The sequence below is a fragment of the Camellia sinensis genome, chromosome 8 (assembly GCF_055761805.1).
Source record: "Camellia sinensis isolate YWXY chromosome 8, ASM5576180v1, whole genome shotgun sequence".
Lineage (NCBI taxonomy): Eukaryota > Viridiplantae > Streptophyta > Magnoliopsida > Ericales > Theaceae > Camellia > Camellia sinensis.
Genome location: NC_138968.1, coordinates 44,478,368 through 44,547,835, shown reverse-complemented (window position 1 = coordinate 44,547,835; position 69,468 = coordinate 44,478,368). Strand labels below are relative to the sequence as shown.

The following is a 69,468-nucleotide window of genomic DNA, read 5'->3' as shown; positions in this document are numbered from 1 at the left end:
ACAAGAGCAACACTAGAACAACAACAGCCTTAATAAAAAAATAAAAATAAATAAAAAAATAAAAAAATAAAAAGAAGAAGAAGAAGCACATACACCACCTCGAAACCCTTACGCTATTCCAAAGCACAAACCAACTCAACAGCTACAACAAACCCATAAATAACCGAAGCTAATTAGCCACACATCAGTCATTGTTTATGATTATATAAGATTTACACGGGTTATATTTCTTGCTCTTAAAAAAGATGCAATTCATGCTTTTACAAAGTTTTGTAAAAGTTCAAAATGAAAAGGATTTCTCATCTCATCTATTAGAAGTGACTATGGTAGAAAATTTGGCAATAATAAGTTTGAAAAGTTTTGTGATAAACATGGAATAGATCGTAATTTGTTAGCACCAAGAACACTTCAACAAAATGGCATGGTAGAAAGAAAAATAGAACATTGGAAGAGGTGGCTAAACCATGTTGTGTGAGAAAAATCTACCTAGATATTTTTTGGTTGAAGCTATTAATACTGCATGACATGTTATGAATCATGCTATGATTAGACCTATACTTAAGAAAACACCTTATGAACTTTAGAAAGGGAGAAATCCCAAGATTAATTATTTTCATGTAATTGATCGCATATGTTATGTGTTAAATAACAATAAAGATAACCTTGGTAAATTTGATGTGAAATTTGATGAAACAATCTTTCTTGGTTATTCTAATTCTAGTAAGGCATATAAAGTATTTAATAAAAGAACTTTTGTGGTAGAAAAATCTATACATGTTGCATTTGATGTGTCTGACCAATTTCTTCCAAGAATATGGTTAGTGATGATAATGCATAAGATGAGCAAGCTCAGTAAGGGGGTGGGGTCTAAGCGGATAGAATAGCTCAAAGTTGTGGGTTTCAAAACGCGAAGGTAAGCGTCGGTTTCAAAATATACTCTATCCCTATATAGTAAATAAGGAAAATCGAGAAAATTGCAGTGGAGATAGTTTAATAACGAAATGGAGTTAACTCAAATGAGTATGATAAGCAGAACTCTACAAAGTTGTCAAAGGAAGTTAAGTATGCACATAATCATCCAAAAGAACTTATCATCGGTGATCCACACTAAGGTCTAATGACTCGTTCTTCTCTTCATAATATATGTAATAATCTTGCATTTTTTTTATCACAAATCGAGCCAAAATCTTTGGAAGAAGCTAAAAATAATGAGGTGGTTTCTAGCCATGCAAGAGGAACTCAATCAATTTGAAGGAAATAAGGTTTGGACCTTAGTACCTAAACTTGATCGTCATCTTGTAATTAGAACAAAACGGGTTTTCAAAAACAAAATTGATGAATATGGTATTGTTGTTAGAAATAAGGCTCGTTTAGTAACCGAAGTTTATAAGCAAGAGGAATGTATTGATTTTGATAGAACTTTTTCTCATGTGGCCAGATTAGAATTCTATTTGCATTTGCATGTTTTAAAAATTTTAAACTTTATCAAATGGATGTGAAAAAAGCATTTCTGAATGGTTACATTTCGGGGGAAAAAATGTATATGTTAAAGAACCACCTAATTTTCAAAATCATGAGTTTCCAAATCATGTTTTCAAACTTACTAAAGCTTGATATTGTTTAAAACAAGTACCAAGAGCTTGGCATGAAAGGCTAAACAAATTGTTGATGTAAAAAGATTCTCAAGAGGCAAAAGTGAAACTACTTTTTTTATAAAAACAAATGGTCATGATATGCTTGTCAAGCAAATATATGTTGATGATATAATATTTGGTGCTACTAGTGAGAATTTGTGTTAGGATTTTGCAAATTACATGCAAGGAGAATTTGAGAATAGCATGATGGGTAAACTCAATTATTTCCTTGGATTTCAAATAAAACAATCAAAGCAAGAGATATTCATCAATCAGTCGAAGTACATCCATGGTCTGGTAAAAAGGTTTGGCATAGATAAAGCAAAGCCAATGGGAACTCCAATGATTCCTCCCATCAAACTTGACAATGATGAACAATGTAAGACTTTTGATGAAAAGAAATAAAGATGTATGATTGGCTCTCTACTTTATTTAACTACTAGAAGACCTAATATAATGTTTAGTATATGCTTATGCGCTAGATTTCAGTCCGCACCAAAAGAATCTCACTATATTGCTATCAAAAGGATTTTTAAATATTTGTTAGGTACACAATCATTAGGGTTATGGTATCCCAGAGAAACTTCTTTTGATTTAATTAGTTACTCTGATGTTGATTTTGTTGGTAATAAAGTTGATAGAAAAAGCACTAGTGGTAAATGTTAATTTCTTGGACACTCACTTGTCTCTAGGTTTAGTAAGAAACAAAATTTTGTTACTCTATCTAATGTTCAAGTTGAATATCTTGTTGTTGGAAGTTGTTGTGTGCAAATTATTTGGATGAAACAACAGTTAGAAGACTTTGGTATGTATTTCGATCATGTTCCTATTAAATGTGATAATACAAGTACTATCAATTTGACTAAGAATCATATTCAACATTCAAGAACCAAACATATTGAAATTAGATATCACTTTATAGGAGATTATGTTCATAAAGGTGATATTGTTCTTGATTTTGTGAGCACTAATAATCAATTGGTAGATATATTTACAAAACCACTTATTGAGGATAAATTTTATGATATAAGAGGAGAACTTGGCATGTCAAATCCTCCTTAGTACTGATTTATTTTATGTTGAGCACTAACAAATTTTTATATAAGGATTGAAAGCTTCATTCTTCATTGAAGAGAAAAAGTGGAGAAATATTGAGGCTGAAGTACAAATTCAAGGGAAGTATTTTTGATTTTGCACTATTCTTCTATTCTTAATTGCCTATCTTTATACTTTAGAATTTAATCATCAATGTTGTCATAATAAAAAAGGGGAGATTGTTAACTCCAAATTTTTTGAAAGATTATATAATTGATTTTGATGATAACAAATCATAGCTAATTATTATTCAATACTGTATTAGGAATGGTGGTTGAGCTGCATTTTGTTTTGGTATTGTTATTCACCAGGTTTGATTGCATGGTAGCGTGCATTTTGGTGTCAATATAGTTTCGATAATTTTGCTCACCGCTCTCGCTATCCTTTATTGATGGTGTGGTATTTGTATCTTTTTTTTTATGTTATTCTTCAATGAAGTCTTTTTTTTTTTGCCGATCAAAAAAAAAAAAAAAAAAATGAGGTTGGAGGCTAATTGGGTTGGTAGAAGTTACAAGGTAGGTGGGTGAGGTGTGAGAAGATTTTGAAGTTGTGTTTGACATATGAGAGACTGATTTGAGGAGTAACATAGGTATAGAGATCACTGCTCGCTTTTTTGTCCCGACAATGCTACGTAGCTCAAATTTTGTGGCTCAAAAGTGGCTCAAATGGCCAAAACGACGTCGTTTTGAGTCCATAACAACATAAAAATGGCCAAAACGGCGTCGTTTTGGCCATTTGAGCCACTTTTGAGCCACAAAATTTGAGCTACGAGACATTTTCCTTTTTGTCCTCTCCATTTTATTCTCTAATTTAATATTGATTTAAACCAATTTTGATTGATTGAGTTCTAAAAAAATCAAAATTGATAAATTAACACAAATGATTTACAATGTCATTGGATGACCTTTGATATGGCGCAAACTAAAATTATGAAACATTTTGGACATGTATAAAGTTTAGTTTTATAATTTATCATATTTTTCTTTAATTTATGTGACTGTTATTTTATGTATTTGTTAATTAAAACTCAAAACAAACAAAAAAAAATGCGATTTTAATTTACATTTGTGTATTTTAATAGTTTTGTTACCATTGTATTCGAAATTTTTTTTATCGCAAAAGTAATTGTTCAAATCAAAAAAATATTAATTTGCATAACAATAAAAATATTCCGTCAAACTATTCATACATACCTATTGATTATTTTTCACTGGCACCTTTCCTTCAATTTATTATCATTGTCTCTCTGTCATCTCCGCTTTATCAACATCACTCACAGCCAACTTTTTGATCAAGATATTTAACATGAAATGTTTCATTTTTTTCTACATGTATATATCTACATCAACATCAAGCAAAAATGACAATTTTTTGTTTTCAGATTTTGTCAAAAATAGCAGTTTTTTGAACTTTTATGTAATAAATTAGATATGTATTGTCTAAAAACAGAGATGACAAATGTTACAAAATTATCATTTCTTTATCATTTATTTTGTATTGCAAAACTAAAATTTTCTCATTAATCCACATTGTTATTTTTAGTAATGCTTATATATATATATATATATTATTTTTTAACAACAAATAGTTATATATCATACCCTTCCAAAAATGTTTACATACAAAAAAAAATGTTAATTTTAAATAAAAATAATAATAAGTACTTCAAATATTTAAAACTCTTGTCCAATATTATTTTATGTTGTTGCTTAGCAAGTTTAGATACTGCATTATTGTGAATATTCTAAATTTTGCGCACTTATAATTTATTTATTTTTTGAATAGCTTTAGATCATAATATTTCCAAGATATTTATATGAAATCTAAATTAAAATTTTACAATATAAGCATAAAATTTTACAAAAGAAATCAAATTTGTTCCAAATATTTTCATCTCAAAATCATTCCAGAAAAAATAAATAAATAAATAAATAAATTGGGCACAATTATAACATAATTTCTTTTGTTTTTGAAAAATAATGCTTGATAATTTCATGTTATATAGAGGGTTTGGTATGGTGAATGATTTGATCATTTTTTTTCATAAAGATTGATTTTCATTATATAAATGCATAAACCTGGGCTTGATCAAACTTTTAAGTTGAATCAATGAGAATTGAAATAAATTGATCTTAGAAAATATAACAAAGATCTAAGAAACTTAATTTAGTAATAAATTTTTAATTAAATCAAACAAAATGCCTAACTGTTGTTTAATTTTAATTTGCATTATTTTTCTTAGAAATAATTTTTTTAGTTTTAAATTGGTTGAGTGCTAGTCTAACAAAGCCAAACTTCTTATAAAAGGCCACACACACACACACACACACACACACACACACACACACATATATCTATACAAACCAAATTTCTTATAATGCCATTCATCAGAAAGAAGTTTATAAAGACGAGAAATCTAAAAACCTGAGAAGAAGAAGAAGAAGAAGAAGAAGAAGAAGAAGAAGAAGAAGAAGAAGAAGAAGAAGAAGAAGAAGCGTCACAGACTTCTGTAGTGACTTTCAGAGACTTATCTTCCATTTTCTTTCATTTTTAGTCCAAGATGCTGAGAAGAAGACTGATGAGAGAGACCTCTGAGCAAAACTTGGGATGTATACAGTGGCGGAGCTAAAAAATTAAATCAGATGGGGCACTTATTAATTACATGTTAAAAATTTTTATAAAAATTTTTCACATAAATTTTTATCATTGACTTCAAGAAAGATAAAAAATAATAATGTTATTTGTAATTAGTATATCATAGATAATATTAAAAAAAGTCATAGATATAAAATTTTAAAATAAATTATATAATGATAAAGTAATTTTTTATACAAAATATGCGTAAAAATTTAATATAAAAGTAATACCACATCATCATTAACATGTGATATCACTAACCAATAATAAAAAAATATATGGAGGATAAGCGCTACATGTCAAATGTAACTAACAATTCAATAAACTCTATATTTTCATTTGAGATTAATTATATTTACATGTCAATAATGATAGACATTACCATTATATTGAAATTTTCATAGATAATAAGATCGTAGTCACTTTAATTTCAATCTAAACAACTATTATTGTTCTCATAATTTTAAAAATGTCATTTAAATTTAAAATAATATTTTTATAAATTTTTTTATTTAAAATATTTGTTTCTATGTTTTAAAAAAAATAATAAAATAAATCCAAATCCAGGGGCACATGACCCCCAGACGCTTGGTAGGTCCGGCCCCGGATGTATATGTGCTCTTGCTGCTTGCAAGGTGAAACAATAATGAAGATTTTTTTCTTTTGTCTTTTTAATTAATTTATTTTTTTTCTATATGAAGTACGAAGTTTTCTCACAAGTTTGGCCCAAGGATACATTGGCTCTGTTTGGTACAATCATGAAAAAGTGATTATAATTTATGATCTAATAGTTTATAATTTATAATTATGAACATAAATTGATTTTTGACTTATAAATTAAGTTTTTCCTCTCCTACTTAAAGAATAAGTTAATTTTTGACTTACAAAAAGTTATAAACTGTATTATTAAGCTGAACCAAATACATTAAAATAACTTAAATTAAATTAAAATTTAAAATAAGATAAAAATAAACCTTACCAAACATGGCTATTACTCATTGACTCCTTAAAAATTTTATTTTTTATTTTTCATTTTTCATTTTTTTTATGTTTTTGCTTGGAACCTTAAAAAATTTATTAAGATATCAATTTGTGTGAGAAGTTTGGGTAATGAAAGGGAACTTATACTATTCAGTCCGTGGCCGGGGCCCACAGCTCACCTACGGGGCTCCCCCAGTTGAATTCAAATGACAAGACTTATACGAGGAAGGTTCCCACATAAAGGATTTTGCTAACATATCACTAATTTAAAAAAAAAAAATGATCCGGACCTCCTTCTCTCACTCCTTTTGATCCCCTTTCTTTTTAATTGGTTAATTTTTTATTTCTTTTTTTTTTCTTCTCCTCCGATCGTCACCCGCCACGTACGTGTGGGGTGGTGGGGTAGTGATTGGAGGGGATCCCAATCACATTAAAAATGAGTCTATAATAAAAATAAATTTATATATTATTATTTCTTTATATAAACATATTAATATAAGGATTTAATTTTGAGTTTGAGAGAACTATTAGAGTTTGTACAACTTATCACAGGTTTTGTTTTAATTATTTAAATCGTTTATTTTATAGAAATCCTCTATATATTATTCACAAAAAGAAAAATTATGTCGATATAATAATTCTAATATTTTTTATTTTATTTCATAGCGTTTGACTCTAAAATTATAAATAGTCTAATTACAAAATAAATAGTTTAAAGGATAAATTACAATAAAACTCCTTAAATTATAACCCATTGGCATTTTACTCCCTAAACTTCAAAATTACAGTTAATCACTTCAAAGTGTTATCTTATTGTAGTTAACTTTCTCTGTTAGGATTCTGTTAAGAATTTACACAAAATTAAATCATGTATAAAGTGCATGACACATTTATTAAATTTTTAAGTCAATAATACTCCTATCTAGTGATCTTGTTTACAGTTTGATATTAAAATAAGGAAGATAAAGTACAAACGAATCACTAGATAAGAATATTATTATCTTACAATAATCAGTAACAAGTATTATTATTTTCAAAAATTAATATGTGTGTGATTCTATTTAAATTCTTAACAGAATCCTAGTGAAAAATATTAAATATAACAAGTTAATAATATAAGATAATTAACTGTTTAATTTTAAAATTCAAAAGGACAATATGTAAATAAGGCCAAGTTTAAGAAGTTTATTTAGTTAAATTACTGAAACCAAACCAAACACGTTATACGCCCCGAAGGACCCGGACAGTGGTCTCAAATCCATAAACAACCAAAAAAAAGAAAAATGCTTGTAAATTACGTTCACACCGGTCTCCTTTGTATATTCAGTCCGTGGCCGGGGCCCAATCCAAAACAATTCTTTTGGTCTGACTTTACCATTAAGACCAATGGTTTCATAATTTTAAAATTAATATATATTTTAAAAAATCTCATAGTAAAAAGAATAAATTAAATTATTTACCAATATCAACTTATCTCCCCAAACAACTTTTCTTTGTCTAGACCTAACAAAACAATTCTCATTATTGAATTATATGCCACTATTAAAATTAAATCTATTAAACAAATAAATAAAATATATTTGTGTATAAAATAATTTTGAGTTAGCTCCCAAACTTATGTTTTGGCTCATTTTCTAATTGAACAATTTTAATATTTAAAGCCTAACCTATTAGTGTAAATGACATGACTTGTTTTTCAATGCCAACTTAGGCCTTGTTTGGAAAGACTAAATAAGTCCACACTTTTTATCTTTTTATCTTTTTTGAGTCACATCAATCAACATCTCCTCTTTACTTTTTTACATATCCTTTTATAAAAAGTAAAAAACTATACTTATTTAGAACATTCCAAACATACTCTTAGTTAAAATTGTTTAGTTTTGCTTTGAAACTTTGTGCACTCATCCTTTGATATTTGTCTCGGAACTATTTGTATATAGATTTTCATCGATAAAATTTTTTTTTTTTTGGGCTAATAAAAAAGACCTAACTCATTTGGCAACTCAACTTTTAAACCTAAAAAGCTAAAAAGTCATTAAAAAAACTAAAACGTTAACAACTTATACTAAAAAGCCAAAGATTTCTTTTTTCTCTCTATTTTTTGCATATCTTTTCGTAAAAAGTCAAAAAAAAATCCTAAACATACTAATTTTTTTTTACCTCATATTTTACTCAAAAGTCAAAAAGTTACTAAAATAGTATGTTCTCAAACAAGTTATTGATAAGAACTTGAGTCTAGGCTTGATTTTTTTTTAGAACCAAACTGTTTAGACTGCATAGACCATTTGACTACAGTTACCATTACACGATGAAATCTATTATGATTTATCTAAAGAATAGTTTGGTAATCTACCTAAATTTCTTATATTTGTATTTTAATAAATTATGTATAACTCAAACTTCAAGTAATATTTTTTATATAGATTTTTAAAATGAGTAATATTATGTCAACATATTTTGATATCAAATTTTAGTACTATGCATTGTAACACATTACATTACACTAATCGCGTTTTTTAATAGACGTTACATGACACATTTAATTATTATTTTTAAAGCATTACATCAGACATGATCAAATATGGTCACCATAACATTACTAAATTTCATATATATATATATATAGTTATATTCTAAATTTTCAAATTTCAAACTTCAAATGAGTTGGTGTTTAATAATGAATAAGATTCTATTTTGGATATTTCGTTCAGAAGATTTTCAAATTGGATATATGGCTAGATGTGCCAATAGTTTTATGCTAAATATATTTCTTAACTTTAAAAAAAAAAAATTATAGAAGAATTTAAAAAAAAGAATTAAATATAAACTTTGAACTAAACAAATAAAATTTGAAAATTAACGCCGATAGGTCATGATCAATGTGTATTGCATGGATTCATCTTTTATTATTATCGTAAAAAAAATAAATAAATAAATAAATAAAAAGGAAGAAGAAGAAGAAGTAGTATTTCATTTTATTAATTTAAAATTATGAAGTAGAGTTCAATTGTTATTTTTATTAAAAAAATTTATTTATTTTCCATAATAATATTATAAAAGAATGATACATTTAGGAATGGGCCAGGCTTGTTTCTAGTTTGAGATCGGACTAGAGTGTGCTGTTGGGCTCATGGGGCCCATCACGAGTCTTATTTCGATAATCCGAACCGTTAATGTGTAGGGCTCGTCGAGTTCCTTATCTCTTTGAAAAATCACGTTGATTGGATATTGATAGCTACTTGATTGTATCAGATTTCTTTCAAAGATAAATAAAATTTTCAAAATAGTTTATTGACAAAAATTTGATCTTATCAAGTAACTATCGATATTCGATTAACGTATTTTTTTAAAAGAATAAAGCACTTGACGAAGTTTATACATTGAGCGATTCGTATTATTGAAATAAAACTCGTAGTGGACACCATAGACCCAACAATGCCGGCTAATCCACTTTATAGACATAAGACAAGCCTCTCTTTAGGAATTTGAAAGGTGATAATTACACTATCTAAAAAAAAAAGTAATAATTACACAATTTAAAATATATTATCATCATAATTAAAATGTCAATAATTATAATTAAAGTGAAATAATCAATGATTTTATGACACATGTATTTTAATATTTTATTAATTTAAAATTATAAAAATTTAGATTATAAGTTTTAAATTCATTGACCCAATAATATTTTTACCTATATAAATAGTACACATAGAAATATAAATATAGATATAGATTTCACTGAAACTAAAATAGTAATAATCTCATTGGATATTTTGAAATTACAAAATTTAAGGAAATAATATTGGTAATGATTGAAAGATATAAAAATTAACTTAATTTATATAAATTAAATTTTGAGCTAATCGCAAAATAATATATGTATTTTAAGTGATATAAAATTATAAAACTATGAGAAAATTAGAATGAAACTTCCAACCTCAAAGAGAGTGTAACGTTTTTGCTTATGTTATATAATAATTTTTTTTTTGAAACAACCAAAAGGAAATTTTATTGATAATGATCAAGCAGAAATGCATTGACAATTATCAATAAAAAGGGAGGTGCAAAGAGCATCATAACAAGACAACTCGCTCCCAACTAGGTTGGCACCGAGAAGCATGTCCATTCATTTGCTAGCACCACTCGAAGTTGGTAAGACACCAACCTAAATAGCACAAAATACATCAACAGATGAACTCCTACAAAAAAATCTGTAGCACAACACACACCTAATAAATAGCACACCAACCTAAACAGCACAAAATACACCAACAGATGAACTCCTACAAAAAAAATCTATAGCACAAAAAGATCTATATTAGTCGCCTAGTACAGATTTACTCCCCAAACAGCATCTGATTTGCCTCAAATTTGTCAGGAACTCCTGGATAGTGAAGTGAAAGCCCTTAAATCTTTGGTTCAACCACAATGCAACTCTAATCTTAATCAAATCACACAAGTCCTCCATTTAAGGTGCAGCAGCCTAAAAAATACACTCATTTCAAAGCTTCTACGGAGACCAAAAGACAGCTGAGGAAATGACTTTCCAAAGCAATTTTTCTTTCCTGCTAAGTTTATCACCTTCCCACCAATGAAGTACAGCTTCCATAGATCCTGGTAAAGCCCCTTGCACCTCCCACCAATTCAACATTACAACCCAAACCCTCCATGCAAAGTGATAGTGCAACAGCACATGGAAGATAGATTCACTCACAGCTTTACAGAAAACACAAAGGGCTGGTGAATTAGCTTTAAGCACTCCAATTTTTTGAAGAAAGTCTACTGTCTTTACTTTGTTTTCTATGCTAACCAGCAGAAAAATTAAACCTTTTGAGATGCAAATTTGTTCCAATCTAACTTGCTAGTAATAAGAGAGGGACCAAGGGAGACAACTTCACTTCTATAGATAGAAGAGACAAAAAACATACCAGAACCTGCAGCCAACCAGACTGGTTTGTCCTCCAGATTATCACATAAATCTGAGACATACATCAAAAGCATCTTGAGTCTACTAACTTCCTTCTCTTCCCACTCGTTCAACCTTCTTCCAAAAAGAAAACTCCAGTCCCTTGAAGCAACCCTCCTATCATACATTAATCGCAAAGTTTCCTCCTTCTCCATCACTAATCTATAAAGAATAGGGAATTCATCTTTCAAGCAATAATTGGAGCACCATTTGTCCTTCCAAAAGTTAATTCTTTTCCCATCTCCTACCTTAATAAGAAAATTGTTGTGATAGAACAACATCAGATTATATCTCCTCTCCGCTATGGAGATGATTCCTTTCCACACACCAGAATACCTGCTACTTGAAATAGAAAAGGGACACCAACTTTTAACATCCAGTTTATACTTGCTACAAATGATCTTTCTCCACAAAGCATCTTTCTCTTTGGCAAATCTTTACCACCATTTAATAACATACAATTATTTATCAGCCTTACTCTTTTGATGCCTAAGCCCTCTTGTTTCACACTCTTCGCTAGCTCATTCCATTTAGCTAGGTAGATTGGTTTTCTAGACACAGACCCATCCCAAAGAAAGGCAGCTTGCAGCTTCTCAAATTCTCTTGCTACTCCTTCTGCCATTTTAAATAGAGATGGATAATGCATAGGCAAGGCAGAAGTTACAAACCTTAATAGAGTGAGCCTTCTTAAAAATGATAGCAGCTTCATTTTCCAACTTGCTAGTCTGTTTTTGACTTTATCAAGGACTAAATTCCAAGTTGCCTTCTCATTTGGATTAGCCTCCAAAGGCAAACCCAAATACTTCAAAGGAAATGCCTTAGATTTACAATGCAGCTTTGAGGCAAAACTGGATAAGGATTCTTCAGGAACATTAATTCCGCACACCTGGCTCTTATGATAATTTATTTTCAGCCCTGAAATTAATTCAAAGCACTTTAAAACCCTCTTAATATTGTGTACCTCCATCTCCTCAGCTTCACAGAATAATACGGAGTCATCTGCAAATTGTAAATGTGATAACAACACCCCACTAGAACCAACCTTCATTCCTTTAATCAGGCCCATCTACTGTGCTCTTGACATAAGAATATTAAGACCCTCAACTGCTACATTAAACAGAAAATGGGACAGGGGGTCACCTTGTCTTAGACCCTTTTGTGGGCAAAATTCCTCAGTTGGTGAACCATTAACCAACACAAAGAGTTTTGCAGTGGTAACACATTCTTTTCTCCAACTTATCCATTTTGCTCCAAACCCAAAATTCAAGAGCATAGATGATAAAAAGCATCGATTAACAGAATCAAAAGCCTTTTCAAAATCAAGCTTGATAATCACTTCTATCTTTTTGGTTTTTTTCCAACCATCAACTACCTCATTTGCAATTAGCACACCATCCAGTATGTTTCTTCCATCTATGAAGGTTGATTGAATATAATTGATGATATAAGGAAGCACTCCTTTTAGTCTACTTGAAAAAACTTTTGCAAGAACTTTATATACAGATCCAACTAGGCTAACAGGTCTATAGTCTCCAAGCCCCACTAGATTTTCAACCTTTGGTATTAGTGAAATAAAAGAGCTATTAATTCTCATCACCAACCTTCTATTCCTATGGAATTCTTTAAAAAACTTCAGTAAATCATCTTTCATCAATGACCAAAATTTTTGAAAATAAGCCAAGTTAAAGCCATCTTGCCCTAAGGCCTTGTTGCCATCACAATCCTTCACAGTAACCCTAATTTCTTCCTCTAAAAATTCTGTTTCTACCCTGTCAAAATCAGGACAATCTTGAACTGATTTAAGTTGGCCACCTAGCTTCGGTCTAACTCTCCAATCCTCTATGTACTGCTTTCTAAAGTGGTCAAAGACTTCTTTCTTAACCTGAGCAAGATCTTCCAACATAGCAGTCCTAACAGATATGGAAGAGATCACATTTCTATTTTGCCTATCCTTGGCTATCACATGAAAAAGTCTAGTATTTCTATCATCTTTCAAGTTCTAATTGAGTCTTGATTTTTGCAACCACAACCATTCAACCATTTTGCTTAACCTCTACACCTAATCTCTGTCTATTCTACTTCTAGCTTTTTCTACTTCATTCAAATCTTTGGATTCAACAAATAAATCTAGAAGATGCAGTTCCTTTTCAGTTTCCTTTTAACTTCACATTCACACTACCAAGTACCTTTTATGCCATTTTGTTTACCTCTAACTTCAGTATTTTTAGTTTCTTCAGTAGGACAAAGCCAGCCCATTCTACAACTTCTGCCTCTTTCCAGGTCTTTTCCACAAAAGCTGGAAAGCATGGGTGTAAACTCCAAGCATTGATGATTCTAAAAGGTTTAGGACCCCAGTCTCTTTCATCATCCATTAGCAACAGAGGACAATGATCAGATATGAGCCTTGGAATACCCCATAGCTTTAAATTAAATACCTCCAACCATTTGGGATCCACTAATACCCTATCTAACCTACTCCACTTATCCCCTGCTATTGAGTTACACCAAGTATATTTTTTACGAAGTAATGGTATATCACTTACTTCACATTGCTCAATAAATTCATTGAACTCTCTCATGCCTTTATCTCTTCTAAAGCAGCCCTTCCTTTCACTTATACTTTTTATCTCATTAAAATTTCCACATAAACACCATGGATTAAGAAATTCCCTTTTTAGCTTTAATAAGCAATCCCACAGTTTGCCCCTATTTCCCATCTCATTAGGTGCATATATATTAAGAATTACATAGTCAAAAGAATTAAAAAGAGTACTAGAGAGTCGGATGAATCTTATATTGCAATAGCGGTCCTTAAGTTGAAAAACCTCTGGATCCCATATGCAAAAAAGGCCCCCAGCTAGGCCTTCAGAGTCACAGCTGTATATTCTATTTTGTTTCTAGCCCACATTGCTCTCACTTCCTTTTCAACTACTACAGATTTTTTAGTTTCCTGAAATAGTGCTGCATCCACATTTCTTTTCTTCAGAATATTCCTTATTTTTCCCCTCTTTTCCTGTCTACCAGTTCCTTTAATATTCAAAGATAGCATTTTCATAGGAACATAACATACCTAATAAACTCTTTCAATGGATACAGATTAGTCTACTGCATCTTACCCCTATCTATCCTACCTACATCTTTAACTTCAAGCTCCACAATCTTTTTGAGAACCTCATTCTCCTTTCCAATCATGTCCACACCCAGCAATTTTCCCATCTGCAAACATGCTTGTGCCTCATCCAATATTTGCTGACCTCTAACCCCTCCATTATCAGTTAAAGGTAATAGTGAAGCTTCAACAACAGATGCTCTAGACAGAGATCTTTTGGGGGCTGATTTGCTTGTTGATGCACCCTTCAGTCTGAATCTCTTTTTTAGACCTAAGAATCCCTTTTTTGGCCGAATGTAGCTGATCTTCTTTTTACCTTTTGCTTGTGTCTTACCTTTGCTTTTCAAGGCTACAGACTTGGAATTTTGATTAACATCCTGCGTTTGAGAAACACTGGACTCTCTAATAACAGGCCCAACATCCATTGCTATTTCATTTATATGAGCACCATATAATAAAGGCCCACTTGGAACTTCATTTAGCCCACTTAACTCATAATTCAACTTATTGTGGCCCAGAGCCACTTCCAAACTTAGCCCAATCCTATTTAGACTTGAACCACTCAAACTTCTCATAAAACCATTCGTGTGAACTTGCTCATCATGACCCTGAGCAGTAGCCTTTGAGCCATTAAATGTTTTGCTAACAGCCACCATTGTTTTGCATGCTTCTGTCTTGAGCTCTTTACCCACCATGCAGCATGACTCTGCCACTACCGTATCACTCTTCCAATGTGACCCTTTGTCCATCTCTGCTACACTTACAACCCCATGCGGCTTCTCTCCTCTGGCCTCAATCTTGTATTGCGCAAACCCCAGGGTTGACTCACCTCCTATGTGCTGAGTTGACTCATCAAATTGGTTCTGAGATGGCTCAACAGTTCTGTTAGAGTCATCTTTCTCCTCAGTACTTCTGGCCTCATTAGAGTTGTGATCTTCCTCCTCATCTTGATGTTTCGTACCTCTACAGCACTGTTTGATGTTTTTTGCTACTACTACTTGATCTTCCAAGACTCTCATTGGGTAAGAAAACTGTTTGGTCTCAAATGGATGACCTTATTAATAGGTTCCATGCATTTGGTTATTATCCTAAGCTTACCACAATCGAAAGACTGAGGAATACATTCTTCTCCTTCAATAACTTCTCCCTATAAACTACCATTCTTAATTAAATTGGACCTTCTCCATAAATGTAATGGAATGCCATAGCAGGTAATCCAAACTAGCCTTTCCTGTTTGAGAAAAAGCTCTGGCTGCCATTGGATGATGTGTTCACATCAATCTTCGATAATATCTTTTATGGCCTTCATTTTTGTCTCACTTTCCTCCTTGGTCTTAAATGATAACACCACATCTCTTCCTTTTCCTTTCTTGACTTCAATCCCCTCTATTTCTCTTTCTTCAAGTTCAATCTTCAGACTGATATTAACATATCTGACTTTTAAGCGAACTACTACACTATTATAAAGCCACCCATTACCATACACCTCCGCCTTGATTGTAACAGAGTCACAACTTACTTCCTTAGTGCCTTTTACTACTTCCGCAAATGACTTTTTACTCGTGAAAGGATTTAGGCCTCTCCTTACCTCTACTCTGTGTTTTGATTATTTTGGTGGTTGAAAATGAGTCTGCCCATCCTCTCTGTTTCTTTCAAACTTAGCAAATTTCACTACTAACTTTTTATCATCTACCCATAGACCATGCGCTTTTTGCACTACCACCTTGCTGCTGCTTTACAATTATATCTTACAAGTCCAAATCTTGTGTTGGTGATTCTTCTTCTCTGTTGCGGTATGAAGACATCTTTTACAACTCCAAACTTCCCGAAAAGATTAAATAGGCCTTTGGGATCCAATGGGCAAGGTAGATTATCCACAAAAACTGTAAAGACTACCAAATTGTCCATGTTCCTCCCCGCTTCTGGTTTTCCTCTATGCTTCAACACCAGAATCCAGCCTCCTCGTTGTCCTTCGTTTTCCATGCATACTAGTTCTATATAATTCATATATTTTATTATTTACCAATTTCATTGCACTTAAACTAATCCCAGTTACACAGTCAGTGTGATCAATATGAATTTTACACATCTTACGTAAAATCTAAATATTCATTGTATATGTCTTCAATAAATAAATTTTGAACACATGAATGACATCTAACAATAGAAAATCAAGATAAGAATTTACTGACACTTTTGGTTGTTTGACATACACTCGAGAAGTTTAAAGGTGAGAGGTTTACTAGCACCCCTTCTTAAGTACTCTCTCCATCTTCGAGATGCTGTTGCAACTCTTCATGCACTCTGTTTTAAGGAATGTGGTGAAGGTCTCATTAGAAAAGTTAGTTTTTTTAGTTAATTTTTTTTTATTATTTTAGTGTGGCAAAAATAGTTGTGTTTGAACAAATAATTATTTTTTAAATTAATTTAATAATTATAAAAAAATGAAATAATAATAAATCGACTATGACTTATCTTATTAATTATTTTTGGACGAATTACGCTGACGGTCCCTATAATTTGAGACTTGTATCACTTTGGTCCCTGACATTTCAATTGTGACACATTTGACCCTGAATTTTGAATCTTGTTCCAAATAAGAACAATTGGAGATATCATTGCTTAATTTCAAGGATAAAATCATCAATTTGGTAAAATATAAATTAATTTGACAAAAATAAATATCAAAAAAATATTTTTAAATTTCTAAAAATTATTTGTACCTACTATAGATAAAATTATGTAAAATTGATAAATCTTTTAAACATTTATTTATTTTTCTAAATTAATTTTTATTATGTGTTTCTATGATGATCATGTAATGGGTCGTTGTCTTTATTTTTATTAAAGTAGTTTCTATTTTTTCAAAAGTCAAATATGGCGACAACTTTGATAGCATTATTAAACTAGTCCATTAAATCAAAAAAATCTAAAACTAAAAATATTTCATATATTAAATATATCAATTACACATTAAAATCCCAACATCCACCCATTACATGATTATCATCCAAAAACATAATAAAAATTATTTTGGTAATAAATAAATAAATATCTAAAAGATTTATTAATTTTATATAATTTTTTCTTTGATGGGTAGAAATAATTTTAAAAAATTTAAAAATATTTTTTTGACATTTATTTTTGTCAAATTAGTTTATATTTTATTAAATTGATGATTTTACGTTTAAAATTAAATAATGGTATCCTCAATTATCCTTATTTAAAATAAGATTTAAAATTTAAAATCAAATATATCTTAATTAAAAAGTCAAAGATCAAAATGATACAAGTCTTAAATTATAAGAACTGTCTGTATAATTTGCCAATTAATTTAACATATCTCTTAACTATTTTAAATTGAAAATTTCTCAACCTTGGGAATATGGATGAAAAAGATTCTTTTGCACAGCATCTTCTCCTAGAGATTCGTTTTTTTTTTTCTTAATATTTATTTTACACAGAGTGGGTGACGAGGGCCCATAATAGTGGGGGTGCGTGGTGCTAGGAGTGGGTACACGGCGTTTTGGTCATCTTCTTCCCCTGGATTCGACTCGGTGACTCCCTTCCAGGCACTTTCCTCGTTTGTGAAGGAAGGTTCGTAATTCATTCTCTCACTCTCTCTTTGCTTCCGATTATTAAATTTCAAACTCCTCCGGTCAAACAAAAAGGCGAGGTTAAGGAGTCAATTGATTCATTCATTCTACTTTTATTATTTCTGTGCAGAGATCACAATCGATTTTAAGGACACCTTGTAATCTATCTGGTAAGCCCTCCTCTATCTCTACTCTCCAACTCAACTTAATTGATTTGTACATAATGTTTTCTGTTTAAGTATGGATTTCTATTTCTATTTCTATCTCTATTAAATATAAATTATATAATATCTATATAATAAAGCAGAACGGATTTTGAAAATATGTTAGACACAATTGTCCTACTAGGACATTTCAAGGGTCATGATTCATTTTTATATTCACATAGATGGCTCAGATCACCCCCTTAATTTTATATCAATCCTAAATATATATCTTCCCGCCCAAACATTAAGCCTCCTCCTTGCCCACGTCTCCCCCACCCTTCTATCTTTATCTCTGCACTCCAGCCAAATCACGTCTCCCCTCCATCCCTCTTTATCTCTCTCTCTCTCTCTCCCTCCCTATTCTTCTTCTTCCCGAAACTGCTCTCCTTCAACCACAGATTCGGTTCCGTCTCCATCCCTATATGATTACATGTTAGTTATTATCCTAAAGCACACCTTGGATCCTCTGTTTCTCAACCGCTCAGGTATGTCCACGTCTCCCCTCCATCCCTCTTTATCTCTCTCTCTCGCTCCCTGTTCTTCTTCTTACCGAAACTGCTTTGATGAACTCTGTTGAGTGGTTTAGCATTTTAGAAACATAAAATGCTAATCAAAAACTTATGTTGCTTGCGCAATCAAATGTAAATACATTAATATTGAACTGTATATTCAATATCTATAAGGAAGAGAGAGAGATCTCAACAAACTACTGACTTTTTGTTTTTTTTGTTGGGGCCTCATACTCTGTTCTCATCAGGTAAATCAATTACGGCTTTTCGTTTTTCTTTTTCCGATCTACAGTTTCTTATGTCATCCAACTCGATGTTCAGATTTGTCACTCAATGCCTTTTTCAATGTTTTCAAACTAATTCCTTTTGTTGCACAACAGGTGTTTGACAAAATTACTAAATGAAGGTTTCTTTTTGTTCTCAGCAATCACTTTCCTTTTACTCCAGAAATTGTAAGTTCAGTTCTAATTTTCACAAACTTTGTGGCTGTTTTTTCCTAATTTAATGCTAATATTTGAATCTGTGTATGTCCGCATTTGTGTAGTAGTTTATATTATTTGGGGGAATATAAGAATATGGTACTGCTCTTCTGCTTAAATTTTTGGAACTCATCTCATTTGTTACTTATCATAGGTGATTGGGACTACTGATATTGTGGAGAAGGGAACTGAGAATGTTGTTTTCAGGACCTGCCATGAAGAAAGAAATCGGGTAGTATTTCAAATGGGCACTTCTGATGCTGTGAGGGCTCTTGCTGCTGCTCAGATAGTGTATGTTTCTTTTTCATTATTCTTTTTCTGATTGTAATGAAGGTTGGATGCTGTAACAAGAATGAACACCAATGCTTCTAAATTTGGTATTTAAACATTTTTGTTGTGTCCTCCTGACTAGCTTTTGTTGATTGTTTCTTCTTTGATATGTTCAGGCTTGGTGCCTTTACTAGATTGTCAATTTTTTTGGGTCCTTTCTACTATGTAATTCTGCTTACCAAGAGTTCTTAAGATGATAATTTTACAATTGTAAATGTTGTTTTGTTGGCCTTTAGAACGAAATTATAGTACTTATTTGTCAGAAGGAATGGGGTGAGACAGTACATCCAAGTATTTTTTGTGTCCTTTACTTTCAAGGTTACTTGACAACATTCATGCAGGGGGGTGCACCACACAACATGAGATTCCAAGACTGACTTCTTTTGACTAAACCAAGTTCGACATCTTCTTGGAGTCAGGTTGTGTTGGGAGTACATTTTTCTCATGTCAGGTTGTTTGTAGGCAAGTTAAATTATTATTATTTTTTCTAAATTTTTCTCACGTAGTTTCAAGTTTATAATTTGCAAAGAACTATTACAATGTGATTTGCAGCAGTAGCACCAGTAGGTGTACATTGCTTGGTATTTAAATTAATTTTTTTAGATTGCAGAGCACTGGTTGGTGTGTATTTCAATTTTAATTTTCTTAGATTGCAGAGCAATAGCTGGTGTGCATTGGTTGGTATTTAATTTTAATTTGTTTTTTTTTTTGAATTGCAAAATATTGGCTGGTGTGCATTGTTTGGTGTAATTTTTTTTGAATTATAGAGTGTTAACAAATGTACAATACCTTGGTTTGTATGTTTTGTTTTGTCTTTACAATTTTTTATTAACTTGCATAGCAAGGGTGCTTTTATTTTTAATGTTTGCATTGATATGAAGTTTATATTTTAGAGTCATAAAGTTTTTTTAATAAAAATGAAATGTTTATGATTGCGTTACTTTCCGTACTTTAAATAGTTGATTGGGAAATATTTATTTTCAAAATATACAACCAAAAATATTTTCAAGTTTTTTTAATAAAAAACTTTTCAAAACTAACCAGACCTTGATTCATATTTTGACTTTAAATTTTTAGCAACAAATGAGATAAATTATTTTTTAACCCAATAATTTTATATTTAATTACATTTTGATCTCATCATTATTTGCACCGTGCCTTTAGGCACGGGCATGCACTAGTAAGCAAATAAGTTGTGAGATCGTTCTTGATGAAAACCTCAATCAATTTTTCTCAAATTTATAAATTTTTATAATGTAAAAATATGTGTCATCACATTATTGGTTCTCCTCAATTTTCCTTTTCATTTTTTAATGTTATGCTGTGTTTGGTTGAGAGGTTTGAGGAGAGATTTAGAAAGGGAAATGAAAAAGGTAGGTAAAATATAAATAAAATATGTATATATTTCACATAGTTTCACACATATTTTTCTTTTTCCTTTCCAAATCCCTCCCCGAATCCCCCAACCAAACACACCATTAATAATCAATATGGAAATACCTTTCATATTTTGTCCATTAATTAAAAAATCTTTGAAATTTTCATCAATATGGAAACTTTCTATTTTTTAAATTGATGATGAAATCTCAATATATTTTTCTCAAATTTTTGAATTTTTACTATTCATTTGTTGATTACTTTTTTATTACGAAATAAAAAATATGAATCTAAAAAAGTTGTCAAAAAATAAAAATGGACCAAAATTTATTATTGTTGAAACTCATGTTACACGAATTTTAAATCTCCATCACACTTTATTTTTTTTAAAAAAATTTTTAACTACTTTTTTGAGCCCCCTAATTTTTTTTTTCCAATTTTCTTATTAACCACTTTTGATATTATTATCCAAAACTTGTAAATCAATTTTCTAAAAATGCCATTAAAAAATTATTAAATTTTCAGAAAATAAAATATGTGAACTAGATGCATTCTGATTGTGATCGTACATCACACAAATTTTGAATATACTCCATACACTTTATTTTTTAATAATTTTTCTAATTACTTTTTCTAAGATCCTTAATTTTTTTTCCATACTTATTAGACCACATGAATATTGTTATTCAACACTTACATATCACGCATTCCAAAAATGTTTACAAAAATTAAAATAAAATAAAAATGAAATTGAAATATAAAAAACATAAAATGCTATATGTTATATGCTTAGTTAAATTAATATATATATATATATAATTAAAATAAAGTGAAAGAAACTATTTTTTGTTTTGGTTGGATTAAGAATATGAAAAAAATGAATTAAGTAATTGTAAAAAAATTCATTTTTGTTTAATTAATTTTATTTTGTTTTTCTCGTAATTATTTTCCAAAAGTAGCATGAATATTATTTAAAAAATTTAATGTCAATTTTCTTATGCAATTATATTAAATGTATGTAAATAAAATATAGGGCGAATTACACTATTTATAGCGACCCTGGTCTTTTCCCATTTAATTATTGTATCCGGACTGTTCCGTAGATTTTGTCATTGTATATGGTTGTTGTTGTTATTCTTTTTTTTCTCTTTTGGAATTATAGGATGTGTTGGGCAGGTTTGTTTCAGGTTGGTTGGGTTTAGAAACCAAGAGTTGCTGTCCAGGTTTTTGGTTCTTCGCTCGAGCGAGGAGTTGTTCGCTCGAGCGAGAGGTAGTGTTTGATTTGGACCTGTAGCTGTGCATTCTTGGCTCGAGCGAGCTTTTCTTCGCTCGAGCGAGTTAGTTCATCCTTCGCTCGAGCTATAGTTACTTCGCTCGAGCGTGTGTCTGGGTTCAGACCTGAGGGTTTGAGTTCTTCGCTCGACCGAGCTTTCTTTCGCTCGAGCGAGCATTTGAGTTGTTGGCTCGAGCAAGGCTTCCTTGGCTCGAGCGTAGTTTCTCTGTGTCTGGTCGCTCGAGCGACCAAGTCTTCGCTTGAGCGAGCCTGTCCAGTTTATATACACAGCAGCGGGATTTGATCAGTCTTTTTCATATTCTTTTGATTCAAAACCCCAGGTTCGACTTCTCTCTCTCCCTACTCACCTTCTTTCTTAGATTTGATCCACTTAGGGTGTGTTTCTACCCTAGATCCTTCATTAAAAAGATAGTGTGAGGCAAGGGCTACCATTTAATCTGATCATTTGACGATTTGGAACACTTTGGTATTTTGGGCATTCATCTCTTTCTTCACCTTTTTGGGTTGTTTTCTTTGAGGTAGGGATTTCCTACTCCATTTTATAGGTTTTGCTCTAAGTTTTGGTATTTTGATGTGTTGGGTTACTTTGGTAATTTTTGGGAAAACCCCAGTTATTGTAATAAATTAATTTATATAATCAATTCAGGGAAAATTGGGGAATTTAGTTGAATTCATGGAATTAATGAATTTATTGATTAAATGGTGTAGTTGGTTAGTTTAATCACTCACCTATAAAAATGTTGGAATTATGTTAGTTGATACATTTATTTCCTGTTTAGAAATAACTGTTTTGGGCTATCGGTGGAGGATAGTCGTGATTGTTGTAGACATTGCATGTGGATTAGGAATAACTGAAACTAATCACATTGGTTAAGTCATTAGCTTTGACTATTGCATTGATACAGAAAATACGTGTATTGATTGAGCATTGCATTTGCATACATTGTTTTGTGTGGGAGGAGATAGGGGATGTACTCCACGGTTTAGGGGAAGATAGGGGATGGACCTCTAAACCGGATTTTGTTTGGGAGGAGATAGGGGATGGACTCCATTAGCATCACTTTTATGTGTGCTTATTATATTGAAGTGTTTTTATTGATACAGCACTAAAATGTGTATCAATCTGGAAGTATGAAGTGTTGTGAATTGAGCTTGAGTCTCATTTGTTTGTTGATATTGGAAGGATGTGAATATGGTATATGTAATTCACTGTTGTAGGTTGGCCAGGTTCTGAGCCATGTTGATAAAATTGGAGAGTAAATTGTATCTTAGACAATAGTGTCATGAGACTGTAAAATGAAGTGGTTGATTATCTTGGTTAACCATCTGTCAAATACTATTGCTTTATTCATTGCTTATATGTGGTTTAGTATATTTCTACTGGGCTGTGGCTCACCCTTTATGGGAACATCATTTTCAGGTTCAGGTGATAAGCAACCTCCCAGGACTTAGTTTGGAAGGATGCGGATTTTGAAGACTTGTCTTTAGTTGTTTATTTTAAATAAGGTTACATGTAAACATTCAAGCCAAGGGCTTAACTTGTAAATGGGTTAATACTCAATCCTTTGTGTCCAAGTGATAGCTTGGAAAGATGTAAGCCCTTAGGGCATTTATTTTAATGTTCCATGTAATGACTTTTAATAAAAGTACTCTGATGAATAATTCAAAAGATTCGTTTTCTTTTAATAATGCATGTTAATGTTATGTACATTATGGGTTTAATTTGAGGGCGTGACAACTTGGTATCAGAGCGTACCGGGTTTGAATACTTTGGGTACGTGGGAAGTGATTAGTATCACATTGGGTTCGTCTCGTTTGATAGAGACTTAGTGTAATGTTATATGCTTATGTGATAACATGTTTATGTGATTATGTGGGTATGGAATGTAGTTTCTAGGATGTTGATTGGACCCTTGAGTTTCTTGTAGTCTTGTTGGAAAGGCACTTGATCACTGCTGCTTCCAACCGGAACTATAGTAACGCATTGGGACTATCATTATCCGGGAATGAAATTCGTAGGTGCTTATGTGATTATGTGCTTACGTGGAATGAATTATTGTTGTCCAATGCATTAGGACGCGAGTGTTTAGTTTCGGCACATTTATTAATGTGCTAATGTCTTTGTTTCCTTTATTAGGATGTCAGGACGAGGACGAGGACGCGGTAGGCGTGGTAGGCCGGGTAGGCAGGAGGTGCCTGTGCCAGAGGAGATTCCGGCAGTTCAGGAGGGAGTTGGCCAGGCCAATGTGGCTGAGCCAGTAGGCCAGCAGGCTATGGGCGCTCTAGCCCGAGAGATAGCAGGGGCATTCAGGGAGTCAGTAGGCATTCTCAGAGCTGAGAATCAAGCTCAGGTTGTTGCTGCAGATGCAGGACCTTCCTTTCTGAAGAGGGAGTTCTTCCGGTCTAATCCGGATGAATTTGTGGGTGATCCTAAAGAGCCGCTTAAGGCAGATGAGTGGCTCGAACAGACAACGAAGACGTTTGAGATGCTTGGCATCGAAGACGAGGGGTTGAAAGTGACCTTGGCATCTTTTCAGTTGAAGGGAGATGCGGGTCAGTGGTGGAAGTTCACTAAGGGGCGTATAGGAGGTACATGGGAGGCTTTTGTGAATGCATTCCAGGAGAAGTTTTTATCTCCGGCAGTCAGGGAGAAGCTGCGAGACCAGTTTTGTCAGCTTAAGCAGGCGAGTTCTTCAGTGGCCGAATTTGAGGCTGCATTTACTAGTTTGTCCAGGTTTGCACCTGAGTTGGTGGCGTCTGAGGAACGCCGTTGTATTGAGTTTGAGAAGAAGTTGAGGCGTGGCCTCAAGCTGAGAGTTGGGGGAACTATGATTCGAGATTATGGGCGTATGGTTGATGCTGCAGCCCATATGGAGATCATGATGCAGGAGGAGGAGGAAGGGCAGAAGGGCTCCAAGAGGAGTCAGGATGGTCAGAGTGATGGTAGGAGACAGAAGGGTTTTAATCCCCAGCAGTCTCAGGGTAGCTATTCTAGATCGACTTTTCCTGTACCGAGTGCTAGTTCGGGGAAAGGCAGTCAGGGAGACATTACCTGCTTTAAGTGTGGCCAGCTAGGCCACAAGTCTCCAGTTTGTCCTCAGAGGGGAGGAGTTCAGAGAGCAGCATCATCTTCGGCTCGATCTCAGAGCCAGAGTCAGGGTAGAGGCCAGCCACTCTCGTGTTATCAGTGTGGTCAGCCAGGGCATATGAAGAGGTATTGCCCGCAGTTGGGTGGCACACCTGGTGCATCCGGTATGAGGCCGATTCAGGGTCAGCAGCCAGCTCCGTCAGGTCAGGCCTCGAGGGCCAATCAGGGGGCTTCATCGTCCCAGTCAGTACAGCAATCTTATGCTCCTAGGGTTGAGCAGGTTGATCAGAGGTCGTCTGGGCGAGTGTATGCTGTTACCGCACAGGATCTTGTGCCAGCACCATCAGTTGTGAGAGGTACCTTCTTGTTTTGCAACTCGGTTGCTAATGTTTTGATTGATACGGGTGCATCTCATTCCTTTGTGTCTGCTGCATTTGCATCTGTTTTGGAGTTGGAGTTAGCACAGTTAGCATCTCCTATTTGTGTAATGTCACCTCTTGGGGGTGAATTGATTTTGAAACAAGGTGTTAGGGGTTGTGATATAGAGGTTGATTATCATAGAATCCCATTTTCCTTTGTAGTTATGCCTATGAGGGGTTTCGATGTTATTTTGGGTATGGACTGGTTATCGTCATACCGGGCAGTTATTGATTGCTACCGCCAGAGGGTCACTTGTTGTACCGTGAGCGGAGAGTATTTTCATTTTCTGGGGGACCGGGTTGGTGATGTGTTGCCACCGGGGTACATTCCGCGAGGACAGAGTGAGCTTAGTAGTCTACTTGCTAACTTTTTGATTAGTGAGGATGATGAGACTCAGATTGTGTTGCCAAGGGTGGTTTGTGAGTACTCGGATGTCTTTCCCGAGGATCTTGTTGGTTTGCCACCGCATCGGGAGATTGAGTTCTCTATTGACCTAGTGCCCGGCACGGCGCCGATTTCCATGGCACCTTATCGTTTTGCCCCAGCCGAGCTAGTTGAGTTGAAGACTCAGCTCCAGGAGTTGCTAGACAAGGGTTTTATTCGTCCTAGTGTTTCGCCGTGGGGAGCACCAGCTCTCTTCGTTAAAAAGAAAGGTGGTGCTTTGAGACTTTGTATAGATTACCGGAAGTTGAATCGGGCTACGGTCAAGAATAAGTACCCTATGCCCCGTATAGATGACCTGTTTGACCAGTTGAAAGGTTCCCGTTGTTTCTCTAAGATAGATTTGAGATCGGGTTACCACCAGTTGAGGGTCAGGGAAGAGGATATTCCGAAGACGGCATTCCGTACGCGGTATGGCCATTATGAGTTTTTGGTGATGCCATTCGGGCTCACCAATGCACCGGCAGTTTTTATGGATTTGATGAACCGGATCTTCCGGGAATTCTTGGATCGGTTTGTAGTCGTTTTTGTGGACGACATCCTTATTTATTCACCTTCTGAGGAGAAACACAAGGAACACTTGAGAGTGGTGCTTGAGTTACTTAGAGCCCATAAGCTTTATGCTAAGTTTGTGAAGTGTGAGTTCTGGCTAGAAGAGGTCAAGTTTTTAGGCCATGTTGTTTCTGGGGAAGGAGTGTCTGTTGATACATCCAAGGTAGAGGCAGTGCAGGATTGGGCACAGCCTAAGAACGTTTTTGAGATCCGTAGTTTTCTGGGATTAGCTGGTTATTACCGTCGGTTTGTAAAAGATTTCTCCAGATTAGCTTCGCCTTTGACTAGGTTGACTCGGAAGGGAGTCAAATTTGTATGGAGTGAGACTTGTGAAAAGTCGTTCCAGGAGTTGAAAGTTAGACTGACCACCGCTCCGGTCTTGATTATTCCAGAGAGAGGGTTGGGTTATGCAGTCTATTGTGACGCCTCACGAGAGGGTCTGGGTTGTGTGTTAATGCAAGAAGGGAAAGTAGTTGCCTATGGCTCACGTCAGTTGAAAATTCACGAGCAGAATTACCCTACGCATGATCTAGAGTTAGCAGCTGTGATATTTGCCTTGAAGATTTGGAGGCATTATCTTTATGGTGAGAGATTTGAGGTATTCTCGGATCATAAGAGTCTGAAATATTTGTTTACACAGAAAGACTTAAACTTGAGGCAGAGGAGGTGGATGGAATTTATAGAGGATTATGATTTTGAGTTGCATTATCATCCGGGAAAGGCCAATGTGGTGGCCGATGCCCTTAGCAGGAAACCTATTGGTGATATGGCTGGTATAGCCATCCGAGAATGGGAGATGTTGGGTGCACTTGGGGAGTTTGACTTACTTCTGGGCGAATCCGTAGTGGCTGCGGCCTTATTTTCTGTTGTTGCACAGCCCACACTTGTGACTCGAGTGTTAGAGGCTCAGAGAGGTGACCTTGAGGTAGAATCTCTCCGTGAGAAGATTTCCGGTGGGAAGGTAGAGAAGGGTTTGACGGTGTATTCCGACCAGAGTGTGAGATACCGAGACCGTCCGTTTGTGCCGAAGTCTTGCCGAGAGGAAGTACTCCGAGAGTTCCACCATTCACGCCTTGCGGTGCATCCGGGAGGCACTAAGATGTATCGGGATTTGGGTCGCCAGTTCTGGTGGCGGGGTATGAAGAGAGATGTGGCAGCTTTCGTATCTAAGTGCCTTACTTGTCAGCAAGTGAAGGCCGAACATCAGAGGCCAGCGGGTTTATTGCAACCCTTGCCTATTGCCGAGTGGAAGTGGGAGCATGTCACTATGGACTTCGTTGTGGGTCTTCCAAGGGCTCAGCGGGGTAGTGATGCTATTTGGGTAGTTGTGGACCGGTTGACTAAGTCGGCGCATTTTATTCCTATGCGTGTTAGAGATTCGGTAGATCATCTTGCTGACTTGTATATTCGGGACATAGTGAGATTGCATGGGGTCCCAGTGACGATCGTCTCAGATAGAGATCCTCGTTTTACTGCCAGGTTGTGGCAGAGTTTGCAGAGTGCCTTAGGCACTAAGTTGACCTTTAGCACGGCTTATCATCCTCAGACTGACGGACAGTCCGAGCGTACTATTCAAATCCTTGAGGATATGCTTCGGGGTTGTGTTCTAGACTTTAGTGGATCGTGGGAGAGGCACTTGCCGTTGGTGGAGTTTGCCTACAATAACAGTTTCCAATCTAGTATCGGTATGGCACCATTTGAGGCCTTGTATGGCCGACCGTGTAGATCTCCTGTTTGTTGGGCTGAGGTGGGTGATGCACCTCTGTTGGGTCCGGAGTTGGTGAGGGAAACGACGGAGAAAGTTGAGCTTATCCGTAAGAGGCTTGTTACAGCACAGAGTCGTCAGAAATCGTATGCCGACCGTAGGAGGAGAGCTTTGGTGTTTGAGGTGAGTGATCATGTCTTTCTGAAGATATCACCTAGACGAGGTTTGATGAGGTTTGGGAAGAGTGGGAAGTTGTCCCCTCGGTTTATTGGTCCGTTTGAGATCCTTGAGAGGATTGGCGAGGCTGCTTATCGTTTAGCCTTGCCGCCGCAGTTGTCCGGAGTACATGACGTGTTTCATGTGAGTATGCTTCGGAAGTATGAGCCGGATCCATCACATGTGTTGGATTGGACCGATTTAGTGGTTGATGTGGATATTTCGTATGAGGAGAGACCGGTTCGGGTATTGGATAGGCGGGATCAAGTTTTGCGAGGCAAAACCATCCCTTTGGTCAAAGTTTTGTGGAAACACCACGGAGTGGAGGAAGCCACTTGGGAACGTGAATTGGAAGTCCGCGAGAAATATCCGGACATGTTTGTTGATTTGTAATCTTACAACTAGATTCTGTTATATTGTTGAACTTAAGAGCTTTACATATGTCTTAAGTTGTAAAACATTGAGTATGTTATGGTAATTGATTGTATCTTGAAACTTGTTTCATTATAGAAGATTAGTGTAACATTGTATATGTTGGTTACATTGTTGGATGTGTTATCTATATCATGCAATTGAATATGATATGGAAATTGTTAACATTGAAGGGAATAATGCATAATAGTGGTGCAGGTTGAAATATATATTATCTTATATATATTGTGGGATACCTCTTGATAAAAGGATGAAGTGACCAGTATTGGGTCAAGTTGTTTATTATGGTTATATTATATCATTGGGAAATTGAAAAAAATCTGTTTTCAAAAATTCATGCTTAATTTCGGGGACGAAATTCTTTGAAGGGGGGGAGGTTATAGCGACCCTGGTCTTTTCCCATTTAATTATTGTATCCGGACTGTTCCGTAGATTTTGTCATTGTATATGGTTGTTGTTGTTATTCTTTTTTTTCTCTTTTGGAATTATAGGATGTGTTGGGCAGGTTTGTTTCAGGTTGGTTGGGTTTAGAAACCAAGAGTTGCTGTCCAGGTTTTTGGTTCTTCGCTCGAGCGAGGAGTTGTTCGCTCGAGCGAGAGGTAGTGTTTGATTTGGACCTGTAGCTGTGCATTCTTGGCTCGAGCGAGCTTTTCTTCGCTCGAGCGAGTTAGTTCATCCTTCGCTCGAGCTATAGTTACTTCGCTCGAGCGTGTGTCTGGGTTCAGACCTGAGGGTTTGAGTTCTTCGCTCGACCGAGCTTTCTTTCGCTCGAGCGAGCATTTGAGTTGTTGGCTCGAGCAAGGCTTCCTTGGCTCGAGCGTAGTTTCTCTGTGTCTGGTCGCTCGAGCGACCAAGTCTTCGCTCGAGCGAGCCTGTCCAGTTTATATACACAGCAGCGGGATTTGATCAGTCTTTTTCATATTCTTTTGATTCAAAACCCCAGGTTCGACTTCTCTCTCTCCCTACTCACCTTCTTTCTTAGATTTGATCCACTTAGGGTGTGTTTCTACCCTAGATCCTTCATTAAAAAGATAGTGTGAGGCAAGGGCTACCATTTAATCTGATCATTTGACGATTTGGAACACTTTGGTATTTTGGGCATTCATCTCTTTCTTCACCTTTTTGGGTTGTTTTCTTTGAGGTAGGGATTTCCTACTCCATTTTATAGGTTTTGCTCTAAGTTTTGGTATTTTGATGTGTTGGGTTACTTTGGTAATTTTTGGGAAAACCCCAGTTATTGTAATAAATTAATTTATATAATCAATTCAGGGAAAATTGGGGAATTTAGTTGAATTCATGGAATTAATGAATTTATTGATTAAATGGTGTAGTTGGTTAGTTTAATCACTCACCTATAAAAATGTTGGAATTATGTTAGTTGATACATTTATTTCCTGTTTAGAAATAACTGTTTTGGGCTATCGGTGGAGGATAGTCGTGATTGTTGTAGACATTGCATGTGGATTAGGAATAACTGAAACTAATCACATTGGTTAAGTCATTAGCTTTGACTATTGCATTGATACAGAAAATACGTGTATTGATTGAGCATTGCATTTGCATACATTGTTTTGTGTGGGAGGAGATAGGGGATGTACTCCACGGTTTAGGGGAAGATAGGGGATGGACCTCTAAACCGGATTTTGTTTGGGAGGAGATAGGGGATGGACTCCATTAGCATCACTTTTATGTGTGCTTATTATATTGAAGTGTTTTTATTGATACAGCACTAAAATGTGTATCAATCTGGAAGTATGAAGTGTTGTGAATTGAGCTTGAGTCTCATTTGTTTGTTGATATTGGAAGGATGTGAATATGGTATATGTAATTCACTGTTGTAGGTTGGCCAGGTTCTGAGCCATGTTGATAAAATTGGAGAGTAAATTGTATCTTAGACAATAGTGTCATGAGACTGTAAAATGAAGTGGTTGATTATCTTGGTTAACCATCTGTCAAATACTATTGCTTTATTCATTGCTTATATGTGGTTTAGTATATTTCTACTGGGCTGTGGCTCACCCTTTATGGGAACATCATTTTCAGGTTCAGGTGATAAGCAACCTCCCAGGACTTAGTTTGGAAGGATGCGGATTTTGAAGACTTGTCTTTAGTTGTTTATTTTAAATAAGGTTACATGTAAACATTCAAGCCAAGGGCTTAACTTGTAAATGGGTTAATACTCAATCCTTTGTGTCCAAGTGATAGCTTGGAAAGATGTAAGCCCTTAGGGCATTTATTTTAATGTTCCATGTAATGACTTTTAATAAAAGTACTCTGATGAATAATTCAAAAGATTCGTTTTCTTTTAATAATGCATGTTAATGTTATGTACATTATGGGTTTAATTTGAGGGCGTGACACTATTAGTCATTATAATTTAGGGCTAGTATCACTTTAATCCTGACTTTTCAATTGTAATACACTTGACCTTGAATTTTAAATTTTGTTCTAAATAACAATCAAAGATATTTCATTTACAAACAATCTATTTTAAGGGCAAAGTTATCATCTAACTTATTTTGTGTCGGTTAACTTGTATATTGTTTGAAATGTAATGGCTTTTTTTTTAGTGAATAATGCTTTAACTTTCTTGGTTATAAAGTTCTGTTTGGTTTGGTTTTTAAAATGTATTTTCAATTTTTTTTCTAAGAAACTAAAAATTAATTGGTGAAAAAAAATTAAAAACACATCATGTTTATATAATTTTTTATCTTTTGGGAGGGTAAAAATAATTTTTTAAAATAATTTGTTTAATTTGTTTTCGTTAAATCAGTTTCTATTTTTTCAAAACTCAAACAGGGCGACAATTTTAATGTCATTATTAAACCAATCCATTAAATCAAAAAATTCAGAACTAAAAATATTTTATATATTAAATATAGCGATTACACATTAAAAGCTTAATAACTATCAATTACATGATAACTATTCAAAAATGTTTGCTAATAATAAATCCAAAACCATCAACAAAAACAGCTACTCATTAAAAATTAATTTGTTAAAAAAATAAAAATTTAAAAGATTTATTATTTTTATATAATTTTATTTTGGTGGATAGAAATAATTTTTAAAAATTAAAAAATAATTTTTTGACATTTATTTTTATGAAACTAGTTTATCTTTGATCAAATTGACAACTTTACAATGGTGTTGTCAATTGTTTTTATTTGGACCGAGATTTAAAATTTAGAGTCCAATGTTTCATAATTGAAAAGTTAGGAACCAAAGTGATATAAGTCCCAAACTACAAGGACCGTTAACATAATTCACCCTAAAATATATGACTCAAAATAGTTATTGTTTTCACTTATTTTTCAAATAAAGTTTTATTTATGCACAATTGATTGAAAATACAAAAATATATAAATTTTTAAGTAGATGACAAAATTACCATTTAGGTAAATTATAAATACACATAATTTTCTAATGCTAACTGTAAATTGAACGGTTGAATCGGTCTCAGATGTGTCTAAGTAGTTCAACCCAAAGATATTAAGGTCAAATTAGAGATTTTATCTATTTATATCCATGGGATAGACATTGGTTAACAAAATGATTTATGTTAAAAATATTTCTATATACGTGTAAGGCAATATTTATATATTTATATTTTTAGTTATGTATATAGATTGATTTCTCTTCTTTTATTTATTTATTTATTTTTATTATTCATAATTATAGTTAGAATATTTAAATTAATTAATTTTCAAACTAAAAGTAAAATGTTGGTTTATAGTACTGGATTGAACAAAGAAAATAGCATTAGATGGAATTGGGCAAAGACAGGTTAGCCCCAGTGTTTTAAATGGCTCTAGGTGCATTGAGGCGATAAGGTCTCTTATAGCCTAAGCGCAAGGCAAGGCGAGGCGAGGCGAGATGCGCGCGCCTCATCGAAGCAAAGTGCAGGTAGTAACAGAAAAACAAAATTATAAAAATGACAAACTTTTCAACATAACAAATATATATATAGAATTTCAAAAATTATAACCATTTCCGATAATCTTTAAACATAACATGCAATCTTCTAAAAACTAGAAATATAATATTCAACAAAAGACATAAAGCATAATATTCAATCTTTTATCACTTTCTACTATCTTTTGACCACGTTTGGTCATTTTCTATAAAGCACGGGTACTTTAAAAATATTGCCATACAAGTATCGGGTACTTCCCGGGTGCGAGTACGCGTATCGGTACGGCTGTATGCATACCAAGTACGCCAAAAACGCACCGGGTACGTTTTATACGGTTAGTATATTGACGGGAACGCCATGGGTATGCTATGGGTACATTTTGAGTACTCTGGGATAAAAATGAGATTTCTTATAAATTAAAGGGTACTGGAGCAATTTTTTATGTCTACTTTAATGAATTATAAAAATTTGGGGTTCTTTTATAATAAATAAAACATAAAACCAAATAACAACACTGCTAAATACCCCAGTGGGGGTCGCACCCCAGTGAGGTGGCGCGCCCCCACTGGCTGGCAGCCCAAAAAAAAAAAAAAAAAACAATTTTTTTCGCTCAATTACGGGCCTCCACCTCACTGGGGGTCGACCCCAGTGGGGGTATAAGGCATTTTTCAACCAAATAAATTTAGGTTCTTTACTCTCTCTATCATTCGATCATTTCAGCTGCTTCCATATCTCATTCCGAAATACTCCCAAGGCTGAAGAACTTTCGAAGGTGCTAGGGTTCCATGTCTATTCGATCATCTCCTTCCACAAATACTCCCAAGAGAGTCTGAAGAACACTTCGAAGGTGCGATTGAAAGGTTTAATCGAAGGTGCTGCTGATTGATTCTCTCATTCGAAGGTGCGACTGAAGAGGTAAGTTCATCTTCGATTCTTTCCCCTTTTCTTCTTCGATTCTTTATCCTCTTTCTTTCATTTTTTTTTTTTTCAGATTTTTGTGCTGTTTCTTCGCCTCTTTGGTTTTCTCTTTCTTTGATCCTTCATCTTCTTCTTCATTTTTCTTGAACTCTCTCTCTTTTTTTTTTCTTTTTTTTTTTCTGATATATGTCCAGATTTTTGAACTAAAATCTGTCCAGATTTGTTGAACTAAGATCTGTCCTTATTTATTATTATTTTTTTTCCTGATATATGTCCAGATTTTTGAACTAAAATCTGTCCAGATTTGTTGAACTAAGATCTGTCCCTATTATTTATTTTTTCTGATAAATGTCCAGATTTTTGAACTAAAATCTGTCCAGATTTGTTGAACTAAGATCTGTCCTTATTTTTTTAATTTTTTTTTCTGATATATGTCATATATATATATATGCAATATGATATTGGTTGTAAAGCTTGATGACAAATTAAAATCCCTTGGCACCTTAAATTCTCTTTCGTAGCAGTTTATTTTGAGGGGGAGGGATGGGGGTTTTGTAACTGAAAAACAGAGCATTAATTTATGATGCTTAACCATTGGTTTTGAGTTAAGTTAAGTTATCTGTCTGTTTCCACATTGGTTGATTTCCTTGCAATGCTTGATGTTGTGGGTGGATATGATTGGTTATTGTTTCATTGTCTTTCATGAACTAAAATTGAGAGATACTTTGTAGTTCTCTTTTTAGTTTTGATATTTAATTTTAATTTGTAGGTTGGATCCTTTAACCATAATTATAAAAAAAAATATCAGTGTACCGCAGCCGTACCCGTATCATACTTTTTTGGGATTTTTCCGTATCGGCGTACCCGCACTCGTACTCGTACCGTACTCATACCCGCACCCGTGCTTCCTAGGTCGTTTTATATTGAAAATTTTTGAATCTTTGTGGGTATGCTCACAAAAAAGCACTTAATAGTTGGAGTAGAAAAATAGGTAAAGCCCATAAAGCCTGTGAAGCCCATGCCTTGCGACTCGAAAAAGCCCTCGCTTCAGTGCCTAAGTTGCACCTTGCATATCGTGCCTCACCTCGACTTGTTCGAAGCGCAAGGCTGCGCTTCATTGCGAGCCTTTTAAAACAGTGGTTAGCACAAATGTTGTTCTATTTAGTTTGTGACCAACTAAAGTTATGTCTAACCTTGAGTTTATATTTTAAGAAAATTGTGTATTAGTTAAAAAAAATTTCTCTATATTTGAATCGCTTTGGATGCAAGTATGACGCTAGCAAAGACTTGCATCAAATACAAAAAATGACTTGCACCAAATATTAGACAAACTTTCGCCCCCATAAAATTAGGATTTTTTTTTTATCTGTTTTCTAATTGATTTGAGATTTTCTCTCATATTTTTAATAATCAACCAAATTTTAACCTTGCACTACATGTCTAACCATTCTATACTTTTATAAATTACACAAATCTCTTCCCAAGATAAACTATTCAGTGATATCATTTACAGGAGGTTAGCTTAGTTAACAAGGATAAAGATCATAATATATGATTGGTATAGATTCTGACAAAGTATAGTTTGAGGTTGATTGTAGGGTTGAAAATTGTAGGGGTAATTGGGGAATGAGCAATAAAAAAGTGTTGTTGGAGAAGGAAATTAGAAATGAGAGTTGAAAGTGAATAACAAGAGGAGTGAAATAATTTAGACGTGAATTTTATTATGCAATTGTAAATTTTAATTTTTATGTCCTTTGAGAAAATCTAATGTAAAAGTATATATATTTATCTTTTATGCTAAATGTAATTTTTATATTTCATTCAATTTTTTTGCTCTAAAATGCTACTAATCTATTGGTTAATATTTAAAATAAAATATTATTGATAACACAATTGAAACACGACTTTAGTGTAATTTAAATGAAAATAACTTATTCATATAATTTAAACTATTTTTTACTTTTAATTCTAAAATTATTACTTTAATTTTTAAAATAAAATTTTAATTATTTGTTTAAGACCGTGCATATCATGGGTTTACCGCTAGTATATTTATATGTATGTATGTAAGTATGTATGTATGTTTAAGTTCTTCTGACTCAAATCTGTACTTTTTATCTGTCTTCCCTAATTGAGAAACAATTATTACTTTGGCATCAAACTTGTAAAGAAAGTGTTATCGACAAAGATTCCTAATTCATTCACTTCTTCTATCAAAGAAAGTGTTACTAGTCTACTCATTCTACTATTGTTTCTGGTGATTTCGGACTCCTTAGACAATTAGCGGCATTCTTTGTGTCTTGTGAGTTTTCCATTATTTATTCCACTTGATACGCACATACAATTTTGTATTTTAGTATTTCCATGCTTGTAAATTCTATGTATATGTAGTCCGTGGCAGTTATCTCTATATTGTTGTGATATATATATAATCAATACCAAACTCTAGGACTTGAGCAAACAACGAATCTAGAACTATGAACTAAAAGAATAGAAAATCAAACTCACTAAAGCAACATAAGAGATTTACGTGGTTCACCCAAATTGCAGGCTACGCCCATGGGGTCGCTTTGAATTTACCAAGAGTCTCTCACACTAAATCTCACAAACACTCTCTCTATAATGATCTATCTCTAATCTTCACTATTGTGTATTTCTCTCTAAGATCACAAAACTAATGAATCATAAATATAGAGGTACATGGGTGTATTCATAGGATAACCTCAAACTCAATCCTAAATTAATAAGGAAATCAAAACCTAAATGAACAAGGAAAGCCTTAACTAATAAAGAAATAGTTGAGAGTCCAAATCTAACCAAATTCTAATTTTCTTATTTCGTTTCGTAATTTGATTAGGTTTAGTCTTGTTTCAGGATCCATCAACAACCTATGTTTCACGAACTTGGCAGAAGTGTCGGACACAGATACGTGTCTAAGAGTCGGATTCTCCATTTTCTTTCATTTTAGGATATGGAGACACCGATAAAAAGTTGGATACGAGTATGGGAATACATTTATTTATATATATTTTAAAAATATATGAAGGAAATTCCATATTTAATATGTAAAAAAAAATAAAGAACAGTTGATTTAGGGATGGTAGTCCCACATAATAACAGATAGGAAAGAACTTCTATCTGTTGGTATTTCCATAATAATACTAAAAAAATATATAAAATAAAATTAAACAGAAATGACAAAATAATTATTTTATTATTATTAAAGAATGAAATACAGAATAAACTACAGAACTAAAAATACAGGAATGATTGAAATTTGGATATTACAACCCGAAGAAGAGGAATGTTAGAAAAAACAAATTGTAAAATAAAATAATTAACAGAGACGGAAAAGAAGGCAAACCGAAGCTTGTGGTAGCCACAGTTTCCTTAAAACAGATTTATTGCCTCATTGATGGGTGCTGGAAATAAGCCGGCGTCTGCCTTCCAAAATATGACGGTAGAAACCAGTTAAAGTAGAAGCACCTTTTGAATAGTTTCGGTGAACTTGACAATAACATCACTTTTTCTCTAACAAGAACCAAAGAAAGGGTTAGCAAAAAGAATATAGGAAATTTTTTCGTTGGTGTAAAAACCATTTCCAACTTTCTTATCTGAAAACACCACCTCATTTTTCATCTAAAAAATCTCTCCAAAAAAATTCTACTAAGTTGAAGGGAAAAGGCTTTATACAAATGGGGGAGTCCCTAGCCATGGCCATGAAGGCTATCATCATGAGGGCCATCAAATGCCATTAACCAAGGCCATCAACTCTAGCCATTAGGGCTAGACCTACAAAGGTTAAACTCATGGCCACTAATATGATGATCAACTCCGTCATTAAAAGATCAGAGTTTACAAAAGTCTCAAATTCTCATGTGCTTAATATATGCAAATAAATATGTATATAATGATGTTTGAATAATTCAAACATATGGGTCACAAAACAGATACGGATGTTGGGTCACAATCCAATCCAAGCCCAATTTAAAACAAATGCACAAGCTAAGCTCAATACAACACAGCTCAGCCCAAGCTCAAAACTAGGTCTAAATCCAAGTCTAAGACCAAACCCAGTACATGCACATGCACAAGCACAAGCACAAGCACAAGCACAAGCCTAGGCCCAATCCAAACTAAGACTAAGTCCAAATCTAAACCTAATTTTATTGATACCCGCTTTATGAGACAATTCTCATTCACAATCTAATGGTTTCGGCTCATTATTTTTGTATTGTAATACAATCCCATTTGGACCCACCTCAACCGATGGTTGGGTCCTACTTTAATTTCGAATTGAAGTTGCCGAAAAATCATTATTTTCCAACAATTCTCCACATGATTAAAATTGGCCGAATAAAGAAAAATAGACTACGTTTAACAACAAAGACTCGGAGAAAGCACACAGATTAACTCTGCATTAGAAAAGGTATCTGTAGGCCTTGAACCCTTCATAGTGAAAGTCTATCGGAATTACTGACTAACCAGTGAACATGATGTTTTGAGCTGTTTTGCCGTTTGTGTAAACCAAGACAATGGACCTCACACAGGAGTTACTTCAACCATCGTTCGGTTGTCACTGTTGTGTCTTGTTTGGCCCTGTAACACTTGCCTGGTTCAATGAGTGTTTTTAAATAATTTGGCTTTGTCAATTCTTAAAGAAGCGGCTCTACTTCACAATCATATAGGTGACCTGCATAAGGTATCTTGCTATACCACGATTGACTATTCACGTCAAATAGGTCATTAAAAGCATTAGCTTAATCTTCCACCCCACAGGGTATCATTGTATAAAGAAATGGCAAGAGGATTTACTTTTTTACTGACTCAACTGTTTTATACAATTACGTTGTCCCGTTGAACCTAGATCTTGAAATCTCCAGTCAATTAAGTTAGGTTTTCCATTAGGGTAACACTCGTTAAAGCCCTTAACCTCATTCCTTTTGACGACTTGTCTACTAACTTTCGATTTAACCCTTTGGTTAACGGATCTACAATGTTGTCTTTCAACTTTACATAGTCTATAGAGACAACTTCATTAGAGAGTGGTTGACGTATGGAATTATGTTTACGACGGATATATCTAGACTTTCCATTATACATATTACTCTGTGTTCGTCCAATCACCGATAGGCTATCACAATGAATACATATAACAAGCACAGGTTTCAACCAACGTGGAATATCTTCAATGAATTGGCGCAGCCATTTAGCATTTTTTGTTGTTTTATCCAAAGTAATAAACTCAGATTCCATCGTTGATCTTAACATACATGTCTGCTTGGAAGATTTCCAAGACACAGCTGGCTCTCCAAGGGTAAACACATAACCACTAGTGAATTTAGAGTCCTTTATATCAGATATCCAATTCGCGTCACTATAACCTTCTAGTATTGCTGCGTATTTGGTGTAATGCAGCCTATAATCCCGGGTGTAGCATAAATAACCCAATATTTGCATAATGCCCTTCCAATGAGTAGCATTAGGATAACTCGTATATCTACTAAGCCTGCTAATTGAATAGGCTATATCCGGCCTTATACAACTCATCAGATACATCAAACTTTCAGGGACCCTAGAATATTCTAGCTGAGAGATGCTCTAACCATTATTCTTGGCCAAATGTAGACTCAAGTCTACCAATGTCCTTGACACACTTGTATTTGATTTACCAATTTTCCCAAGTATCTTATCAACATAATAAGACTGAGAAAGTACAATACCACAAGATGTTCTGGTAATCTCAATACCCCTAATCACATCTGCAAGGCTCATATCTTTCATGCCAAACTTAGAGTTTAACTTCTTGGTAGTTCTAATCATTTCATCATTACTACCAACAATGAGTGTGTCATCAATGACATAACATCTGTTAGTGTCTTTGATATATACACATTTTTCACGCGTTGATTCTAAACTCACTTGACAATATAGCGTTACCAAACTTCTCATGCCATTGCGTAGGGGCTTGCTTCAAACTATACAATGATTTAACAAGCTCACAGACTTTCTCACGTTTCCCTGGAGCTGAAAATCCCTTGGGTTGCTTCATATGGATTTCTTCATCTAAGTTTCCATTTAAGAAAGCTGTCTTTACATCCATTTTGATGCATCTCCAAACTCCTCACAATTGTGATCAGACTCCCCATAATTGGTGATTACATATCAAAGTAATCGAAGCCTTCTCTTTGCCAGTATCCTTTGATAATAAGCCTGTCTCTTCAGCTATCATTCACTTGCATCTCAGGCTTACTACCTATGCACGATAAAGTTAAATTAATAATTTTGTTTAGAGAACTTACAACTTCAAATAAGCTTTAGCCTCACTAGCCACCATATAGGTTTAAGAAGATTAGACAGAAAAACTTTAAAGTCCTAGCCTTTTTAACATCTTTTTGGCTCATCTCTTTTCTCATGAAAATCGCTTCCTCAATTCCATGATGGTATTCCTGTGTAAATCTAAATTTCACAAGAAACCGATATGCACTATTATATTGTGCATAACCGTTGAATACAAAGTCAACGGATTTTAGGCCTATCCTAATCCTCTTGGGTTTAGATATGGCTACATTTTGCAAGACACCTCGGTATTTGTAGAATTTAAATGAAGGTTTTTGGCTTTTCCAAAAATTCATCCAGGGTCTTTATATAATATCTTATTTCACAATGATTATGACTCTCAAAATCATATCTCAGAAAAATATTCGTAGACTGTCATCAACCAAATTAGGTTTTTTTCGAATTCAAGGTACTAAACCTATTTGGTCCAACATGTTACTCTGAAGCCAATAGCCTTACTATTAGGAAACAAAGATCCAGTGTTCAATAATCTACTATTCAGAACTTCATAACATGGCCAGTAGTCTTATCACTAGGAATTACTAATTTCTTAGCATGTGGTCAGTAGGTTTTTACTACTAGGAATCACAATATCTTGACATGTGATCAGTAGTTATTCCACTATTAGGAATCACAACGTCTTGACATAGGATCAGTAGATTTTTTCATTATTAGGAATCATGTCTTAACATGTGATAAGTAATCTGCTCACTACTAGGAACCACAATCTCATAATTGCATAGCCAGTGATCTAACATCTCTTAGGAACCACCAATTTTCTATCTCTGTGATAAGTGATCTTTGCACTTATTAGGCGCCACAAATTTAAGAATATATTCAGAATTATAAAAATTCAGAAAATATATTCACTCACCCCAACAGGTTGTCTCATCTGTACTTTTAAACAGTCATATAGCAATCACACGTGCTAATTGACACAAGGATAACATACTAATTGTCTCCGATTAATAACTAAAAATCAGCCACCTTAGACAGCGTAACTGCCTTTTTGACAGAACTTTACATTTGTTAATTCAGAAATATTATCATGCAATTTTATGATCTCATCTAATCACACTTGATCTTTCTTGATATTCCTTTTAAGAACCTTGCAAGGCTTAAGGTTGTTAGGTGGAGCATCTTTTGTTGTCATCTCTTGAAGCCATTTGTAAAAACTACAATAGAATTTCAACTATTCTATTTCTCCAGAAACCAAATTAATACTAGGAAATTCTCAAAAATTGAAATTTAATTAAAAACTAATCTCCCCACTAACTTCATAATTAAATAAGGTCAAGAAAGTTTACAGGAAGACTGGAGGGGTCACACCGGTTCCACTTAAAACCTAGTTAACTTTAGACAAAACCTTCAAGAGCTTGACTCATTGTCAATGGGAAACAAATTCAAAATTAAGTTTCCAAGGGATAAATCAGGTTTAAAAAAACGATTCCAAGCAAATAAAATTTACTACCAGAAATATACCACTTATAAAAGTTAATCGGTACTCCCATAACTGAGCCCATTATTTTTGAATAAAAATCAAAAATATTTTAGCTAATGCTAAAATTTGGTTTCTTCTCCCAAAACCAAAGTACTTCGGAAATAATCAAATTATAACCAAAGACTTTCTCAAAACTCAGTTTTCTAACACTTAGGGAATAAATAAATTTGCCCCAGTTGCCATTTCTGAATACAAATCATAAATATCTTTTTAGCCAAAGCTAAAATTTGGTTTCTTTATAGAAAACCAAAACACTTTGGGAATAATAAAATTAATCCCAAAGACTCTTTCAACAAACCCGAAGGTTTATAATTTTTTTCCTTCTCCCCCTCCCCCTCATTATGGTAAACTATCACAAATTATAAATTAAAACTACTACAAATTGAAATGCAACTATTACAATTGCAAATTGTCCAAACATGCAAGTTTGGAGTTCACGGAATGATCTGTTTAGCCAAAACTATACTTTTCCACTTGTAATGCTTATCTTTGTATAAAATACATTACAAAACTCTATCATCGTTCTTGCTAAATCTCCATTTACTGTTTATATACACACTTAGATACAAGACGAGTTAATGAACCAGTAAAGTGGATATTACAAAAATAATTTCAGCTATAACTCACATTGCTTAATTCAAACGGCAATAAATGCATTGCAGTTACAAAAATGTCACGAGTTGCATGGCTATGAATCAAATATACATATGGAAATATTATGGTTATAATGTAGGCATTCCAACCATCCAACTATGAGCAAATATATTAAATAATAGATTTAAACTTCCATGAATATAAAAATATTTTGGAGAAATTTCCTTGACTACAAGTCAAACATGAAATGATTCAAAAAATAAATAGAATGAATAAGAGTTAATGTCATTACAATGCCAGGTTATAGCACCATGCGATAATGCAACATAATCATAAGCAAGCACAGTAATAAGACTATTATACTAGAAAGACCAAAACTGTTTCACTAAATTTTCTTCCAAAACAAACCTGTTTGGCAATATTTTATACCATCGGAAACCTCGACTAAACGAATATCCGAAGTTTTCAAAACACAAAATCTAGCTCTTTGATTTTTCTAGAATTTAATTAATCAAAAATAACGAAATTTACAAACAAACAAATTAATACATAGATTGAATCTGAAATAATTCTCCACAACAAAGCGAATAATGAAGTTCACAAGTATGTCCAAAAATCCGAAGGTCCAATATTTGTACAATCCATGCTTAGGTAATCCTATTCAAAACAAAAATTAGCAGTCCCAATTTATTTGTTTTGTTTTGTTTATTTGAATTCTTCTTTCATGCTTAGGTAAACCTGTAGACAAAGTTAGCTACAAAACAAATAACAAACAAATCAAATAAATTATAAATAATCTTAAGAAATAAAATTCTTATTTTATTTTATCAACTATTAAAAACTCGTGTACTAATAACCAAATAACTGATGCAATAACAACTGAATAACATAAAATATATTGCATGAATAAATTACTGGAAATAAACAACTTAAATCCAATAACTCTAGGCAATTAAATTAATTTTAATTCCAAGAGTCACTAGAATAAAACTGTAATAAAAACTAAATTGTTTTATTAAAAATTATTTATAAAAATCAGTTTGAAGATTGTTGGTATTTTTCCATAATAATACTAGAAAAATATATAAAATAAAATTAAATAAAAATGACAAAACAATTTTTCTTTATTATTAAAGAATGAAATACAACATAAATTACAGAACTAAAGATACAGGAATGATTGAAATCCGAATATTTCTACTTGAAGAACAGGATTATTAGACAAAAACAATTTTGAAATAAAATAATTAATAGATGGCAAAGAAAGTAAACCCAAGCTTGTTGTAGCCACAATTTCCTTAAAACAAATTTGCCGCCTCACCGATGGGTGTTGGAGGTATGCCGACGTCTGTCTCTCAAGATGCGATGGTCGAAACCATCTAGCGTAGAAGTACTTTCTAAGTAGCTTTGGGAAACTTGACAATGGCAACACTCTCTCTCTAACAAGAATCAAAGAAAGGGCTAGCAAAAAGAAGATAGGAAAAATTTTCTTTGGTTTAAAAACCATCTCCAACGTTATTATATCAAACCACCATGTCATTTTCCATATCAAAATTCTCTCCAAAAAATCCTACTAAGGTGAAGGACAAAGAACTCTATTTATACAAGTAGGGGAGTCCCTAGTCATGAAGGCTATCATCATGAGGGCAATCAAATGTCATTAACTAAGGCCATCAACTCTAGCCATTAGGGCTAAAGTTACAAAGGTTAAAAATTCATGGCCGCTAATATGGTCATCAACTCCATCATCAAAAGAGTTTACAAAAGTCTAAAACTCTTATGTGCTTAATATATACAAATAAATATGTATATAATGATATTTGAATAATTCAAATAGATGGTTCGCAAAATGGATATGGATGTTGGGTTACAACCCGATCTAATCCCAATCTAAAACACATGTACAAGCTAAGCCCAACACAGCACAGTTTAGTCCAAGCTTAAGACTAGGTCCAAGTCTAAGTCTTAGACCAAACCCAGTACAAGCACAAGCACAAGCTGAAGCCTAGGCTCAGTCCAAACCAAGACTAAGTTCAAATCTAAGCCTAACTTTATTGATGCCCACTTTATGAGATAATTCTCATTCACAACCTAGGGTTCGGCTCATCATTTTTGTATTGTAATCTTTTTACTTAAGAAAATACAACTCCACTCGGACTCAGCTCAATCAGCAGTTAGGTTCCACTTTAATTTCGAATTAAAGTTGCCGAAAAATCATTATTTTCCAACACTATCCATATTGACAAGAACCAATAGATCATAGAACGTAAATTGTCTGATAAGTTTGTTTTTAAATGGAATGTTCATTATGATGATAAGTAGTCAATTAGGAGCCGGATAAGCAAGTCCGAAAATAAAAGCTTCTATAAATACGAAAATTGAAACTCATTATCTTGCACTATTTGTTGAGGAACTAACAAAAATAAGCTAAGTTATTTCTCCTCCCAAGCCATAGGGTTCTTGATGTAGAATGTTTGGTCATAGAGTTTCTGGAACTCATGGACAAACGAGACAAAGGCAAAAGGCACTAGTAATAATTAATAATAATAAAATCTGCAATAAAAATGGATCAAGACATGACGGATTGTCTTATAAAATCCTGTGAGAATGCCAACAAATTTACTCATTCAGGTATCTTGTTCTAGTTGGAAGATGAAGATTTAGATTATTTGTGAGATTTCACCAACAAAGTGACAAGCATCTTGAATATGGCTTTTAAGGGCCTATTTGGTATCATTTTTGTTTTTGTTTTTTATTTTCGTTTTTGGAGAACATATAAAATGTGTTTATTGAACTATTTCTAAAAATGGTTTAGGAAAAAAAAAAAAATCTAAAAACAATCCGTATCTTTGGAAATACAAAATTTAAAGTTGTTTTTGAATTTTCAACTTTTTTTGTGCAAAAGTGAAAATGATAGGTGTTTTTTTGAAATTTTCATTATTTTTGTTTCAAAATAGGCTCTAATTGTTTCCAATACTTAAAGGATTAATAAATCACTTAGGTTGGTTTTTGAAGGCAAAGTTTCACATGCTGAATGTTGAATCAAAGAATCTAAGTTTCGATTATCAACCAAAGTCATTATAGTTTGATAATGATGAAAGAATGTTGTTATCCAAAGTTAAAAGACTTTTCCACCTAACTAATGGAAAATAAAAAATTTAGAAACAAACAGTAAATATCAATCCCAATCAAACAATCAATAACAAATCGGCATAATGATTTGACGTGGAAAAAATCACAATTGGAGCACCTCTAATTGTGATAAAACTATGGGCCAAAGCCACAAAATAATCTACTAAGAAGACAAAAAGGAATTACACACGTGTATTCTTAATTACCTAGCGAATCTACGCCCGAATTAAACCAAACCGGATGTGCCTCTTCCACCATCGTCTTCACCTCAGAATTGCTTTGCCCAATGTTAAATCTACAACTCCGATGTCGAATCCATGACGATGAGTCACTCTGGAATCCACCAAAGTTTCAGGCTCATGTTACTCGGAATCCACCGAAGAACCTCTCTTTTGTGGATGAAATAATAAAAACAAACCCCTTGATGATGTCAATATGATGCTCGTAGATCCATCGATCACTCTCAAATCATCAAAGAAACCAATGTATAAACACCCTCCAATATAGAAAATATTGATAACTCTGCTCTTTCAAAATTTGGATGGGGTTAAAACCTAAAAATAGTAAACGGCATACTTTATAGTAAACAGAGTCGCAAAGACCGCTCGAGCACTCACTTTATTGCTCGAGCAGTGAGTGATGTGAGTAAAAGGCAGTGCAAACATATACACCAACCACTTGAGCGCAACATTCACCGCTTGAGTGGTAAAATTTACTTCCCAAAAGTTCTGAATGCAGGTTGAAATACTGAAAACTCCACCTAACCGCTCGAGTGCACAAATGACTGCTCGAGTGGTTAAACAACTTTGACTTCTTTTTGGTTTCGGAGGCATTGCACAAACAAGAAATGCTCAAGATACGGACTGAGAGCACAAACTTCTCTACACAGGCACAATTCGAGTTGGATTTACATCTAAACGCTCATAACCTTATTGAAACAAAAGAGCAAATAATATTACAACTAAAAGGACTTTTGTCAAACGGGATTGCCAATTACAAAAACCTATCAGAAAACATGACAAATTATGGAACCAATTGATTAAAAGCTTTTTTCTGTTTGATTTTTCGTTCATAATAATATTCCCCCATTAATGGCATGAAGGTAAGTGCCATTTGCCCCTTGCCTTACGGTTCTGATTTCAAGTTACAAGTATCAGTCTCTCCACAAAAAAATAAAAATAAAAAAGAAAATGAAAAAAAGATTGTCTACCCATTTCCTTCTAATACTATTCCATGATGGCTAATGACATTTATAGGAAATGAGTCTCTTTCTAGTGTTTTTGTTACTTTTTCTCATTTGTCCAAGGCCTAGGATGGTTTGGGCATTGGCTTTTTTAGTGACCTTTTGATGTTTTATGAAAATACGTGTAGAAAAAGTAGAGAGAAGGGGTTGGCTTTGTGTAATAACTTTTTGACTTTTTGACTATTTTGTTAAGTTGCCAAACCACCAGTGTCTATGAAAGTGATATACCTGATTAAATGGTCGTTAAGGTGTTTGCCCATTTAAATTTTAGGCGAGCTATAAAGTTGTTCTATGAATGAAAAATAAGTATTTCTTGATTAATAGGAATCTAATAGTTTTGAAGAAAAGTAAGACAATGCTTTCTACCCTTATGAATTCAACTTTTACTGGTTCAATCTATTATTACACTACAATATTTGTCTTTTCTCCAAATGAATTCTGATGCAGGGGAAAGAACGTTTCTAGAGGTAAAATTATTGTATGTTCTATAATATTCTAAATTGGTAATTGTCGAACAAGCAAATAGAGTATCAAAATTGACCAGGACTTGGTGGGTGACATCGACTACCTTAAGTAGGTAGCATATTTGATTTTGGCACATTGGAATTCATTTTTATAACAACTTAATGTTTTGTTTGGAACAGGGTACTAGATTGCTTCTTAAGTAAACATGGCATGGAGTGGTGGAAAAGATTTTGTTTTGATGAATATTTATGACATGCTTGAAGGTTTCTCCCATCCACCAACGGAGTTTTGTATATTTAGATTACATGAAGAACTACGTCAGTTAAACGACAAGGCCTATGACCCAGAGATTATTTCAATAGGTCCTTACCACTGTGGTAAACAAAACCTACAGATGATGGAGCGGCACAAGTTACGCTATTTTCATTCACTTCTTCAAGAAAAAAATCAGAGTCCAAAAAAATATGTCGATGCTATTGGAGAACTAGAACAAAAAGCACGACAATTTTATGCTGAACCTATAAGCCTTGATTCAGATGAAATGATCACAATGATGGTACTGGACGGCTGCTTTATCATTGAATTGTTGCGGAAGTTTGATATGGAATTCTTGAGAGATGAGAATGATCCTATTTTTAAAATGGACTGGATTTTTAATAGGTTGCAGCGCGATTTAATGTTATTTGAAAACCAAATTCCGTTCTCTATACTGTGCGAGCTATTTGATATGATCGAGGCACCAAACAACCATAAGAGGCTCATTTATTTGGCCTTGAGGTTTTTTAGTGATCTTTTACCAGGTACCGGTAAAAGGGAAGATGGAAAAGAGTCACACAGTAAGAGCAGTCATTTACTCGGGTTGATACACAGTAACTGGCGCCCCTCATTTGCAGGGTTGGAGCCTGTTGAAGATGCCTCGAATAAAAAAGGAAAAGGGAACTGGTGATTCATTCCTAATACAAGAGAGCTCCAAGAAGCTGGAGTTAAGATAGAGAAGTATGAGGTTACAGGAGGTAGCTTGTTTGATATCGAGTTCAAAAGTGGGGTAATGCAGATTCCACCTTTAACCATTGAAGGCAGGACAGAGTCATTCTTCAGAAACCTCATTGCATACAAGCAATATAGTCCTGACAGCCAAACTCAGTTATGTCACTGATTATGTGAAATTTTTAGATTGCCTCATTGACTCTCCAAAGGATGTCAAAATACTTTCTCGTTGTGGTATCATTGATAATTGGTTAGGTGGTGATGAAGCGGTTTCCAACTTATTTAACAAGATTAGTGACACGGTCTCGGGGACAAGCACGCATTTCCAGTATGTTGATATCTTCAACAGGGTGAACATCCATTGCAGCCAGCCCTGGAATCTGTACAGGGCAACTCTGAACCGGAATTATTTTAATAACCCGTGGGCAATGATTGCAATTATGGCTGCTTTGGTATTACTTCTACTCACTTTGACACAAACTGTATTTACGGTTTTTCGCTGGAAATTGTAATTGTTGGAGCGACAAAATAGATGGTCACAACTTACTGGTGAGAGTATCAGTGTGCTCTTCTTTATCGTCTTTAAACGCTCCGTTTGTAATTACTTTGACAATATTCATACATATATGTATAACACGTGTATGTTTGCTCTGGATATTGATTTGCTCTTGAGTGAATTGTTCTCGTCTCCTCTCTTCCCTTTTTGTTATTCATTCTTTTCTGTTTTGTGTCTGCTTTATATATTGATTTGCTCCGGTGGATGTCTCTCTTTTTCTTTTTTCTTTCTTTTTTTTTTTTTTTTTAGTTTTCATTCTCATCTGTTGCTTTAATATGTAAAATAAATAAATATAGAAAAAAAATGCTTGGGACCTCTAATTGAACATTTTCAATTTATCTCTAATGACATGGAATGGACCATGTGAAGGGCCCCTGCACTCTCTTTATCTCTCTCTATTCTTTTTCTTAGAGGTCAAAATAGGGATAACCTATTAGAGGATGTAGCATCACTCATTTATGACACAGTTAACCCATTCATTTATGTAATTTACTATTTTGGCAACAACTTTTACGTCTTTACAATCCTAATATTTTGGTTATTATGCTAAGTGACGTTAAAGTCTTGTTTGTTATGAGGTGAAGAAGCATAGGTTATGTACTTGCTATATTGGTTGTGAACATTTTGGTATTTTTAGTAGGTAGGGACAAATAGGCTAGGTGAATTTCAACAGATACTTGGTGAATTTCAACATATAAAAAAAAAATAGGTTTAGTGAATTTCAACCGGCAGATACAAAATTTGAACAAATAAGTTTAAAAAATTTATCAGATAAAAACACTTTTTGAACAGATGGATTAAAATAAAAATTTTGGTGGTAAATGTCCTTTTGACCAACAAATGTTTTTATGGCCCTAATAGTTTCACCCTTATCCTTGAAGACTTACCGGGGTGGGAATATTGATATATCACCATTTTTTTTTTAGTATACTATTTATTTCTATTTTTTTTAAGATGCACGCAACCTAGTTGCACTTAAGAATAAAATATTTGTGAAAAATATATATATAAAAAATAAAATAAATACATAAAAATACAAAATATACTGAAGTTTTGTAATTTTTTTTTTTTTGTATTTAGTGAATGTTTTAAAGAATTTTTTCACAAATATTATACTTTATTTATAGGGTAAATTACAAACACACCCCCTGAGGTCTACTTAAAATATGAATTGCCCTTATAGTTTGAAAATTTACAAATGCCTCCATGTCAAAATTTTTTATTTAACAGAATTAATTGAAAATGTGAAATTGCTAACTATTCACCTATATAATAATAAAATTATCTGAATTATTAATTGAAATAAAATTTTAACATTATTAAAAACTGTTAATTAACTGGATGATTTATTAACAAAAGGATATATTTGTTATGAAATTAGAAATCTTAGGGGGCATAATATAATTTTTAGAACCACAGGGGATAATTTGTAATTTAAATAAATCTCAGGGGGTGTGTTTGTAATTTACCCTTATTTTTTTTTTTTTAATTTTATATTATATGCATTTAAATCTAAAAAGTAAAAACATTGCTTAAATAATTAAAAAAATATGAAACCACCCCAAAAGAAAAGGGTTTATTATACTTTCTACCTCCAAATTATCATTAAATTATCTAGTTAATCTCTAAACTATCGATTGAATCTGTTAAGTTACTAAATCATATAAATCAAAATTTATTTAATTCATAAATAATCGATTGAATCTATTAAGTATCTAAACTATTTTAATTCAAACACACTCCCTGAAATGATTAAGCAAATAAAATATATCTCCATAATTATTATAAATTAGTAAAATACCCTACATAGTTAATATTTTATTTCAAAAAAAAAAACCTAAAATTTTATTTTATCTTTAAAAAGTGTTTTATTTCGCTCTGCGATTAAATTACTATTAGATGCTGGTTTATCTGTCTTGCCAATAAAATTATACGAGTATTAGATATATTGAAGAAATAAAATTAGATAATTTAAATAATAAGATTTTGCTACATATAATAATAAAAAATAATATATTAATTAAATTATAAAAAAAGTTAGTGAAAAATTTAAACACAATCAATTAGGTTTGAATTAAATATTTTAGATAGTTACTAGATTCAGTTGAGAGTTTGATTTATATACTTTAGAAACTTAATAGATTCAATTAATAGTTTAAAGATAATTTAGCACTTAAAACTGAATGTATTAAGTGATAATTAATTAAACCCATTTGATAACCATAATTGATATCACTTAAAAACTTAAGTGCCTCTTAAAATGTGGGTTAAAACTTGTGAAAATTTTAAGTTACTTAATTCTAACTGAATCTATAAATATTAAACACAAATATCAATATACACCATTAGAAGCTCACCACCACCACCACCACCACCACCACCATCGGTGCCACCACCACCGATGCCACCACCACTGCCTTATTTATCATTGTCATTGTCATTGTCGTCACAAGTACCACTATAATTTTATTGCCACTACCGCTACCACCACTACTACTATCACGACCCAAACCTAACCCTAGAGGTTTGGATCATAATCGGCTAGTAATCATGAGATTAACTATGGCCTCAGACAAAAATCAAATCATATTTAATTTTATGGGGCTAGATATGGAAGCAAAAGTAAAAGATTTGGCCAATGAGCTTGTGCATAAATGGCATGAACAAAAACATTTGTACATTAATAACTCACACCCATATATATACAACAAGATTTCACATGTCCAAGATCATACATATATCATAACCATACAAAAACCAAAACTTATATACAGATGTAGTCAAACATGACCAATAAGAGAAAATAAAAGATCAAAAACAAAAGCCTCGTTTGTAAGGCGTTCCGTAGCTGACTTCACAAAATCTTAGTAATCCTTTCACAGGCTCACTAAGGTTGGGCATCCTGCTGTTCACCTACATTCATATAAATACGCAGCGAGCTAACATTCAGTGAATAATATAAGATTAAAGGGGTTATGTGAATAAGTTCAATGTTTAAGTAAAATCATACTCATCATAATAATTTCATGTCATAACAAAACGACCTTGGGTCCAACAGATAGCAGAACGACCTCGGGCCCAACGTATAACAGATGTACAGAACAAAACAAATCATATCTGAACAGAATGACCTTGGGTCCCAATCATTTACAATTGCATAATGACCATTTGGTCAACTCATTGCAGATATTCAGACTTATCAGATATTCGGAACGACCTTTGGTCTATCTTGTCAAATATATGGAACAACCTTAGGTCCATTATACACATATGTGTCACATCAATCACATTTACAGATATCATATTGGTCGGACAGATAGAAACTCATTCACACTTTCAAAATCGTAAGTTCGAAGAACTTACCACATTAGGATATTCAGAAAATAGAGTAAATAAGAAAATAGCTATACTAAGATATTATTACTCACAGTGTTCTTAGTGTTGTCACGCCTCCGTGATCCAACCTACATTACATACAACACATAACACACATTGGAACATTTGGCCAATTCAAATCATTCTTGTTTTACTTAATTCTTTTCACTCAATTTCTTACTTGTTAGGTCATTCATGAGGCCTAATTCATGTCTAAGAATGCTCAGAAAAGAATGAGAATGCACATGTGATCAGAATGTGTCTTTCAAAATATGTTGAAATAGAGCACTTCGCTCGAGTGCAACATTGGTCGCTCGAGCGGACCACATGGTCTACAAAAGTATTGGATGGTCTAAATCTAGCTCGAGCTACGCTAGATGTTCGCTCGAGCCAATGTTCAAAATAAAAGGCGGTCACTCGAGCCAACTACAAATGTCTACGAAAATACTGGATGCATGAAATATGCGCTAGAGCGACAACTTGTTCACTCGAGCGATGAGGCCAAATTTTGGAATTTCTAGAACACAGTTTGAACTTCAAATCATGTGTTTAAAGTGTAAAAGCTTGCATGTTGGGATCAAACCTTTGAAAATACATGGATATATATATATATATATATGAACTTAATTTAAACAATGAGCTTAAAAGTATCATGAATTGCCAAATTTGCAACCACACTTCCATGCATGTATAAAATTGTTTCCAAAGAGCTTGAAAAACATGTAATTGAGTTCTAAAACAACATGATTCATGGATGCATGTAGAATTGAACTTCTAAAATCAACATAGGTAATATAACTCATGATCAAAATGGTGATTCTACACTCTTATTTGTATGTATATATGAATTAACTTTAGATTCTTAATCTTAATCTCATTTCTTGCATTTAATTATGTAACCTTTATGAATTTACATATTGATGACTTCAATTCACAAATTAAGGTGTAAACACCTATCTAGAAACTTCAAGAACACTAATCTTTGCAAGAACTTGAGTTGTCTTCCTTAATTCTTCAAGCCTCTAGCCAAAACTCCCAAGTTCTCTTGCCTTTGTCTCTTTAACTTGCTCTCACTCTCTCTGTAGAATGTAAATTTCAAAATTTTTGAGCTCAAGAATGAACTAATCTCATCACTTAACATATATATATATACATGATTAACTTAATTCACTAATTAGGGATTAAGCTAGTTAATTAGAGTTTAAGGCTTAATTAAATATAACTTCACTTAATTGATTTTATATAAATAATTTAATCCGAATCAAATTTTAATCAAACTTTTCATTAGGCACTAAAAATTATGCCAATCACAATAAACTAACCAATTTCAGTTTCTGACGCCTTTAAGGCCTTCAATTTCAGATTATAACAGAAGTCACAATAGATGTTCCTACAGCTAACAGATATGAATCCAAAAATCATATGAAACACATAATTAGCATTCAAAATTAATGATTAAGAGAATAATACGTAATGGGGTTGTTACAATCTTCCCTCCTTTAAGAAGTTTGGTCCACCAAACTTGCATTACCTCGTGTCGGGAATAACTCAAGATACCTTTGCCTTATTTAATCTTCTTTCTCCCAAGTTGCCTCTATGCCATAATGCTCTTTTCATTCTACTTTTACTATAGGAATTTATCTATTTCTCAACTGTTCCACTTGCTGGTCAAGGATTTGGATCGGTTTCTCTTCATATTCCATATTCTCATGAAGAGCTATCCAGTGATAATCAATAACATGGAACAGATCTCGGAGGTAGCCTCTCAACATCAATACGTGAAATACATTATGCATTTATTCCATCCCCGGCGGTAGATCAATTCGGTATGTAACTAGACCAAGCATTTCCAGAATTTGAATTGGCCTAATGTATCGAGGTGATAATTTGCCTTTCTTGCCAAACCTTGATTGATCCTTCATTGGAATCACACGAATGAATACATGATCAGCGATTTCATACTCAAGAGTCCTTCTTCTATGATCCGCGTAACTCTTTTGTCGGCTTTGTGGAGTTTTGAGCCTTTGTTGAATGACTTTAATCTTTTCAGTGGTTGCTTGCATAATCTCGGGACCACGCAAAACCTTGTCCCCAACTTCCGTCTAACAAATCAGAGATCTACATTTTTTGCCATACAAAGCTTCATATGGTGTCATGCTACTAGTAGAATTGAAACTGTTGTTGTACATAAATTCCGCCATTGGTAAGTAGATTTCCTAACTCCCCTGAAAATCTAAAGCACACATTTAGAGCATATCCTCTAAAGTCTGAATAGTTATCTCTGATTGCCTATTGGTTTCCTGATGGAAAGAAGTACTAAATGTTAACTTTGTTCCCATCGTACTAAATCTTAACTCTGTTCCCATCGCTCTTTGATGACTCTTCCAGAATCTAGACACAAGTTTTGAATCTCTATTCGAAACAATGAATATCGGTACTCCATGTAAACAAACAATTTCATCAATGTAAATTGTAGCCAATCGATAAGCATTATAACTAGTCCTTGTAGATAGAAAATGTGTAGATTTAGTTAACCTATCCATAATAACCCTGATAGATTTCATACCTCTCAGTGTCCGAGGAAAACCAACAACGAAGTCCATGGTTATGTACTCCCACTTCCATTCTGGAATAAAGAGAGGTTAAAGTAGCCCTACTGATTTTTGATGTTTGGCTTTGACTTGTTGACATTGAAGGCATTTACATACATACTTTGCAATTTCTTTTTTCATATTAGGCCACCAAAAACTTTGTTTCAAATTCTGATACATTTTATTGTTGCCAGGATGCATTGCAAACTTTGACCAGTGAGCCTCTTCCCAGGTTCTCTTCTTCAAATCAAAAACATTTAGAATGCACAATCTTCCTTGAAACTAACACTTCATTCTCAACACTGAACCCCAGCTTCGAATTCGATTAAAATTCATCAATCATTTTCTTGAGGAACTTATCCTCTCTTTGCTTCTGTTTAATCTCATTAATGATTGCCGGTTGAGTTGAAATGGAGACTATCATTCCTCCTTGTTTGTGAAACACCACTTTAATCTCAAATCTCTCTAAGTATTTCAGTAACTTCCTCTATTTAGTGATCAAACATGCCAAATTCCCTATTGACTTTCTACTCAAAGCATTGGCTATGATCTTAGCTTTATTCGGTTGCTATTGAATCTAGAGATCATAGTTTTTAATAAACTCTAACCATCTCCTCTGACGCATATTCAACTCCTTTTATGTAAAGAAGTACTTCAAACTCTTGTGGTCAGTATAGATTTCACACTTTGCTCCATAGAGATAGTGGCCCCAAATCTTCAAAGCAAACACAACTGCTACCAAATCTAAGTCATGAGCCGGATAGTTCTTTTCATGAGGTTTCAGTTGTTAAGATGCATAGGCTATCACTTTACCATTTTGCATCAAAACACAACCTAGACCCTTGTAAAAAGTATCACTATATATTACAAAATTCTCCGTACCTGAGGGTAAGGTTAAAACTGGTGTCGTAGTCAGCCTTGTTTTCAGTTCATGAAATACGGACTCTATTTCATCAGTCCATTCAAACTGTTGTCCTTTTTGAGTAAGTTGGGTAAGTGGTACAACTATCTTTAAAAAATCTTTTACAAACCTTTTGTAATACCCAGCTAATCTCATGAAGTTTCGGACTTCCGTCACATTTGTCAATGTAGGCCAATTCACAATCATCTCAATCTTTTGCTGGTCTACTGAAATTCCATCCTTATTGATCACATGCCCTAAAAACACAATTTCATCCAACCAAAATTTACATTTCTTCAATTTAGCATATTATTTTTTCTCCCTAAGTGTTTACAAAACCGTTCTCAAATGTTGCTCGTGTTATTCTCTACTTTTTGAGTAAATCAATATATCATCAATGAATACGACAACAAATTCATCAAGATAGGATTTAAATATTTGGTTCACAAGGTCCATAAAAGTTGCGGGTGCATTAGTCACTCCAAATGGCATAACTAAAAACTCATAGTGACCATACCTTCTTCGGAATGCAGTTTTCTCGACATCTTTAGCTTTCACTTTCACTTGGTGCTACTTGAATCTTAAATCAATCTTCGAAAATACTTGTGAACCCTGCAACTGGTCAAACAAGTTTTCAATATAGGGTATAGGGTTTTTATTCTTGATCGTTGCCTTGTTCAACTCTCGATAATCAATACATAAACATAAGGTTCCATCATCTTTTTCGCAAACAAACTGGCACACCCTAAGGAGAAGTATTTGGTCGGATAAAACCTTTGTCAAGCAGATCCTGCAACTGTTCTTTCAGTTCTTTCATTTCAACAGTTGACATTCTATATGGAGTCTTTGAGATGGGTTGAGTACCCGGCATGACTTCAATAGTAATCTCAATTTCCCTGTCAACTAATTCCCCTAGCAATTCCTCTTGAAACACATTTAGAAATTCTCTAACAATAGGAATATCTTCTAACTGAATATTCATAGGCTAATTAGTTAAAATACTACATAGATAACCCTAACATCCCTTCTTAAGTAGTTTGCATGCTTTCATTGCCGAAATCAAGTAAGGTAGAGGTACTATGCCATTACCCACAAATACAAATTCATCATGTCCCGGAAGTCTAAATAAAACCCGTTTTGTTACACAATCAATAGTAGCATAATATTTAGATAACTAATCCATCCCCAAAATCACATCAAAATGTCTAATGTGAAGAAATAAAAAATCTACAAATAATGTAGCATTTCCAACACGTATTTCACAAGAATGATATACAGATGAACACAAAATAGATTCTCCGAATGGGATAGATACACACAACAGATATCACAATGATTTCATGGGTCTATTCAGTCTAGATGCAAATGTAGCAGATACGAAGGAATGTGTCGAACCCAAATCAATTAGCACATAAGTATCTTGGTTACAAATAGAAATTGTACCTGAGACAATGACTTTGGTATTTAGTGTATCACTTGGGACGAGTGCAAAAACTCTCCCTTGCCTTAGTGTGTCTCTCGTAGCAACGGGTCCTGTAGTGTTTCCTAGCATTGGGATAGACCTAGTTGAACTACCAGCTGGTCTTCCACTTCTATATTCAGTTTGGGGACAATATCTGACCATATGTCTGATCTTGTCACATCTGAAGCACGCCCCAGAAGTACAGTAACAAACTCCCCGGTGTTTCTTTCCACTCTCATTATAGGTTGGTGCAGAATCTCTTATCAAATTGGAGGCACTAGATGTTCCCAGAATTTGCTTCTTCGAAGATGATGATCCTTTATTTGAATAAGAACCATGCCTCTTTCCTCTCTATTCAAATGGTCGATTATGGGATGCCAAATTTGCCTCAGACATTAATGCCCTATCTAGAACATCCATGTACTTTGGTAATTTTAGAACATTTACTTTCTCTAAAATTGTATTCCGAAGTCCACTCTTAAACTTTCTCGCATTTTTATAATCGGTATTCACCATGTGTGGTGCAAATCTAGCCAACTCTATAAACTTTGCTTTATACTCGGTTGCTTTCATATTACCTTGCTTGAGTCCCTCAAACTCGAACACTTTTCGATCACAAACGCACTACGAAAAATATTTCTCATAGAAAATTTCAAGAAATCGAGCCCAATCAATCCCCTTATTGTCTTCTTGGATTAGCATCCACCATCTTCTTGCCTTATCCTCTAGAGTGAATAAACCTTTGGTGCCCTGGTACACGAAAATACCTCAAATAATTTCTTGATTCTAAGGACTCAAGCTTCAGCTTTTAATGGGTCTACTCCCCTATGGAACAACGGTGGTTTTATCTTCTTAAATTCTTAACTAAAGGCAATTGTACAGTCATTAGCTAGCTGATCTTGCACAGATGGTACTGGCATTGGCAGAGGTAGGGGTGGTTGTTGTTGTTGTTGCCTTAATACTTCAGACATATCGTGGATCATTCTTTCCATTTTGTCTAGTCGGGCGGTACTCGATTCTTCTATCTAATCAGCCATTGTTCTCACGATTGTCTATATAAACTTGCATTATGATAAACACAGGAATTGCACATATACACATAGGCACAATAGTTCATATTTTATATATTCACACATTCTCAATGCACACAAATAGATACCTATAAGATGAAAGCACTTTAAGTCTTTTTGAGACACCTTATTGCTCATTTGGACAAGTGCGTGAGTTATTAACTCGTACTCTGATACCAATCTGTCATGACCCGAATCCGCCACTAGAGGTTTGGATCATAATCGGCTAGTAATCATGAGATTACCTATGGTCTCAGACATAAATCAAATCATATTAAATTATATATGGCTAGAAGCAGAAGCCAAAGTAGAAGATTTGTCCAATGAGCTTGCGCATAAATGGCATGAACAAAAACATTTTGTACATTAATAACTCATACCCATATATATACAAAAAGATTTCACATGTCCAAGATCATACATATATCATAACCATACAAAAACCAAAACTTATATATAGATGTGGTCAAATGTGACCAATAAGAGAAAACAAAAGATCAAACAAAAGCCTTGTTTATGAGGCGTTCTGTAGCTGACTCCACAAAATATCGGTAATCCTTTCACAGGCTCGCTAAGGCTGGGCATCTCGTTATTCACCTATATACATATAAATACGCAACGAGCTAACGCCTAGTGAATAACATCATATTAAAGGGGTTATGTGAATGAGTTCAATGTTTAAGTAAAATCATACTCATCGTAATAATTTCCTGTCATAACGGAATGACCTTAGGTCCAACAGATAGCAGAACGACCTCGGGTCCAATGTATAACAAATGTACAAAATAGAACAAATCATATCTAAACAGAACGATCTCGGGTCCAATCATTTACAGCTGTATAATGACCATTTGGTCAGCTCATGATATTTAAACTTATCAGATATTCGGAACGACCTTGGGTCTATCTGTAGACACCCCATTTTTGACCGTCCTTAAGACTTGGGCGCTTCATTCTGAACACCCTATGATGAAACGTTACACTGTGCAATTGTTCAAACCTTCAGCAAAAGAATTTAGTTTCGAGCTTCAAACACCTAAAAGTTGCACCCCATTTTCACCAAAAACCTTTTTGTCTAGCAAGACCACTCAGAGAGTAGCATGCCAACAGATGGCTAGCATGCCACTTTCTTGGCCCGGCCGTACATCATCTTGGTTACTCGGTCATGTTCAGTGAGTAGCAGACCAACAGATGGCTAGCATGCCACTTTCTTGGGCTGGCCGTACATCATTTTGGTGGCTCAGCCATGTTCAGCACAGAAGATATTTCTGCAGTAGCAGGCTGCTCCCATGCATGAGATTTTGCCACTTGTCCTTTTTGAAGATATTTTTGACCAAAACGTTCCAAAATTTGTAAATATAGTCCTTCCCCTCAAGTTTTGGGGGTTGAACAAAATTTTCCTAAGAGCTTAGAAGCTTGTCCAAAACACTTCTCCATCCTCTTGAATATAGATACACTACAGATACACTATTAAAGCTCAAACTTGAAGCTTTTTGCTAAAGTTGGGAACCTTATTTAAGATACACGAGGTTGTTTGGAATCAAGTTTGTTAACTAAGAACTTACCTTTCTTTTCAAGAGGTACAACTTTGCATCTTCTTCTTTACTTCTCTTTCACTCCCTTCCTCTTTTTTTTCTTGTTTTACACATTTTTTGAGTTGTTTTGAGGGACTGAAATATGTGATTAAAAGTTACAAAAAGTGGAGAAGTTAGCCACCCTTTCTTTGGCTTGATTACTATAGTATATTCCTTATTTTTTCCTTGCTTTCTCTTAGTTTTAACACTATTTTTTTGGGTGGTTATGGGCTGTTTAATGTTTAACTTATGCTTTGAATATTATAACTGTATTGTTGTAAGTCCTCATGGATTTGGTGTGTTTAGGACGTAGCCTCCAATCCATTTGAGTAGATAGCTTTTCTTTTATTTTCTAGCTTTCCTTATGTATATTGGAACCTTGTGGTTGTGGGAGGGTTAAAACTTTAGCCGTCTCTCCACAAGTTTGATTAACTAGCTATAAATTTCTAGCTTTCCTTATGTATATTGAAACCTTGTGGTTGTGGGAGGGTTAAAACTTTAGCCACCTTTTCACAAGTTTGATTAACTAGCTATAAATTTCTTGCTTTCTTGAAGCTAGTTAGTAGCTTCTGCGTCAAAAGTGTTGAAAACTCTCTTCTCGATCATTTTTGAAACATGGAAATGGATGTTTCATCCTTATTCCATGGGTAAGAAAAAGAGTTTACGAAAATTTTTGAGTGATTACCCCTCCTTTTTTTTTTATTTTTTTTATTTTTTATTTTTATTTTTGCCTAAGATGCTTCTATGATCATCACATACTATCTTGTGATGTTTGATGGTCTGTGAAGCATGTCCATCTCTTTTTTGAAGTAACTTCGTGATAGGAAAGAGGTTGTTTTCCATTGTGTTAGTAAAGGTTTTTTCCTTATCACTTCTAAGATCATCATGCAACAACTTTGCGGTAGTTGATGATTTGAGGAGCGAATCTGCACCTCCCTTGAATACCTGCATGATAGGAGAGGGTAGAAGGAAGAAATATCCTTTGGAAATACTCTGTCTTGCTCTGTCTCAGGTCTGTTAAAGCAGGTTTTTCTCCAAAAATAGTGGCCAGCCGACCATTCTTCTATATGGCCAACCAGTTAATTAGGCTGGCCGACTAACTTTTTGTACTGCAGTGTTGTTGTTGTTGTTGTTGTTGTTTTTTTTTTTTTTTTTTTTTTTTTTTTTTTTTTTTTATAGCAAAACAGAGCAGATCATGAGGCCAAAACAGAACTATTTTTTGGCTGCAAACAGGGTAGTTTCTGGCAGCAAGCAGAGAGGTTTTTTCGGAGGATATTCTTGCTCGTGAGCACGCGATTCCTCAACTCACTTTTGATTCCTTTTGTAAATAATTAGTTCATTCATTCGGGTATGTAATAATTAGTTAATTAGGACATTTGTTGTAAGAGGGAAAATTTGTAACACTTGATGTTTGTCTCTCAACCTCCATTTCTTTCTTCCTTTTGTTTATATGCTTACTGTGGGTGTACAAAACATCATGTTTTCGTTTCATATTATTTCCATGCCTTGTATCCATTTTGCATGCATTAAGATTTGGCTCATCATACTTGATGTCGTTATCATTTCTTGCTTGATTGTGTGCTCAGCCTCATGCTTTGAGTTGATTCACATGTCACGTTAGTAGCTGAATCTAGTAGTTACATTTTTGTATGCGTTGCATTAGCCATTTTGCATATTAGGATCATGTATTTTTTTTTTTCTAAACTATCTTCCTTTCTTTTTCTTGCCACAAGGGAGTACTAGGTGAGCATTTTTGTTTTAGCATATCATAAGTGTGTTTGTGTTACCATGTTGAGCATACTACCATGAGGCTACTTGCTTAGTTGAAATATCTCTATGAATGCCTGTGGATGGAGGCTATTTTGCTTAAATTGGAATGACTTTGATTATTGTACATATGAGCTCATTTTTTCATAAAGTAGCACATATTCTAAACTCTTTCAAAAAGCATGAAATCAAAGTATTCCAAAGTGACGTGGTCTATACTTGTTTGCCACACATAGTAATGTTAGCATATTAAATAATCTGAATAGTGTAGACACCTCATTTTTGACAGCCCGTAAGGTTCGAGCGCTTTGCCCGGTACACTGGATGATGAAAGTGGTGCTGTGCGTGGTTTAAGGTCTCAACGAAGGGGCTATGTTTAAGCTCCGAAACAATTCCAAATCTTCCATATTCCCATTGTTTGTACCCCAGAAATCTATTTTTACACATTGTGCCACCCTATACTGAGCTTGAAACAGAGAGACAGGGTATTATATTGAGGCTCGGCCGTGCCCCATTGGGAGCCGGTCGTGTCTATTTATGGCCGGCCATGCCTGGGTAGCGAGAAACACTATTTTGGGCAGGAGCCTGCCAACTGTCTAGTTTTGAAGATATTTATGACCTCTTTTGCTCAGATTCTATAAAAATAAAGTTGTATCTCTGTTTTGAGGGTTGAACAATTTCAAAAGAACATATACACCTTTTTGAGAGCTCTTTCTTCTTGTGCAAGCAACCTTTGAGCAAGCTTACCACCTTTAACCATACACCATATACACCTTCACACCTTAGCCTTGGAACTTTGGCTGAGCGTTAAGCATCATAATTCACGCTTGAGAGTGCCCTTGGACCTAGTTTGATTCACAACAAAGAGCTCACCTTATTTGAGAGGTATAAGCTTACTACCACTTCTCTTGCTCTCTTTGCTATCTCTTGCTATCTATTTCTTCTTTTTTATATATTGTCTTGAGCCTATTTCAAGTGTCTAAGCTTGGGTTTGGATAGCTACCAAAGGATAGAGAGAGTTAACACTCTTTATTGTACCTTCACCTATAGCTCAAACCCTTGTTTTACACCCTTTTCTTTGTTTTCCAAATTGATTTTCAAAGTTTAAAAGAGGCTAAAAATCATGCTTTGAGGTTTCAAAGGTGAAGGGGATAGCCACCCCTCCTTGTTCTTGCTTACTAACCTTATTTTCTTTGTTTGTTGTTTTGCTTTTTATTCTTTGTTTGTTGTTTTGCTTTTTAGGCTCTTTTCATGCACTTTGAGTAGATAGCTTTTTAGGACTAATGAATTTGGCTTAAACTAAACCAACCAATATAAAGAACAAGGGTTATATTGCTTGGGCTCGACCGAACGTTATGCCGAGTCTATTGTGACAAGAGTCGTCACACGTCAATTCATGGTGTTTTGATGACTCGTGAAGCGTGTTTACTCCCCCCCTCCCTTTTGAGCTCACTCCATGATAAGGAGGAAGGGTGGTTGTTATTCATTGCATTCGTTGAATTTTGTCCAAATTGTAGCCGAAATCATCAAGCAAGCAAATTGCTCATTGATGGTTTTGGAAACGACTCCATCCTTCTCTTGAGGCTTTCCATGACAGAGACGGGTAAGAGGGACAAACAGAGCTCAGAAAATTCTGTTTGCACTTTTTTCACCTCAGAACACAAAAATAGAGTTTTGCATGAAATTAGGGCATGGTCGGCCCTATTTGGGCCCAGCCGGGCTTCATTGGGGGCCGGCCGACCATTAATGTTTGGTAAGGCAGTGTGTTTTGCCGAAGCAGAGGGCAATGATTGAAGGTGAAATAGGACAAATTCCAAGGAAGGCAGATAGAGTTATTTTTGAAACTGCTACGTGCATGCCATCCTTGTGCTTCCATTGTAAATTGAAAATTAATGATCTCAATATTGTTGTAATTATTATCGTTGTAATTACTATTGTTGTAGCAATGATTTGTTAGATAGTTAGTTTATTTTGTTGTATAAATTAGCTACTTAGTTAATTATAGCTTAGCTAGTTAGTTATTTATTCACTCATTTGGCTTTGTAATAGTTAGTTTAATTCGGACTCTCGGACATTGATCCGCACCCTCTTGCATGAGGGCAAATATGTAACAACGTATATGTTTTCCAACCCCATTTATTTCTCCTTTTTACTTATTCGCTTCTGATGGTTAGTGTAAAACATCATTTTTCAAATTAGCATTTTTCATGCTTTGCATCCATTGTCTTGCATGCATCCAAGGTTCGGCTCATCATACTAACCAAATGTCAATTTTAAATTCATTGCTCGAATACATGATTTATCATGTCGTGAATGGAATCATATTCCATGCTCATAGTCGAGCCGATTAAAATTACATAACGTGTGTGTTACATTAGTCATATTGGATTAGTTAAGAGCATGCATGTTTTCTAATTATTTTGCTTTGTTTGGCTTTCCTTGGAGTACTAGGTGAGTGTTTATTGTTTTAGCATATTGCATTGCGTGTTCATGTTGCCATGTCAAGCATGCTTTCAACGAGGCTAGTTGCTTAAGTGATACAACTGTTTGAATGCCGGTGGATGAAGGCTAATTGCTGAAATTGGGATAAATTGACTAATGAATATACAAACTCACTTTTTCAAGTGACGCGTATTCAAAACAATCTTCAAAACAAACATGAAATCAAAATGTTCAAACTTTTGCAAATTAATCTATATTTATGTGCAACATATAGTAAGTTAGCTAAATAATTAGAATAATCGGAACAAGAGCATATAATGTAAATAAAAATCACCCCACGATTATTAGAGGTCGATCTTTGATCGAGCAAGTGGGGTGCTCAATTCATGACTTTCCCCTCTCGTACCTAAGTTCTTGAGTTGAGACACTTTGGTAATGACGAACTAATGGCCTTTGGCACGAGTCACGAGTTTCCTAAATTTTTCAAAAATATTTAGGTGGCGACTCTGAAAGTTGGCAAAGCAATCCACTTTGGGCATTTGATTCAAACATTGATTTCCAAAAGAATTGTTGAATTTGGACTTTTTTTTTGTGTTTTCACTGTTTCAGATTGCACTTGTGAAATTAGATTCAGAACCACGGGAGTCTGAACTGTAGGGCTAATCGTATCTGAAAGAAGCACAAAAAAGCAAGCTACAAATAGGAGCATATAATAATTATAAAATTCATATCATGATTTAGTAGAGGCCGATCTTTGATCCGGTGAGGGGGGTGCTCAATTCATAACCTTCCCCTCTCATACCTAAGTTCCCGAACTAAAACACTTTGGTTATGATGGACAAGTGGCCTTTGGCATGAGTCACGGGTTTCCTAATTCTCCCAAACATATTAGGTGGCAACTCTGAAATCTAGTAATGCAGTCTATTTTTGGCATCTCTGGTGATTAATGGATTTTTCTAAGATTTGTTGGGTTTGGACTCTCATTCATTTTTTCTTGTTTCGCATTGCACTTGTTAAACTAGATTCAAAGCCACGGGAGTTTGAACTGTAGGGCAATCGTAGCTGAGGAGACTAAACCCTCTGAGGAGCGCAAAAATCCAGCTACAATTTCTGGCGACTCTACTGGGGACATTAGAGAACTTGACTTGAACTTCATGTTGTGAACTTTTATCTACATATAAATGTTCTTTGCATTGTATTTACATGGTGCTCATAAGTCACTATGTTTACCATCTGATATCCAGGACGGCTTGGTGTAGACGCGCCCGCGTGGGGCCCTCGCCACAGCTCGGACTCGATTTGTGTCGCGGTTCTTAATCTGAACCGAAGAGTCCAAATCCGGCAAATCGTTTGAGAAAACAGATTTTTGAAAAAGAAGTGCCAAACATGGACTGCTTTTGCCAGATACAGAGTCGCCACCTAAATATTTTTTTATGGGGGAATTTAGGAAACCCTGACTCGGTGCTAAAGGCCACATGTCCGTCATCACCAGAGTTGCCTCGGCTCGGGAGCTAGGGTACGATCGGGAAAGGTCAGCTATGAGCACCCCCTCTCGCCCGATCCGAAGATCGGCCTCTACTAACCGTGATATCCGATTTTGAAAACGTTATGTGTTCTTATTCCGGTTATTAGCCTAGAATTACTATGTTATGCGCACAGCAGACAAGTATAGACTAGATTGCCTAATTTGGAAACAAGCATTGCATATCCGTTTGTTTTGAAAGGCGCTTTGAAATTTTGTACTCGCAAGTAGGCTAAAACACGAATTTCAACGAGTTTTTCCAACTCAAACAATCCAACCTTCACCCACAGGCATTCAAACAGTTTATCTCATATAAGCACTTAGCCACATGGCAAGCATACTATCATGGCCGCATTCACACGCATGCAATATGCTAAAGCGAAAATACTTACATCGTACTCCGTGCCAAAACAATAAACTAGTTAGCAAACACGCATGCCCTAATTCATGTTAAAATGACTAATGCAACACAAGCAAAATGTGTTTAGGATAGGCTCGGCTAATCTATGATGACATGTGAAATGCTACAACTAACATGTATTCAATTTGGAAATTGAAATACAGATGCAGTTAGAATGATGCGCCGAGCCCGGTGCATACAAATGAATGAATGCACGCATGCATTGCATGAGGTATGCTAATTTAAACGGGCCCTAATACTAACCATCAAAGTGGGTAAATGAAAGGGAAGAAAGAAGTGGGGATTGGAAGACATACACACCACTCACACACACTTATTACAGATTTGCCCTCACTTGGAGGGACCGAATAAATATTACAGTCCGAATGATAAGCAAATAAATTATTACAGAATTTCTAATTTACTTAACAGAATGAGTGCAAAGAAAAGAAAGGTGGCCACAGCCCCCCGCCTCGGGATGTGCGAATGATGCATGCTCGAACCCGTCTCGCCGGGAAAGCCCGCACCATACCATTGCTACCTCTATTTTCACTGTCTTGCTTCTCTGAAAAAAAACGCCAAAGTCCTGGGACAGTTTCCTTGAATTCTACAGAATACCACCGGCTGGGGGAAATTCCCACCGGCCCTGTATAACTCCCATCGGCTTCTGTTTGAGTTATCGGCCATTCACAAATGGCCGGTCGGCACTGGATGCTGCCGATCGGCAGAAGCTTCCTGCAGAAGACAGTTTTGACAGCAACAGAGGACAGACAGCATATGGCATGGGATTTCAGGCAAATGTAAGCATGGTCATGTTCCCCATCATCTGTTGAACTCAGGGGAGCATGGCCCTCGATTCCCGAGCCATCAATTGTGCATGATAGCCCAAGAGATCAAGCTTGCCATTTGATGCAAAAATGCATGCAACACACAAATGAGGACCAAGGCCTTACCACGTCGAAGTCAAAGGCCCCGGTGACCGAGAGTTAAGGCGCGTTGCATCACTTACAGTATGAACGCTCCTTAACCTTCGCACTTGGTTTGACACCCCAAACCAAGCGATGCAACGCATGTTATGCAAACATGGCTCAAAATGCAACATGATATTGAGATGCAAGGCATGCCAAATGCCATGCAACTACTATGGCAAGTCATGCAATGCTATGCATGCAAGATGCGAATGCAATGCAAACATGGACAATCCAAGCAATGGGGTCGCCATGTTCCAACACCTAATGAAGCAACCATGCAACAATCATGAGGCAAACATGCAATGGTGGCTTGAAATGGTAAAGGGGCAGGCCTTAATTCACCTTAAAACAGTGGCCAAACGTGCCCAAAATGATGGACCAACACTCATGCCGACATGCAAGTCCATGGGCCTAAGGTTAAGGCACAAAGAGGGGCACTTTACCTCCAACAATATGACCATTCATGGCATGAATTAGACAAGTCAAAACAGAAACTTAGCATGCAAAATGGACTCTGAACCTACTGATATGGCAGCTCAAATGGTTCCAAAGGGATGCATGCACCAAAGCTCATTTCTAGGCATAAAAGGGCACACCCCCAAAGCATGAAAGAGGTCATATATGCAAGCATGCAAGCATGATTTATGGGCTGAAATGTGACCCTAAATGATGGCAAATCGTGAGGATGGCCTAAGCTATGCATGTTGGAGGTCAATATACTTAAAGCTTACAAGCCAAAACACAAAGAGAGGGTACCAAATAAGGCAAGCATGACTGAAATAGATGGCCAATAGACCTTGAACATGGTAAAACAATGCCAACACCTTCATGGAACTAAGCCAATACATGCAAGAATCATGGCCTAAACACTAGGTGCATTTCTAGGCCAAATAGAGGAATGTAAAGCAAGTATGTTAAGCATGCAAAAGGGCACAAATCTGACCAAAAACAGAGATTACATATGACCTAAAAACAACCAAAAACCTCTGAAAAAGGAGCAAAACCAATCAAGCATGCATGTCACCCTTTTTAGCCAAAATGCAAGGAAATAAGACAATGAAGGGAGAGGGGTGTCCCTCCCCTATGCAAGACTTCAAACCACCTTCCTCACCACTGAAAATCCACTGGTTTTCAGTGGTGAGAAGACCAAAACACTTAAGCAAACAAGGCCTTACCAAAGAGGCAACAAAAGGCCAAATAAGGCCTAAGAGGGTGAGTTTGAACTCAAACCACAAAAGACCCTTAATGAAAGTTCTTAAGCATGAAAATATAAGCCTTTTTTATGTTATACACAAAAACTAAATCAGCAAGCAAGATAGGTAAAAAACTAGTGCAAGTTTGGGGAATCTAAAGCAAAGTAGTTACCCTTGAAGATCCTTTGAAGAACAGTTGGTCCAGCCCTCTTCTTTTGATCAAAATCAGTCCAAAGACTCAAGAATCAATCCCCCAAGCCTCTCAAACTCGGCGCAAGGTGTAATGGTGTGTGTATTAGTGCAAAAATGAGGTAAAAATGCACTTTTGGGCTACCAAACACACACTAAGGGAGGAGAGAGAGGGAAATATAGAGAGATGATATATCTATATGTATGAGCTCTGGCTTTCCTTCAGACTTGCCAACCTAGAACAAGGAGAAGACCTCCCTTCTTATAGAAATCCTTCTTGTAAAGCTTACTCAACAAGCTTGCTTAGAGGGAAATCCCTCCATATACGTGTATGGAGGGGAACAGAGTGGGTGCCAACTATCACAGCTGGCACCAAAATATCTACAAAAGTAGATGCACAGTAATCGGCTGCTCAAAAAAGTCATTTTGCCAAAATTCAGTGCCGACCGGCAATAAAAAGTGCCGATCGGCAGAACATATTGCCGATGGAAACAAAATACCGGCCGGTGCCCTCTGGCCATGGCCGGTGATGTGTGGGGATGTCTCACAAGGCATTCCCTGCCCCTCCAAGGCAAAACACAAGTGTTTGGTGCAAAACCAGACACTAAACAGTCGAGTTGAGAGATCCTGAGGCAAGGCCCGGAAGCCGAGACCTCCGAGAACTCAAGACGAACACGAACATGGATGATCACCGAGTGTTCCAACGGTGACGTCCAAGTCTTGAGGACGGTCAAAAATGGGGTGTCTACACTTGGATCTAGGTTACTGTCGTACCGTTTGATCCTCCTTTCATTTTTCGGTGTTAGGTTTGAGAGGTATATTAGGTAATCTTACCAAGGTACCCTTTTGACCAATTGACCTAGTGCATATAGTAAGCTCTAGTGTCTTTTCCAAAGTAAGACAGGATGCTCTCCCATTTTTAGGATGTTGTGATACTGTTTGTTTGAATAGTAAAGCTGTAGATCACTCCAAAAACTAGAACAGGAAAACCCTAAATAGGGGTGTTTTGAATGCTTTTGCGCAAAAATATGAAATCTTTGAAAATGTGTGATGCAATCCTTGGAGAGTCTTAATCTTGAGGGGATTCCTTTCAAAACATAAGGGTCATATCAGAATCAAAATTTGGGTCAAAATCCAGGTGTTTGTGTTTGATATGGTAGGAAAAAAATTAGGATTTGGGGATTGTATCTGAGTGGTTAAATTTTCAGCAAGACCAGAACCAACGCCAAAAATTGTATCTTGCTTTGTTTTGACCGGCATACTCGGTACCCTGATCTGATGGGGCATTTG

At 34.7% G+C, this 69,468-nt stretch overlaps 1 protein-coding gene and 1 pseudogene across 2 annotated transcripts; one reads left to right on the top strand and one right to left on the bottom strand.

Annotated features, from left to right (window-relative positions):
* Window positions 1–10,687: 10,687 nt before the first annotated feature.
* Window positions 10,688–12,382, bottom strand: LOC145797734 (uncharacterized). The gene is made up of 3 exons (XM_082885146.1): window positions 11,653–12,382; window positions 11,279–11,560; window positions 10,688–10,734 (listed from the first exon to the last, which is right to left on the bottom strand). The coding sequence occupies exons 1-3, from the start codon at window positions 12,380–12,382 to the stop codon at window positions 10,688–10,690; spliced, it is 1,059 nt and encodes a 352-aa protein (XP_082741272.1).
* A 5,680-nt stretch (window positions 12,383–18,062) lies between these two features.
* Window positions 18,063–48,820, top strand: LOC145796917 (UPF0481 protein At3g47200-like; annotated as a pseudogene). Its single transcript, XR_014337641.1, has 3 exons — window positions 18,063–18,191; window positions 33,707–33,901; window positions 47,358–48,820. The product of XR_014337641.1 is annotated as a UPF0481 protein At3g47200-like (transcript).
* The last annotated feature ends 20,648 nt before the right edge of the window (window positions 48,821–69,468 follow it).

Excerpts from the sequence above, each read along its gene's own strand:
- LOC145797734 (XM_082885146.1), bottom strand. The coding sequence starts at position 12,382 with ATGGGCCTGATTAAAGGAATGAAGGTTGGTTCTAGTGGGGTGTTGTTA. Across the intron at positions 11,561-11,652 it reads TTTTCTATTTCAAGTAGCAG|GAGATGGGAAAAGAATTAAC; the intron begins GTATTCTGGTGT and ends TTATTAAGGTAG. Across the intron at positions 10,735-11,278 it reads CTGGTTGGCTGCAGGTTCTG|GAGTTCCTGACAAATTTGAG; the intron begins GTATGTTTTTTG and ends TTCACTATCCAG.